A 52,706-nucleotide genomic window follows, 5' to 3' on the forward strand; every position below is an offset into this window, starting at 1 on the left:
GAATAAAGAGGGGTATAAGCTGAGCAGGAATAATGATAATAGTGACCCAATTAACCTCTTCTTCTCAATTAGAGAGCTTAAGCAAGCCATTAGGCGAGGAAACCACTCCACTCCTGGCAGAGACGGCCTGGGTTACGAGATCTTTCAACACATGGATGAGTGGACCTTGGGTGAGCTGTTAGCACTCATTAATTCAGTGTGGCAAGAGGGGTGTCTCCCAGTGGAGTGGAAGCATGCAGTGATAGTCCCGATCTTGAAACCTGGAAAGGAAGCTGAAAGCCCTGGGTCGTATAGGCCAATTGCCCTGACTGCTGTAATCTGTAAAATAATGGAGAGAATGGTCACTGACCGCCTGGTACACAGACTTGAGAAGTCTGGTTATTTTTCTCCCGCTCAGAGTGGATTTAGGCTTGGTCGTGGGACAATGGATTCGGTCTTGCTCCTTGACAGGGATGTTAAGCAAGCTCTCTTTAACAAAGAGGCTCTTGTTAGTGTGTTTCTTGATATCGAGAAAGCGTACGACATGCTCTGGAAGGCGGGCTTGGTTATAAAGCTGTATGACGCTGGTATTCGTGGTAGAATGTTTAACTGGATTAAAGATTTCCTTGGGTCTCGACATGTTCAGGTAAGAGTGGGAGGCTCTTTCTCTGGCATAGTAGATGTGGATAACGGAACACCACAGGGTAGTGTGATCAGTCCTGTTCTTTTCAACATAATGGTAAATGATATCTTCAGTAATGTTGGGAGTGGGTTTGAGCATTCTCTCTTTGCAGATGATGGAGCCGTATGGAAGAGAGGGAGAAATGTGAAGTATTTGATCAACCGGATGCAGGCTGCTCTTGACCAGGTGGAGATGTGGGCCACCAAATGGGGTTTTCGGTTGTCTGTGGCTAAAACTAAGTTTGTCATTTTTGGCAGGAAACGGAAGTTAGCTGAGTATGGTCTAAAGCTCTACGGGCAGCCTTTAGAAAGAGTTGCCTCTTTTAAGTTTCTTGGAGTATGGTTTGATCAGAGGCTGACGTATAAAGAACATGTCCTCAAATTGGTAAGTAAGTGTGGGAAAATCATCAACATCTTAAGGTGCCTAGCTGGGTCTTCTTGGGGGGCTGGCAGGCGGGCAATGATGACAGTGTATAAGGTTATGATAAGGTCTGCCTTGGATTACGGTTGCATTGCATACGGCTCTGCGGCAAAGTCAGTGTTACAGTTGCTAGATGTGGTTCAAGCCAAGGCGCTGCGGCTTTGTACTGGGGCCTTCCGGACCACATCTGTCCCAGCGTTGTTGGTTGAGGCGGGGGAGGCCCCATTGAGTTGGAGACGTAAAAAATTGACTCTCAATTATTGCATTAAATTAAAAGGAGCCAGTACAGCTCTTCCTTCGGCTTCTCTGCTTGCGGATTGCTGGGAATTTGTAGGGGGGAGAGGGAGACTTAATCATAGTAGCCTTGTCCTGTCAGTTAAAAGTCTTTTAGGAGATCTCGCGTTGGAAACAGCAGGGATAGCGCCCCCTGTCTGTTGGCCTTCAGTCCCACAGTGGCTCTGGCCGGAGGCAGAGGTTGATCTATCTGTCAATAAGGCAATGAATGATGGCTCAGCAGTTAATTATTCTGTTTATGTGGAGGAGCATCTTGTGAATAGGTGGGGTGATTTCACTCAAATTTATACAGATGGGTCGAGAGACCCAGACACAAAAAGGGTAGGATTTGGTTTCTATGTACCCCATTTACAGATGTGAGGCAGTGTCGTCGGCTTCCTGACAGGTTATCGGTATTCACAGCGGAGCTTGTGGGTATACTGTGGGCATTATTGTGGGCTGAATCAAGTAGGGAGGAGAGAGTCGTTATCTGCTCTGATTCTATGTCAGCCTTGATGGCGCTGGAGGGGGGGGGGCGTTGGTGCTCGGCCCGACATAATATGTGAAATTATGGTTGTTTTGCATAGGATAGAACAGCGCGGTATGAGTGTAGGCTTTGTTTGGGTTCCGGCCCATGTGGGCGTCAAGGGAAACGAGGTTGTGGATGCAGTCGCTAAGGAGGCTCTAAAGCAGCTGGAAGTGGAGGTTAGGGTCTCGTTGGGGCAGTTCGAGTGTCGCAGCATAGTTAACGAGTATGTTTCTGGGAAATGGCAGGAAGAATGGGATGGGGAATTAAGAGGGAGGCACTACCACCAAATCCAGCAGTGTAAAATCCTGCAATCCAATCTGTGGGAAAAACCGAAGGGAGCAAGTTGTCCTCACGCGATTAAGACTTGGACATTGTGGCCTGGCAAATAATCTAGCTCTAATAGGAAAACATCAAGATGGTCTTTGTGACCTCTGTAGAAAGTCAGAAATGGTTCATCACGTGCTGTTGGAATGTGAGAAATATGCAGACTTCAGAAGAGCTCTTTTTATTGATGTCATGAAGCTAGGATTCTCTTCAGTATCATTAAAAGTTCTCCTCAATCCAAATGTGAACTGTAAGGGCGTAGCGGAGGCTGTGCTCCACTTCATAACCTCTTCCGGACTTCATGATCGAATATGAGTAGATGCGAGGTGCATTTCCCTTTAAGTGGAGGGGGGCAGCAATACACCCCGTGGTGTTCAGTCTGCCGGAACCGCAAGAAGAAGAAGAATGTGCATACGCCCATGCATATACACAAAGTATCAGTACGAAAACTAGATAAGAATTTCAAAGGAAACAAACTCAACCCTAAAGCCTTGCAGGCGGCGACTACACTGACGTCACGCTGTGGATGTGACGTCACAACCGCGACGCCGGAAATGTAGTTTTTAGAAGAGGAGTCGTCTGATAGTTGTGGCGGTAAGTGTGTTTTAGTTGCAACGTAGCATGAAATGATTGTTTAGCCTGAATGACACCGACCGAGTGGGTATTCTTAAGCGGACAAGCTTCCCCAGTAGTCAGGTGGCGTCGGAAGAAGTGTGTTTTTTGTGTTTGCCTTAAATCCCAGCAGACAGATGTTAGCTCGCTAGCAGCAGAATGATGACAATCAGCGGACTGAGCGCGAGCATCAGGCGTGCGTTCACTGTCAACAGATCATGGGAGCTAAATGCTAAATGTGTGGTTAACAGCAGCTAACACCACCAACCGGAGTCTCATTGGTGAAGCGGCTCTGTTTTTTGGTTTTTTTTTTTGTGTTTTTTTTTTTTTATCCAATTGTTTTTTTTTTAGTTGGAGACGTTGTTTCACAAACGTATGGCATAACCATCATTTTATGTCAACAGGGAAAGTTTAAAAGCTTCACAGTACAGCTGGAAGAAAAAGTAAGTGAACCATTTAAATATCTCTCAGCTTCAAATTCTTTTCATGTTTGCATTTAAACATTTTAAATTTGTTTTAAAAAGCGTCTTGGCAATTTAGCAGATTTGAGTGGCTAAATTGCCAAGCAGCCCCCATTGACAGAATATTCACCAAAACTGCATCAGATAAAGAACAGCTGTCATTTAAAAAACACTTACAAAACCAACTTTTTTTAAAAATGACCTTTTTTCTCCTACTTTTATAGAGGTCAGAGGTCATGTTTCTTCACTATGAACCCGGTCCGCAAACGCTTCAAACTAACCCCGTCCAAACTGCAAAGTGCCCTCAGCAGCAGCAGCTGGGCTGCACACACTGCAACCCCATCCCAACTAGTCTCCCATGATGTTGTGCTGCTACCACCACCTCCAGTTTCTGCAGGAGCCAGAGCTGGGGAGGAGGAAGATGAGGGCTTCCTGGTGGTGGAGGAAGACACCACTGATTCCAGCCTTGTTATCACCATGGGTAACACACAAATACACCCTTTGATTCACATGCATCTATGTTTCTGGCTTTATGAGGATTCTTGAACCAAGTCTGAATGCTAAAAATAAAATCTGAAATTATAAAGACTGGATAAAACATTTTCAAAGTTACTGATGTCTGAAATGTCTTTGTGTCTTAGAGGAAAGTCGGTTGGAGGTAAAGGCACAAAGGAGTAAGCCAGCGAGGAAGAGGAAGAAGAAGACCCTGAATGAGGAGGGGGATTATGTGAAGGACAGGGCTTCGGAGACAGAGGAAGAGGGTGAAGCAGGAGTTGAAGTGGAGATTGACAGACAGCTGGACCAGTCACTAGAGACAAAGTCCAAACAACATAATCTGACCTCTGTCAACGTCAAGAACATCATCCATGTGAGTCATGCAACTAGACATGTCTGGAGAAGTGTTCATTGGTAAATTTGTTCCCTTTAATTTCAAGAATATCATATTGATTTCATTATTTTTGTTGTCAGGGCAAATAATTGATATATGTATTGGACATTTCAACAGAAAAAAACCAAAGTAATAACATTTAAAGAATGACTGGGGTTGTAGCAGTACTTGGTCAGAACCGATGAGTGTTGGGGTGATTTCAGGTCATATGGCACTGCATCATATCTTAGTGGTCTGGGTTGATTAGATATCGGTCAGACTTTTTGCCAAATTCTCCTTCATCTGTATGAGAGCTCTCTTCCCCCATTCTGAACCTCCTTTGGTTGTGTTTAGCCACAATGTCATGCACTTAAACCACAGTGCACTTTGTTTTGTAGTCTGCTTGAAACAGAGCCAGACTTGTGTTTGAAGGCGGACTGAGCATGCTTCTTTGAGCCGAATAAGACTTTGGTTTGCACTTTCACAATACCCCATACAAATGAACTTCCAAGCAAGCAGACTAGGATTCAAATAAAAAAGGCTGGATTATATTTGCTTTTAGTCACTGTAGACTTTCATGAGCAGATGCAAATGATCCAGACCAAAGCCAAGCACAAAACAAATAGCAATTTTTATTTATTTACCCAAAAAAGACAAATTCTGAGGCAACACCCTAAACTGGTACAACGGCAAGCTGTATCAAGATGTTAAAATTCTGCTGGAGGTTTTTACTTCCTGTTAAAGGGGAGGTTTTTTTTTCTTTCTTTCCACTGTCACCTTATGCATGCTCCGGACAGGGGATTGTGTAGAAGTCAAGATTTGATGCAATTAGTTGGTTTTCCTGAACGAGGCTATGTATTATGAATTGCCTCAAATCAATGTCTGTAAAGTAACCTGAGGTACCACTGTTAAGTAGCGTCATACAAATAAAACTGAATTGAATGACACTTGTGCACTGTCTCTGACTTATAGGAGGTGATCACTAATGAACATGTTGTTGCCATGATGAAAGCTGCCATTAACGAGACCGAGGCAGTTCCTCCATTTGTAAGTCGTATACTGATCTATGTTTAGCACACTCAATGAAGCCATTTTAATGTTTTATTTAATTCCTTGTTTTCCTGTTTAATAGATAAACATGCTTTCTTTTCTTTCTTTTTAGGAGCCTAAAATGACTAGATCCAAGTTTAAAGAAGTGGTTGAGAAGGGAGTGGTACGTTGGGTTTTTTTTATTTTATTTTATTTATTTATTTATTTTTAAAGTTTATTTAAATTGATGTTGTGAAAAACTGGACTTCCTGATGTTTCTCTCACCCCATTTCAGGTGATTCCCACCTGGAACATCTCTCCCATCAAGAAAAATAGTGATCTTAACAAGGTAAAACACAGCATCTGTCTATTTGTTTCTTTGTCCAAGCTGATGGGTTTTCTTTCCAGGAGGAAAACTCTGGAATTTCTCTGTACTATTTACTACTGAAAGATCATGTAATCATAAATAGCAAAATGTATTCAGAAATGTATTTTTAAGGAATTTGATATGTTTGGATTTATTTATGTAAATATTTTAAGAATTTATTTCTACATTAATTTTTCTACTAAATATTTCTGTATTGTGATTTCTTTTTTCAATCTAGTATTAATGCAGGGTTGGTCACCTTTTTTAGAACTGCACTGAAGCTTCTCGTGTGACCAATAAATAAACACAAAGATACTGGAATAATTGTTAGATAAAATAAATGTAGAAATGCATCATCAATTTGAGTACAAAAATACATGGAAATATATAGAAATGCCTATTAAAGATGAATTATGTTGAATATTTACTTTTACACAGGTTATTTTTTGTGCAATATAACAAACATAAAGGTAATATAAAGAAAAAAATCTAGCTATTAAATAGTTTAAACATTTAGTTTTACAGCAGTGTATGTGAACGTCAGCATGATGTGCTATGATTCTGGAAAAAGTTTGAGAAAAGTGATCAAGTTGAGCACAAAAGAAGAACTGAGAGACACTGGACAGTAGAAATGGTCTTGTGGAGTGGCAAGTTCAAATGAGAAGTTTTTAGTTCAGAGTTGTTGGTCTATTTTACAGACTGTTTTGCTTGTTGATCATTGCTAAAGCCTCATTTAACTGGTTGTATTCAGGCTCCTCAGTTTGTGGACATCCCTCTGGATGAGGAAGACTCTTCTGATGAAGAATATCATCCTGATGAAGAAGAGGAGGATGAAACAGCTGAAGATGTAAGACTGCTGTGACTTCATGAAGTATAGATTATTCCTGATAAATGAGGATTAATTGTGGGTTGGCATGTTTGCAGACCTTCCAGGAGAGCGACATGGAAAGTACTGCCTCATCTCCTAGAGGGAGTCGACTGAATAAAGTTGATGAAGACAGCTGCAGCCCCTGGCAGGTAACAGCGGCTGATTACATCTTCAAGACAAGAAACAGGACCAAGACTGACCAATAAGCCTGAAAATGTTAGCTGATCAATCTGTTAGTTAATGGATGATAAAAATAAGATTATTAGTTAATTGTTAGTTTTTTTTATTTAACATAAAAATCTGATTTTGTTATGTGTTAAAATCATTAAAACAACAGCAAGAATTAAAAGCAGCTGCGCTCTAGTTATCTTTTCATTCCGCCGTCGTCCTGAAGGTTAAACTCGGTGGGAGTTTTATACCCGACCTCTGCTTTGACCTCTGCTTTTTTTTTTTTTAGTTTTGTTGCTGTACAAAAAAAACCCCAAAAACCGCCCTGATGAATCTCCCCATCTCCCTTGTCAGACCTCTCGAGTTAAGCCCAGGCGTTTCAAGGTTGGATCCATGGGACCACCTCCTCCCCCCAAAGCTTTGCCCACCAAAACTGTCACTGACAGCACCTTCCTGGAGAAGCTTCACGCTGTTGAGGAGGAGTTGGCTGATTGTATGGAGCCCTACCAGGTAACTTCACAACATTTTTTGCCAAACAAACACAAGTGTCTAAACATAGTTTTTAAACCACTTACAAGCCCCTTTAAGACCCATTTTTAAATCTTTTCAGACCTATTGTGAAAGAGTTTTAAGGTGGGCTTTTAAACCATAGAAACCAATGAGGAGTCAGTACAACTTAAGAATCTGTTGTAAAGCTGGCTTTGAGTCATTCATTTTAATGGTTAGCAAAAAAATGCAAAGAGGTGAATATTTAACTCTCTGGAACTTAACAAAATCAAAAGATGACCATATTAAAACTTTTAAATTGATGATTGATTAATGACTTTTTATCCATCCAGCCTCTGTCAGAGTCAGAAGATGAGGCAGGTGTAATGGCATGCAGGACTCGATCCAAACGCCCCCTTCGGGATGTGCCGCTTGGCCAGCTGGAAGCAGAGCTCAGAGCTCCTGACATCACTCCAGACATGTATGACTCCAGCTCTGCCCATGAGGACAGGGAATGGACTGACTGGCTGAGAGGCCTGATGACCTCAGATGTGGATAATGAAGGTGGGTGTTTGTCAAACATCAGGGACTTGACCTCCCTCTTAAGGATAAAAAAAAAAAAAAAAGCTAATCCCCATAGTTAAAGCTCGTCAAGTCTCAATTCCAGTCTAATTGGAATTATCTTAGAAATTTTTAAGTCAAATATCAGCTGTGGTCAGTCTCACCCTCTGGGACTGTTGTGTCACATTATCTGTTGGTCTTTCTATCAGAGGAGTGTGATGATGAAGATGATCCAGAGTATAACTTCTTGGCTGACATCGATGAGCCTGACCTGGAAGATTACCGAGACGACAAGGCTGTCCGCATCACAAGTGAGTACACACAAATCAACAAAGTGACAAGGGAATGTTTTATTAGTGTTCATCAGAGCTGAAACAATCTCTCTTTTACTTGATTAGTTAGTTGAATATTATTTTGATAATTATGTGTTGGAGTACAAAAAAGTTAATACCAGTTGCATCTAAAGGTCTTTTCATACTGGATTTTTTTAGACATTGGGAAGGTAGCCTTATGATTGCATGTAGTGTATATATATATATATATATATATATATATATAACATTAGCTGGTGGTATTGTATTGAGTGTACTCCCACATAATAATAAAGTTGAAATGTCATTCTGCTGTTTTGCAAACTAAAAAATCAGAGCCGTATAAAGGGAATCTAAGGAAATTTAAGCATTCCTTTTAATTTCATCAGGGTAACATTTGAGAGATATAGATTAGAATTCCCCTCGGAGTCTAAAATAATCTCAGAAGTTACCTGATTCATACTGATGTTCTGTGTGATGTTGTCTCTTCTTCATCCAGAGAAGGAGGTGAATGAGTTGATGGAGGAGCTGTTTGAAACGGTATGAAAATAACTTTTTTTTTCACTACACTAGCTGTGACTTCCTTCAGTATTGATTGTTGTAACTGTGGTAAAATCTATAAAAACACCAGAGACAGGTTTCTAGCTTGTAAAATTTCCTCATCCCTGTTGATTAGAATCACATCAATTTTTCTGTTAGATTATTTGCAGTTTTACAAAATTGTTGCTGTTCAGAATTCAGATGCAGCAAAAATGCAGTTTCAAATAGCTTATTAATCACTTTAGTTAAATTTGTGTCTGCATTTCAGTTGAAAGAGGACCTGGCAAGACCAGAAGTTGATGATGAAGGCCATGATGAAGAGGAGGAGCCATTGGACGAAACGCCCACTGTTCAGACCCATGCACTTGAGGAGCAGAACAACATGTGTGTAAAACAGCTCATACAACAGTAGACTGATACGGTTCCATCCTCCTGAATTCTTGTTTCTGCTTTAGGGGGCCTTTTGATGAGGTAGATGGACCAGTCACAAAGCTCCGTACTGTGAAGCAGCAGCTGGCTTTGATCAGGAAGAGGCGGCAGACACACTGCAACACACATTCACAAAGCCAAGAGCCCTACACACTGAAGCTGAACACTCAGCAGAAGCGTAGATTACAGCAGCAGCTACAGCAGGTATATGAGTGTACAAAAAATGAAAAAGACAAACAACGTTTTACGGTTCAGCTTATTTACTGGAAACTACCAATATGTTGTACTGGCATTGAAGCCTGTCAATGTGGTGAAGCTTCTGACTTTATGTATCTGTTGCCCTCAGCATGTCCAGTTGCTGACTCAGATTCACCTCCTGACTGCACCTGTTGCCAAACTGCACAGTGAGGCTGAGACCACCAGACAGTTTTTGGTAAAGCACACAGCAACGTCTGAATATTTATCTTGAAAAGAAACAAGTTTCTTGATAAGTGAGAAAAATCTGTATCTGTATTTTCAGTCAGTCACAAAAATACCAAATATAATTTGCTGCTGACGTTGCATTCTTAAGAGTGAATAAATTTATTTAATTTATTTATTTTTTCTCGTCAGTTTGAGTTGGACATGTTGGCTCAGAGGGGTGAGCTGATCAGGTCTGCTGGTCATCCTGGTTTCTCCAGCGCCTTCAGAGTGTCCAACCTGCAGGGGGCGCTGGAGCTACTTGAGGAGCTGCAACAGACCCCCATCAATTACCAGCCACAACTCCGCCTACCTGACGCCAGAGGACACAGTGAGTAGCCCAAAGCTAGTAATCATTTGAGGTCTGGAAAGCCAGCCGTGGTCATGGGTTAGCACAGGGGAAGGCAGCTCCGGTCCTCGAGTGCCCCAGTCCTGCAAATGTTTGAAGTTTCCCTGCTCCAGCACACCTGATTCCAATCAATGGCTAATTAGAAGACTTGTACAGATGTCAAGCTCTGTGCAAGTGTGCTAGTTACATCTGATGTGTGCCAGGTGTGTTGCAGCAGGGAAACTCCTAACATTTGCAGGACTGTGGCACTCGAGGACCGGAGGAGCCTACCCCTGGGTTAGCAGGTTCTTCCCCGACAGGCCGCAGCCAATTTGTTTAATACATTCTCACTGGTACTGTGAGAGGGCGCTGTATTGTTACCTGGGCAGGTGACGTATATAGGAGGCACGCATCACTGGTTTGGTAGATGTTTGGCCCAGAAGGGCAAAAAGTTTTTGACCGCAGGGCGCGATTAGACGTGTATATGCCACAAGATTCTTGCAAAGGAATAAAGATTGATTAAGCTGAAATCAAGCGATCTGAGTGGAAGTCAATCACGGCGAAGCGGTGCGTCAAACCACTCTCGGGCCAAGACATCTCAGTAGCTTTGATTAGACTTAGCTCCTTCAATAGTTATTTCCCATAAGTGCTTTAGATGTTCGTGCAGAGTACAATTAGCTGTCAGTGGTTGTGAAAGTAACCTTGTCACTCGCTCTCTGTGTTGTCAGTGCGTTGTTTCCCTGTCATGCCTCCTGAGCTTGCCTGGATCTTTGCCACTCGTCCAGTGTTCCTTTATCCAGAGTTGCTGCCTTGTGCAAGCCTTGACCCTGCTCTTTACTGCCCCCGCAGGACGGCAGCTTTTACTGCAGCTGAGGATTGGTAACACAATTTTGTTTAATTTTCACCTGCACTCATTGAAAGAATAAAAATTAAATCAAACAAGAACTTGTAAAATAATTTGAATGTTTGTATTTTATTAGCTTACTGGTGCTTGGCCTGAGGAACATGGAGGGATCATGTGACCCACCGAAGCTAGTGTCTCAGTTTTTGTTGCGGAAAACTCTGGTCCAGGTCCGTCGACGAATCCTGCAATGCTGTAGACCTGGATTCCCTGACAACATTGTAAAGGTAACACACACACACATATGTATGTAGTGGACTGCATTATAGCTGGTCTCAGTGTTTCTGACAGTTTGCCCTCCGCAGGCCTTCAGATATCAGCAAGTGCTGTGGCCGATGCCTGTGGCCTGCAGTCATGTTGATCCCGCAGAGCATCGTCCACCTTTGGAGAGAGAAGAAAGTGTCATGCCTCTCTGGCTTGTGGTACACTGATTATTTTTCTACCATGTTAAAGCATCAATCAGCTGTTTAGTAGAAAGTACAGACCTTGAGCTTGTGCTGCATAATATTGGGGGGGTGGGAAAAATAACATTCTATAATTTTTGTTTTCCTCCCAGCGGAGCCTTCCTGTCATCCACCCAACCATCAAACACTTCAACAACCCATCTAACTCTGCCCTTGAAGTCCCACCTTCCTGCAGAAAAGGTAAGGTCCGTCACAGTCACCTGGCCTTTCTGCGCTCCACTCGCTCCACCCATGGCTCCTACAGCTTCCCACCTGGTACAAAATACCCACTTCGCCTCCCAAACAACCTGGACTTCAAGCGTATTGGGTTTGTCATGCTGCAGCAGCCCCTCCCTGCTCCTCTCCCTGACTCTCCACCTCATTCTGATGGTCAAATAAACTTCGTTTCCTCCTCTGTTACTCCTCCACAATCACTCAGTCCACCTCGAGTCTTCCTCAAGCAGCTTACCTTGACCAGGGCTGACACTCCAACTAACATCAAAACCCCCTCTGCTGTTTCGCTGGAAACAATAGAGCAAATCAAAAACCACTGCAAGACACTCGCTAGTCTGAGGAAAGGAAGACTGCCTGCTTCTCCTCCTGCTAACAAATCCAGGCTTAATGAAAGGGGAATGAGGAAGAGGAGCGATGAGGCCACATCTCCTCTTCTTGAAGACCCTGCCAGCTTTAAAGAGACAGGGGATGATGTCACCAGTAAAGGTGATGGAGAAGAGGAGGAAGAGGTGGAGGAGGAGAGTGATGTACTTCTGGCTCTGTCTGAATCTTCATCCAGCACCGCAGGAAGTGTTGTGCATGATGACATAATAGCTGATCTGAAGGAGGCAGAGACTGAAAGTGAACATGAGGTAACTGTGGTTCCATCTAAAGAAGATGAAGGTCTTGGAGGGACGTCTTCGGATGAATCAAGAGTATCTGTCATCCAGCTTCAGGTGAAACATTTTATATGCATGTTGATGACTTGCAAAGCTCCTTCCAGGATTTTATGGTGTAAAAAAACTGTAGACTAACAATTTACTCTTTGTAGGAGAGGCTGTCTGAGGAGGAAACTGACGATGAAGATGATCAAAGAAAGTCAGACGACATTTTGTTTGCTCAGGATTATCTCCAAAGAGTAAGGACATTTACATTAGGTACTACAGTGCTGAATGATGATTATTTTATTTAATCCTAATTCATTTCTGGTTAATGTGTTTATTCTTGTCAAACTCTATACTCTCCCACACTGTTGTCGGGAAAAGAGAAGTTATACAATCTAGTGTATTTTGGTTCCAAAAAGTGTGATTTCTCTTCAGCTTCCTAAAAATTAAAATATTTAAACATAAATAATTAAAAAATATTATCAGAAGTTGTTTTCATTTATTACCAAAAGGGAAAATAAAGCATTAAAATCTCATTCCCATGTTTTATCTTGTGGTTGGTCCGCATTTTAAAATTATGTCAGTAGTACTATGTTTTTGTGTCCTCTGCAGGTATGTGAAACTGTGCAGGTGAGTCCGGGCTGTTCTGAGCGACTGTTGGAAGTTTTAGATGAATTCTCAGCTTTAGGTCCTTCAAAAGCCCCAGAGGTCTTGTATGACAGACTGAGCTGTGTGTTACAACCATGGCCTCAGCTGCTAAAAGACTTTGCTGCTTTCCTGAACCGCAGACAGGCTCGCAAATGTGGATTGGTGGGTGCCATCAATTATATATCACAATGACTATTCATGGGCTAATTTTAGGTATTGACTTCAACTATTTTTTTTTATTCTGTTAGTTGTTGGAGCAGCAGCTGTTTGAACGAAGTAGGACGTTTCTACGGCGACTGAGACAGAGTCTGGGAGAGGGCTCCCCCCTTTACCAACAGGTGGTTTTGTTGCTGCAGGGAAGCTTTACGGCGTCATCTGAGGACATGGAAAAGGTAGAGTATTACTTTTGACAATTTAAGCAATCGGTTCATATGTTTCTGTGACATGCTTTGGTCAACATATCACAGACACAGCAGCAGCTTCTTTTTCTACTGTGAATATCTACAACTATCTATTCAGATGACTTTGTTAAAAGGGTGACTCACCTCTTGTATGACAGAGTTTACTTTTGAGATTGGTAATGCATACTTTTTATAACTATAAGATGCATATTTTTTTTATAACTATATGCATATGAAAGGCATATTTTTTTTAATAACTTTATGAGGGAGTATACATAAAATAGCTTCACAGATAACAATACTGGGCTAGGAAACTTAGATCAGACCACTATCCACCAGATTGATACATCAGTTCCATATCACTTGAGGACTGTACTACGAAGCAAGATTAACATATCCCAGATATTTTTGTTACCTGGGTGGAATTACCCAGACATTCAGGATCTAGATAAGCGGTACTATGAAGCTGGTTATCAAGTTGGTAATGCAACTGATGATGGGATTTCCTATCAAGATCAGTGCAGCGTCTAAACAATTGTGCACATGGAGAAAACACTGCATAGCAGCAACTTCATCATAGAGCAGGCATTCAGAAATATGAAAATGTTAAAGTTAAACATGATAACGTTAACAATAGCTAGTTATTTAGGCAAAATTTGATAAATATTAAGTTTATTATTAAAGTTGATTTTTGTAGTGATGGATTCTAGTATGCTGGATTTAGTGTTTTGATAAAAAGTCCTATATACGTCTAATCTGATTAATATTTTAAGTTATTATCTATTATTTTTCCATATTAAATATTTCTTTTAAATCTCATATAATATTAGAGTTTAATTATAATTATATTTATTTACATGTTTACTATTTTTTTCTGCTGATTACTCCTTTCAGGTTTCATCTCTGCTAAGACACAATCCAAACCTGCATGGACAGGTGCAAGAGTTCTTTCAGCAGGTCCAAACCTGCTCGTCACCTGTAGCAACCAGCTCCAGCACCTCCACTGTGGACTTTACCCCTCAAAATTCTCCTGATGGGAACAGGCGGAAAATCACCACTGAGAGGGAAATTGGTAAACAGAAAGAGGAGGAACCACAAGCAGTTTGTGCCAAAAACATCGCAATGACATCTACTGGGGAGAAGGTTGTCGTCTGGACACGGTCAGTACAAAATATGTACACAGTAAAGCACAAATAGATTGTAGGAAATTCCAGATATGTAAACATTTTTTTAATGAGTGCAAACATAGTTTTTTATGGGATAGAACTTTCCCATCTGACAAATTACTAGCCTAGCATTGCAGTGTTTGACATGGGTAGCTGACTTCTCATTTCCCACCCATCCCAGTGTGTTACAGCTGATTTATGAACCTATTTTTGGCAACAATATTGCTTCTGCTAGCTCCTCTGTTTTCCTTATTTTGCCCCTTTCTCTGCACCATAGAGAGAAAAATTTCTGTTTTACTTGACATTGTCAGAATTAGCATGATTGAGATCATAGGATTCTGCCTTTAAGACCGTCTTTGATTTCAGAGCAATTTCTGACATAAATACCCACTGGGTATCTCATCTTGGCTTTGAAAACTGACATTACTTTGTTTATGTTTGGATAAGAAAAGAGTAAGGAATGTTAAATTATGTATTTGTGCTAGATAAAAAAATATACAGTAAAGATTTTTTTTAAGTAATAGATTTAATGAAATTATAAGTCAACGATAAATTATTAAGAAATAAAGATACTTCAAAGAAAAGAAGTTGATAGCAGACTGGTCTTCCTGTTTCAGCGAGGCAGACCGCACCATCCTGACAGCCTGTCAGCAGAGAGGAGCCAGCAGAAAAACATTCAGACAGGTGTCTGCCCAGCTGGGAAACAAGACTGTCCAACAGGTATGAAAGGTTGAGCCATTTTATACTCTGTGAGAACAGTAAAATGTGTTCTTGTTTTTTAGGTGGCAAGAACAATAAAAAGTTTTTTTTTGGCACTGTCTTTTTGTTCAATGCACATTTGGTTCTGTTATTTGTGACAAACGACGTCCATGGCAGAGCGGGATTGTGGACGTGACGTGTCTGTGATATGTGTTGTATACATTTTCATACTTTCTCACCACCTGAAACAATAATTAATTTACCTGTGCAACGTCTTTGAACATTTCCCATTAACAGAAAAGTGGAAATGATAACTTTACAACAAATTTTCTATCATTCACACAATTGGTCCCTATTAGAAAAAAGCTCTGCTCAACTGATGTGTGGAAAACAAGCCACCACAACTTGTATAACAAAATTAAGACTTGTGTGTTTCTTTCAGGTTCAACTTCGTTTCCATGATCTGATGAATCTTTTTCACTCTGCGTCAAAAAAGTCTGCTTCCTGGTTATCAGAGAGCCAGCAAATCGGCAGACAAGCTACAGCTCCAGATTGACAGAGGGACTAAGCATAAAGATGCCTGTAAACCCACACACTGTGTTCAGCTGAGCTGAGACTAATCTAGTTCTACTGGCATGGGATTGTACTTGTGGCATTATGCCCTAAGCCCAGCTGAAAAGAATGACTCAGTAGTTCATCTGAATGAGGCTTGTGTTCTTTCTGGTTTCAGAGACCACTTCCCGGTGTTCATCAATTGCCAGGAAATGTTTTGGAACATGTTTGCAGTCACTGTAGACTTACTCAAAAGGTCCAAAATCAGAATTGCTGTTATTTGCCCAACTGAGTCAAGTAAAAAAAAAAAAAAAATCTACTGAATTGCCTAAAGAGTTCAATTTTAGGAATTACCAACAACCAAATAATGGAAAAGAAGGACTTTTTTTTTTTTTTTTTTTTTTTTTTTTTTTTTTTTTTTTTTTAAATAATAGATTTTGATTGCCTTTTCCAAGCTTTAATCTGAATGGGTCCAGAATTAAGCCAAGTCACTGTGAAGTTGTAATGATTAAGAAATTATCTGATTTTAAGCTAAACTACTGTTCTGAATTTAAGGGTTTAGCCCAGTTTTATGAATTTAGATTCAGTTTCGAGATTCACCGAAGAAACCAGTGAGAGTACCAATATATTAAATAATACCCCACAATTGGTTAATTTCTGCTATAGGTTTCACCCACTATGACTTCAGAGATAATCTAAAGCTCAGAATATTTTGTTTCCATTTTGCCTATCTATCACCTGTGTGTAGGTGGCTGGTCAGTACATATTTATATTAAGTAGTAATGTATTAATTTATCTAAAGTGACCTCAATAACAAGGTTTGTTTGAGTGTATTTGCTGCAGCTAGATCCTCAAAGTCTGAAGGAAACTTAAAAACCTATTAGTCTGCTGAAGTTGCATGACATATCTGCGGCTCTTGAGGCCATCCCGGACAGCAATGATGTGCTGCATGAGTCGACACACTTCAGCTTGGCTTCAGTTGCTTATCTTTTCATTTTAAGTAATTCAGAAAGTTTAAACTGTTTTAGGCTTAACTTAATAGCTATCACAAGTAAAAAATTAGTTTTTTTATTGAAAAATATGGTCACCATTAACATTGGGTCTTTTTTTTTTTTTTTTGGTAAAATTCCACAAACAGCTGATTGGCAATAAGACTTATTTATATGTAAACAAACATTTTTCTTCCTGCAATGCTTAGGGGGTTAAATTGCTTGAATATTCTTGTCTTTAGAGCTTTATTTGTATGTTTGTGAAGGAAGCATCAACATTCTGTGAAGGTTTTGTTGAAATGTTTATTCATATTGAATATGAACTTATTAAAATTGGCTTCTATTAAATACCTTTTTTACTGTGCTAAAGCTGTTCCGCTGTTTATTTCTATGCATCACTGAACATGAACAGATCACCGTCCTTAAGAGCTAATTTTAATAAAATTGTTAAGAGCTTGGAAGTTTTGCAAGTGAAAAGTGGCTCATAAGATCTTTGTCTTCATTAAAAAAATAATTGAAAGCTAAATAATTATATAAAGTTGGCATACATTGAAGTTGATTGCTAATTAATTGCATTTTTTTTTTTGTTTGTTTTAAATTTTGTTAGAAGCGTTTGCGTTGATCACCAATTAGATGGAAAAGACTTTCATTCAAAAAAAAAAAAAAAAGAGCGAAGCAGAGATTTGAAATTGACAGGCGACGTGACTAATAGCATGATTACATCGCATCACCTCTACCTGTTTTTGAACCAATCATTGAGCAGCGCTCATGTATTTCTCTGCGTGTCCCGCCTTTCTTCTGACAGCTGGAGAGAAAGCCGATGGTCACAATTTAGAGGAAACTACCAGAATTACGATGAGCATATCTTCAAAATATCAGTAAATGATTTCACCTTTAAATTATAAACTGTGCGTATTCTTTTTTTTGTGTCGTGCAATGAGGATTTCAGAGTTTAGATGGGATGATTCTAGAAAGGTACAAGAGTTCCTGTCAATGAAATCTGAAATATTTACCACCAATCCTTAGTGTGACGTGTCTTATTTTGAAAATTACAACCGGAAAACGGCTTGTCAATATATCGTGGCACTTCACCAATCGGCTGTCTTACCCGTTCAATATTATGCTTATCCGTATTCTTAATTTCTCTGTGTAATTCCGCACCTCTTTTATCTCAGTCATGGTGAAGGTTGTCCGCTTGCTTCTCGCCATCGTATTAGCGCTAATGTCTCGCTTTCCTGCAGCCGCGTCGTTGCGCAGAGACGTTCTCGAGCTCGGGGACGCGGACTTCGACTACCTGGCAACAGAGCACGAGACCATGCTGGTGAAGTTCTATGCTCCATGGTAAAGAAGCGGTATCAGTTTTCCACACCTAGCTCTGGATTTACTCGTTTTTACGCGTATTTCGCAGTATTGGCTGTATTGTAGATCGTTTTAGTGTTTATTTCCTGTCATCTATCTCACCTTGCGTCTTTTCTCCTGTTCTTTCCTCTATTTCTCCTTCATTACTCCTTCCCATCATTCACCTCCCCTGTCATGCTCTACTTATATATTATATATTTTGTTTTTACCCTCTGCCTTTATTTATAACTGCATGTTTTCACCTCCATGTTTATTTCTCTTTGTTTTCAGGTGCGGTCACTGTAAGAAATTAGCTCCTGAGTTTGAGAAAGCAGCAACTCGACTGAAAGGAACCGTTCAGTTAGCAAAGGTATTTATCTTGAATGTTGCGTGTGTGAATTCCTATAATTGTGTCCCTTTTTCTCTTCATTTTTCGTGTAGCCAAGAAATGTTTATTTTCTTTCTTTCTTTTTTTCTTTCCCTTTTAAAGGAGATTTCTGTTTGTATTACATTTTATATATTTCTTGATTTTTAAATATATTACATTTTTCTGCAATTTTCCTGGCATTTAAATTAATGGCATAATCTTTTAATTGTTCAAATACTTTCAGCCTTTACACCTTCTGCGTAGTTTTATCTAATTCATTTCAATACTGAATGGTTCTTTATTTTTTCTATATAGTGGGCTGTTTGTATGAATGAAGAAAATTTCAAGGTTTAAAAACAAGGAATCTTCTCTTTCTTACATGATGGATTGTAATATTACCAATGTATAATGTCTTGTTCACACAGAGACACACATATTCAGGGTCTGTCAAAGTTCAGAAAAGCACTTACTGTTACACATCTTTAGTTTCATCCATACACCTACAAACACATAATGATAAAGGTTCCCACATTTAACACATTTTAACAGACATACAGTAATTAACCAACATATAAGCACACACTATTGTTAATTTAAATCTTTGCGAGCCATTTCTTCTTACATAATGTCTTAATTGCACTTTACATACATTTAGACATTGACCTTTTGCATTTTTCATGCAGTATTGTTTAATTTTGTTTTTGAGGACCCTTCAGCTCCATTTTTCCTATGTAGACAACTTGGCCTTTGCGACATATACATCACATGCACTAACCTTCTTGCATATCGAGGGCCGATAGAACATTATTTAAAAAATAGACTGAGACATAGTCCTCCAAAATTTGCTTTTCAGTTTCAGTGCTTCTTCTGATAAGACTCAGGCCATCAGCTTTTTTTTTTCTTCTAAGCAATTTCATTGTTATTATTATCACTATTATTACCATTTACAGATAAATAAATATCTTGTTAATATCTCACCTGTTTCCCAGGTAGACTGTACGGCTAACGCTGATACCTGTGGACGGTTTGGGGTCACTGGTTATCCTACTTTGAAGATTTTCAGGAATGGCAAAGATTCTGCTCCATATGATGGACCCCGCACTGCAGGTAGAGACAAAAAAATAAATTAAAAACACAAATAAAATCATTGCTTTGAAAGTCATGTATGTTTACATATGTATGCATGCATTCAGATGGAATCTATTATTACATGAAGAAGCAGTCTGGTCCAGACTCAGTTCATCTGAAGACTAAAGAAGACCTCCAGATCTTTGTCAACAACTATGATGCCAGCATCATTGGTAGGATGTAACACAGATTTACTTTCAGACAAAACTCAGGCTTCCAGGTTGTTATGGATTTATTACGTTCTTGTTGACCTGAAAGGCCATAAGACATACATGACTTGTGGATTGTTACTGTGAACACAAATTTGATGAGTTAAAAATCACTTTTGCTGTCATTGCTATGTCATGTTTTGTATGTGTGCCTGTGTATGTCAGGCGTGTTCTCAGGTCCTGACAGCTCCCGTTTGGCTGAGTTTCTGAAGGCTGCAGGTCTCTTAAGAGAACAGTTCAGATTTGCTCACATCACTGATCTGAAGATAGCTGAGGAGCACAGCGTTGATTCTGAGTAGGTTAAAGAATTATATATAATTCACAAGAGAACTGTAACAAATTGTTTTATTGTGTTAAAAAAATATAATTTCTGTCTTAAGATGCACATTTATGTACCCATTACATTTTATATTGTTGCTTCATGTCTTTCTTTTATTTTTTTCATTTCACAAAGAATGTTATTAATTAAGTGTTCAAAATCATCTGTGTGCTTTCCTGATGTGTGTTGCAAACATTATGTGTATTGTCACTACCTTTTCAGGAGTGTGCTGCTGTTCAGACCTCCCAGACTGGCCAGTTCATTTGAGAACAGTGTTGTTGTCTTCAAAGATTATCTGACCATCAGCTCTTTAAGACGCTTCATCAGAGATCACATGTGAGGATCTTTTACTTCATTTACTACAGCTGCAACTGATGGGCATCATAAGAACTACTGTGTCTCTTTCTGGTTGTCTGACTCTCAATCTATCTTTGTGTAGCTACGGTCTGTGTCCTCACATGACAATGGAGAACAGAGATCGTCTCAGAGTTCGTGACCTGCTGACAGCATACTATGACTTGGATTATCATCACAACATCCGAGGGTCTAATTACTGGAGAAACAGGTAATGCATGTTATTTAGGTGACACAAACATACAGGTGATGCCTTGTTTGGGCAGCCTTTGCTTGGTGCAAGAAACAATGGGGTTTCCCTGTTTGCCTCATAAGTCTTTTCCTTTTTTTCTCAGTGTATATACTCTCTTGTTAGCGTCAAGTTTGACAATGACTTTCTTGTTATATGTGCTTTTGTTTACTATCAATAAAAAAAACCTGTCTTTGAAATAGTTTCTTGAAGCCTCACTGTTGTGTTTTTTCCTTTTTAAAGTTTTTTTTTTTTTTTTTTAGAATACACCCTCTGGCAGTCTCAAGTTTTTCATCCTATGACAGGGGATTTTTCAGACTCGAGATCTGAATGCTTAGCAGATCTCCTTTTTCTAGCTTATCTCTGTGGGTGTATTCCTGCTGATTTACTGTAGTCCAGATGTTTTAACAGACACACCTGCTTTGTGAAAGGGACCCATCTCTGTATACTTGCCTCACTCCATCAGCTGGAACTCAAAAAGAGTCATTAGATGTAGATATTATCCAGTTTTTTAAAAGTTCTGGTGTCATTGGTCATGACCCTGCCCAGGTTATACATCATAACACACCGGTGATATGTACCCTGTGATACAGAGTGTGTGGAAGACCATGAGGCCAGGTATATTTAAAGCCCCTTCCATATTTCTTTTTTTTTTCCAGAGTGATGAAGGTAGCATCCAAATTCACTGACCGGGGTCTAATGTTCTCAGTAGCTAATAAGAACGACTTCTTGGCTGAACTGGAAGATGACTTTGGTCTTGGAACTTCAGATGGAGGAGAACTGCCTTTTGTCACAATCCGGACCAAGCTGGGCTACAAGTACATCATGAGGGAGGAGTTCACGTAGGTAACAGGGCTAAGGTTAGCTCTATCTGGCAAAGATGGAAATGAACCATGATCATTTTATGTGTCTTAATAAGTATTTCAAATGGATAAATTAACCTTTTCAAATCTGACACATCAAAGCAGTTTGGTCGCATTAATGACAGTCACCGATCAATAATTATATTACTAAAGTAGATGTGTGTGTTTCAGGAGAGATGGGCGGTCACTGGAGAGGTTTCTGGAAGATTATTTTGCTGGTCGTCTTAAGCGTTACATAAAATCAGAGCCCATACCTGAGAAGAACTCTGCCTCTGTCAAGGTAAGGTGAATATTAGTTTTTTTGAAGTGTTTTATTTTGTTTAGGTTTCTAAGCATTATAAGAACACGTTCTTTGATGAAGAGAAGAAAGAAATATGAGGTGACATGTCTGGAGTCTACTCTGGCCTAACAACACTTTCACACTTTTCTGTCTGTATTTTATTCTCCAGGTGATTGTTGCTGAGTCATTTGATGATATTATCAATAATCCAGATAAAGACGTCCTGATTCAGTTTTACTCTCCATCCTGCCCACACTGCAAGAAACTGGAGCCGGTGTACAGGGAGCTGGCTGACACGGTAACTTGACTTTAGTATGTTAAGTTAATTTGAAATGGAAATAACCATTTTCCTATTTGACTCTTGTTATCATCTTTAAAAACATTGTGAATTCATTGTTTTAGAAGTGTTTTCACATTTTTAGACATAAAAAAACTATTATCTTTAACTGTTCATTGTTTTAGAAGTGAACTATTATCTTGAACTGATTATCTACTTGGTTCTGTACTTTGTTTACGCTCATATTCTGGTCTTTTTGGGTTTGGGCTCTAGACATTTTGCACACATGGATTTTGTCTGCTGAATAATCTTGTATCTTAAGGATATTTTTTTCCTAATTACTTTTGGGAATTGCATCAAACTAGCTTGAAATGTCAGTAGAGGAATTGACAGCTATAAATGGGTTTATACCTAATAGACTTATAAATGTTTTACTTTTTTGGCATCATATTGAAAATTGAATTATTTTGACCAGAACTGTAATGAATCATTGTCATTATGTTAAAAAAAATCAATCAAAATAAGTGAATTTGATTTTTTATTTTTTTATTTTTTTTTTTTAGTTTTTATGAATCTTCTCATCAATCTCACTATTGTCATGTGTGGACTTCCTCTGTCTATTTTTGCAGCTGTATTCTGATCCAAACATCGTCATCGCTAAGATGAATGCTGTCGATAATGATATTCCATTGGGCTACGATGTCCAAGGGTGAGAATAAAGGGTTTCATGTGCAGACTTCAAGAATGCATTTTAGCAGTTTTGTCTCTTTATGGCCTTTCTTTCCATTTCTCTAGATATCCAACCATTTACTTTGCTCCAGTGGGTAAAAAAAGTGACCCCATACAATATCAGGTAACACAATTAGTTTTATATTCCCTCAAGCTGATGTGGGTAAATGTTCTAGTCAATTAGTCATATGATGTCTCCTACCTGTTTTTAGGGTGCACGCGAGCTGAAAGACTTCCTGAAGTTCTTGAAACGTGAAGCAAGTCACAATCTAGTGTTTAGTGGGAATAGGGATGAACTATGAAACGCAGTCACCAATCGATGAAGACTAACTTCTGGAGATTAAACCAAGTGGTCTGTTGACAGCAACCATCATGATAAAGGGACAAGATGATCTATGCTCCTGCTGACAACCCTGGACTTGAACCAGAGACAGCAGGTCAGGACATGTTGACATCATCCAGCAAAGGTCCTGCAAAATACATTGAGTTCAATTAGATTCCTCTGTTATCCCCCAAGTACCTGCCCACCATGTCATGCTGCCTCATTGGATTTATTCATTTGTAAAGCCGTCTCATGTGAACTGTTTTTATTTAATTGTATTTTATGCAAAACACAATGCTCTATTATTTATTTAATCATCTGTGAAAATTGTATTTGGTGCTTTTTTGTATTTATTTAAACTTGTGGAGACTTATGTTTTATGACAAACTGTTTATAATGCAGAAATCTATTCTGAGCCTTTTTATTGTCAGAGTTACTCTGCTGGGATTATTTAATAAAACACTTGACTGTCATCTTCACAGTAATCATTCACTCTGGCCAGGAGATTATGTACCTCTCAATCATCTAAAATTACCAGCTTGGGACCGTGTGTTATTAATAAATACCGGTATGGAAATCGGAAATATTAAATTATTACACACTAGTTAGCACTTGCATAACAAACATCTGGCAAGGTTTATAGCAGGCAAAGGATGAACGCATTACATTTTATAAACCTGCATTTCCTTATTTATTTGTATTTTTATCTATGTCCAAAGGCACTGAAGAAAAATGACTACAGAGAGAAGTTGACATTTTGACATAATGTCATATTTCATACTTAACGAATACCCCATTTTTGTCACAAAATAGTTTGTGCAAATACTGTCTACTAGGTTGTCTGGTTTTTTTTTTTTTTTTGGTTTTTTTTAAATAAGACATCGACTCACTGATCCACACCACCAGGATCTACAGCAGGGACATCAGAATGTCATTTGGACTGGGGAAATGTGAGTGGATGATAACAAAGACAGGGATAGTAATCCATACAGAGGGCATTGCACTCTTGGAGGGCAGGATAACAGATGTGGAGGAAAGCCACAAGTACCTGGGCATATTACAGGTGAATGGCAACCATGAAGAAGCTACAAGGAAAGCTTCCACAGCTAAATACCTGCAACAAGTGAGGCAAGTACTGAGAAGTTATCTCAATGGCAAGAACAAGATCCGGGCAATTTACAGCTACATCCTGCCAGTGATCCGATACCCTGCTGGGATAATAAGATGACCAAAGGAGGAAGCTCAGACCATGGATGTCGAAACACTGAAGCTGCTCACCATGCATGGAGGGTACCATCCCAAGTCCAGTTTCCAGCGTCTATACACTAAGCGCAAAGACAGGGGTCGGGGACTAGTGAGCATCAAGGCTCCATGAATACATCAGGAAGAGGGCACCAAGGGATGAAGTACTTAGTGCATGTCTCCGACAATGGAGTCTGGAGGAACACGAGATGGAAGAACCATCATGGGAGGAAAAGCCCCTGCATGGGATGTGCCACCAGCAGATCACCAAAGTGGCCGATAAAAACAAGTCCTATCAATGGCTGGAGAGGGCTGAACTGAAGGACAGCATAGAGGCACTAATCATGGCAGCACAGGAGCAGGCCTTGAGCACCAAAGCAATCGAGGCCCAGATCTACCACACCATGCAGGATCACAGGTGCAGACTATGCAAAGGAGCTCCTGAAACAGTCCAGCACCTCACAGCAGGGTGCAAGATACTAGCAGGCAAAGAATACATGGAGCGCCATAACCAAGTAGCTGGCATAGTGTACAGGAACATCTGTGCAGAATATGGACAGGAGACCCCCAAGTCCCAGTGGGAAACTCCCCCCAAGGTGATGGAGAATGAGAAGGCTATGGTCCTCTGGGACTTCCAGATCCAGACAGATAAAATAGTGGTGGCCAACCAAACGGAGAAAGCATGAGAAACTGGAGAAGTACCAAGGCCTCAAGGAAGAACTGGAGAAGGCCTGGAGGGTGAAAGCAACAGTAGTAACCATAGTTGTGGGGCCGTGTCCCCCACACTGGAGAACTGGCTCCAACAGATACATGGTGAAACATCAGACATCTCTATGCAGAAAAGCACAGTCCTGGGAACAGCTAAGATACTGCGTAGGACCCTCAAGCTCCCAGGAGAGAACCCGAGCTTGAGGGATGAACAGCCACCCATATATGTATATATATATATATATATATATATATATATATATATATATATATATATATATATATATATATATATATATATATATATATATATATATATATAGTGCCATACAATCTCGTTTCATCCCTGTACAGATATATCAGATAAGTATGTCCTTTTAATTTATTGCCTGTTATTTTAATCTATAGAGGTGTTGTAGATACTATTTACAACAGGGCTGGTTTAATTAAAATGACATATTTGTTTAATTGAGTTTGTCCATATTAGGATGTACCGTCAGGTTTCAAGCTCATTCACTCAATTGGTTGATACACATGCTCATCATTCCGGTGCTATTAGCTGATTGGTCAGTTTTCAGATTGCCTGTTCCTTGTCTTTCTGGCACTCCCTCTCCTCGTGCCACCCAGAACCTTCCAGGCTGCTGCTGTCCGGCACGCTCTGTCAAAATGATCGGCCAGCAGGTTTTAGTGCTCAGTAAGTACATTTTAAACTAAACATTTATTATTAAAAAAGAAATGGCGACAACATCGTGCTAAATCTTCATGTTTTTTTAAAGCTCCTTGCAGTCAGAGCGGCCCGACTACGACACAAAGCCGGGAGCTGCTAAGCATGTGCTAGCCCGGCTATTACTGTTCCACACTACACATCCTAATACCAGTTCATAGTTATCTTTCATTACAGTATACAATAGACACATATAAGCTAATAGAAAGTCAGCTAATACCACCCACCCATCCGGCATCAGCATCTTTGACACTTGTATATAAGTTCCGGAAAGTATGTGAAGATGCTATGCTAATTTAAGCCTGCTTGTACCCGTTACTCAGCATTATAGCTAACAGGCTAGCAGGCGTGTTGACGAGCACTCTGTAGCTGATGTCAGCTAACCATTATATTGGTATTATATATTGGAGGATGAACCCACAAATGATTCATTGTATCACGGATGGGTGCCCTGATGCGATAAGATGTTGGAGCTACATTTTTTATTGTCAGAGGGGTTCTCTCATATTGAAATGAACTCTGCAAAGATTTGTTCTCAACCATTTATTTATACTGCCCTGAGGAATATTGTGTTTTAATCATGAATTTTCAACCTTTCCTGATATTGAAAAGAAAACTGTTAAACAATGAAAATATAGTAATTATGCTTAGTTAGTTATGTAGTAATGACAATGCTCCTTGTGGTTTTAATTTAGTCTGGTAGTTTTTTTGTTTTAAAATATCCTGTTATAATTGGGCAAAGCCAGCCTATCAAACCCTCTGTTACACAATTATATTACAATTGAAAAAAAAAAAAAAAAAAAAAATCTCAAGTCATCTACTGTTAATGTGAAGTATCTGCTGATAGTAATAAGTATTTGGTCAATTTATTTCTCTGCAGACCAGAATGTGAAGAGAGAGTCTGGACGTAAAGTCCAGACTGGGAACATCAATGCTGCAAAAGTAAGTATCTCCTGCATGGCTTTGTTGGAGCTTGTTTCTTTTTAAGACCTGAAAGATCCAGTCTCCTTTGATAAGTCTGCTAATTGGTCTGATATTGTGGCATTTGAGGCAGCTATCCTTTCTTGTTTTAGAAATGTATAAAGTTTACTCCTACATTGGCATTATGCAAAATTGTATCCTAGTAATATTGACTGTTGACGGAAGAAAAGGCTAGGAGTTTCCAACACTCAGGATCAGTGCCTTACTTGAAGTGACATCCTCTGGTGTAACTTTTCCATAACTTGAAACCCAATCATCTCCTTTCCTTGTGGATTATCTAATATTGTTGTTTATTTCAGACCATTGCAGATGTGATCAGGACCTGCCTCGGCCCACGAGCCATGATGAAGGTCAGTTTGCCCAAACATACAAATCACATTCAGACATGCAGATTTTGTGTTGTACAACAGTGAATATCTGTAGACTAGACAAATAACATGATGCATGTTTCTTTATTTGGTGTAGATGTTACTTGATCCCACAGGAGGAATTGTGATGACTAATGATGGAAATGCCATCCTCAGAGAGGTTAGACACACACACACACACACACACACACACACACACACACACACACACACACACACACACACACACACACTTGTATCCTTTTTTTCATATCCCCAAAAGAAACTCTCCTATCTTTTTGTGAGTTTGTATTTAGTTGTTTACCTCCTATATTTCATTGGTACCAGATTCAGGTGCAGCATCCAGCAGCCAAATCGATGATTGAGATCAGTCGTACACAGGATGAGGAGGTGGGAGATGGGACCACTTCAGTCATCATACTGGGTGAGAAATCATTTTAATATTACTGTAAACACTGACTACCTCTTCACAGGCAAGAGTCTAACTTGACCTAATGTCTGTCTTTGCTTGTCTGTATATCAGCTGGAGAGATGTTGTCTGTAGCTGAACAGTTTCTGGAGCAGCAGATGCATCCGACAGTGATCATCAGTGCCTACAGACAGGCACTGGAGGACATGCTGGAAACACTGAAGGAAATCAGGTATATAACCCATTTTAGAGTTTTACCTGTGATCATGACTCTATGAATTACTATCACTTGGTTAAAATTACCCTTAAGATAACAATTTGCATTGATATTTTGTACCAGAGTTTTTTATTTATAATCTACCCTCCTTTCCTTTTTAATGCCAAACAAATTGATAAATGTTTATGAAGAAAGATTTATCAGTAATGGGTTCGTGTAGAAGTTGACTAAAGGAAATGTATTGAGAATGTGATGAGTTTAAATTGTACCCTTATGCTTGTAGCACCCCAGTGGACACGTCAGACCGCTCCATGATGCTGAAAATTGTCCACTCTGCCATTAACACCAAAGCTCTGAGCCGCTGGTCAGAACTGGCCTGCAGCATCGCTCTTGATGCTGTTCGTACAGTGGAGCTGGAGGAGAACGGACGCAAAGAGATTGACATCAAGAAGTATGCCAAAGTAGAGAAGGTATGGTTGCCTGACCAACTTCACTTGCTGGCTTTACATGGCTGCTCGTTTTAAACTGTTCAAACTAAAGAAAAAGTTTTTTCTGTCAGTGAATTTGCTGCTGATGGTTTAAACTCTGTGACAATTTGAAACGTAGTTCTTCAGTCTCCATTTCTCATGATTTGTGTGTTTCATACAGGTTCCAGGTGGTATCATTGAAGACTCATGTGTCCTGAAAGGAGTGATGGTGAACAAAGATGTGACTCATCCAAGGATGAGACGGATGATCAAAAACCCTCGAATTGTCCTGCTGGACTGTTCTCTGGAGTACAAGAAGGGGGAGAGCCAGGTATAACATGTTCTGTAACATGTGCTGTAACACATGTACACATGTGTAGTTCAGTATTTAAAGTATATTGTGTGCCTGCAGACTGACATAGAAATCAGTAAGGAGGAAGACTTTGCCAAGATCCTGCAGATGGAGGAAGATTACATCCAGCAGATCTGTGAGGATATCATCCGACTCAAACCAGACCTGGTTTTCACTGAGAAAGGCATCTCAGGTATGTTCCCAGTATAACAGCTGAACTATACCATCATCGATGTCTTCCTCAGCTAGGACCTTGTTACCATCCCACCAGTGTTTAGTAAATTAGATGGACAGCTTGTTAACATTCCAAAAGCAAAGAAAGTGGGTATGATAAAAGAAAAAAATGTTAACTTTTAACTGGTCAACTGTATCCTCTAAGATCTGGCCCAACACTACCTGGTCAAGGCAAACATCACCGCCATCCGCCGTGTGAGGAAGACAGACAACAACCGAATCGCCAGGTACACATTTTTTTCATTTTCGTTGCACTCATTTCTCAGTTGGTGCTGGAAGTATAAACTTATCCTTTAACCCATTCTGGTTTTTTTTTTTTTTTGTTTGTTTTCAGGGCGTGTGGAGCTCGCATTGCCAGTCGGACGGATGAGCTTCGTGAGGAAGATGTCGGTTTGGGGGCTGGACTGTTCGAGGTGAAGAAAATTGGAGATGAGTACTTCACCTTTGTCACTGAGTGTAAAGACCCTAAAGCCTGCACCATCCTATTGAGAGGAGCCAGCAAAGAGATCCTGGCGGTGAGAACACTGGCCCATGGACTGATGAAGAACAGGACCAGCGAGGTTCATCTGTTCGGTCTGTAATGATGTATGTGGTCTACAGGAGGTGGAGAGGAACCTGCAGGATGCCATGCAGGTCTGTCGTAATGTGCTGCTCGACCCCTATCTCTTGCCTGGTGGTGGCGCAGTGGAAATGGCAGTGTCCAAGCGGTTGACAGAGCGTTCCCGTGCTCTGACAGGCATTGAGCAGTGGCCATATCGTGCTGTTGCCCAGGCCCTTGAGGTCATCCCGCGTACCCTGATCCAGAACTGTGGAGCTTCCACTATTAGAGTGCTGACATCGCTGAGGGTAATGGAAAACTTTATTTATTAAGTCAATAATTAAAGTTGTATGCATACGAGCGCTTTATTCATAGTGAAAACTTGGTGTTGCAAGAGTATTTTTCTGGAGTCTGTGATTGTTACTTTTTTTTTTATATATATATTTCTATATTTATATAAATGTGTGTGTGTGTGTGTTTAGGCCAAACACACTCAGGACAACAGTGTGTGTTGGGGGGTCGATGGAGAGACTGGATGTCTGTCTGACATGACGGCTCTCGGCATCTGGGAGCCGCTGGCTGTTAAAGCTCAAACCTACAAGACCGCTGTTGAGGTCAGAACTCGAGTCACAAGGTGATCCATTCTGATCAGGTCTGATACTGATCTGTCTGTACCGTTGTCTTGTATTTTTTACAGACGGCCATCTTGTTGTTGCGCATCGATGACATTGTCTCTGGTCACAAGAAGAAAGACAAAGATGAGCAGATGGGAGGCCAAGGAGCTGAGTAGATCCAGGTTGAACCGAAACCTCAGAGTCACTCCGAGAATGTGTGTGTGTGTGTTTGTACGTTTGTGTGTATGTATGTATGTGTGGGGACCAGACGACTCACTGAAACTTAATTAAAAAGTTCGGAACCTAATATTTGTCTCTGGTTTGAATTTTTTTTTTTTTTTGGTATTAGTGTGACTTAATTATGCTAAATTGTTTACACCTGTTGAGCTCCCCAGGGTCTTGTCTTTTGTCTTGTTTTTAATCTGAAGCCATGTATGTTATTTATAGCTGCTCACACCAGTTCAGGCATTTGGGGGTTTCATCACAGAAATAAAACAACTTGTCACCTCGAATGAATTTCAAATAAACAATTAACCAACTAGAAAAGCACTCGAAAAACGCAAACCTCCACTAAACAGTGTTAAAAAAATCCTTCAAAAAATTTCCTAGATCCAAACAGTGATCTGGATCACCAAAATGAAACCAGTTCTTCCTGAAAAATAAATCCTCCTGAAAACTTAATTAAAATCCATCCATAACTTTTTGAGTTATCTTGACCACATCCAGATAAACGCTGGTAAAACCATAACCTTCTTGGCAGAGGTTAAAAATGCATGTTTTTGGACTCTAAAACAGTGGGAGGAAATCAGATAACATGGAGAAAACCTACACTGTATAAGAAAAAGCTAAAGTTTAAACCAGGAAGGTGGGTAAACTAACCCACACCACGTTTTAGTCCACATCTGCAGCTGATTGTTAATTTTATTTGAAAAAGTACCAGAAGAGACTATATGTACTTTGACTACTGTAAAATTGTCCACAAAAAATAAATTCCTAAGGAAACATGCTTTTTATGCGACAAAGGAATTTTTCTCCTTCAGAAATGTTCAAAATGTAATACGGTCCATTTTTGTACAAACAAAAGACTTAAAGATGGTCACAAAAGTCAAGACTTTATACATGTAAGTGATCTTTAAACTACAAGGACAAACTGGTGGTGTTGAATGTATATCTTGTAGAAATGTATCCATTTTGGTTGTATGCACTGGATTACGTTTTGTTCTACTCACACACAATACTGTAGAGAATTCAGATAAAAGAATTATTAGACCCATAAATAACAGGGAGAAGATGTTTTAGAAAAAGGTCTTATGTAAGCCACCTTAGTGTTATAAATGAATTATTAGTGATTGTACACACATGGCAGAAACACAAGTTTTTTTTTAAAACTTTGACAGAAATTTCAAGTTTGGCTCCACATGAACGCGACAAACCATCAGCAACACCTCTGTATTACACAGTCCACTACACTATTCCAGTTAAGTATGCATTATATATATTATTATATGCATTATATGTTAAACTTGTAAAAAGATTTATAGCCAACAACATCCTTAATATTCAGGTTTACACAAATATAGGTTTTTGAAGTAAAATAGCACATGAATACAGAAGCTAAAGTTGATACAAAGTTTTTTTGTTTTTTTTTTCTCAACCTGAAAACAATCACAAATAAGCTATAATTCATCTGTCAAACTGAAAAAAATGGTCAAAGAAATGTAGAATTAATATTATTTCACTTTGCAAAACCATATAATGAGAAATGTGCCAGCTGAGCTCTTTATTTATATAACTATTAGATTGATAGATCCATGCAACTTGTTCCTGTTTGCCATTTTATATTGGATAGTATCTTGTAAGCCCATGTAGGTACATTTGTGCATGACACCAAAGTAAATAAATAAATGAATCATTTTAACATATAATTTTAGTGGTTAAGAGTACAGTCACTCAGTTCCGTTTAAGATTATGAACAAGGGGCGTGGCCTCGCTACAGTCAGCTGACATGAAAGAGGAAGTCATGTGATCTGAAGCGCATCTCGCTCACAACAGAGATGGCGGCTGCAGCAAAGACGAGAAGCGGCGGAGTTTGTGTCATTTTACTCGTTTGTGTCTTCTCTTCGTGTCAAAGTTTATTTCACAGAGGAGAGACTTACAAAAGAGAGGTGAGCAAACAAAATTAACCCATAAAAATTTTGGATTAAACAACTAAGAGCAAAAGAGGAGGAGGGAAAGACAGGAAGTGAAAGTATTGATCAGATTTTAACGTCCAACTCAAGGCCTTTTACTCTTTAAATCTGAAGATCTTTCCATTTTTTTTGTGTTGTCAATAGTTTAGACTTTTTGCTTTTGAGTGTTTGTTTTGTTCTGCTTGTTTTATCCCTTAACAGTAAGAGATATTTCTGCAGCCAATAAAATAAAATGTCTTTGTTTTGCTGTGTAGTTAAGTTTTTTTTTTTTTTAAACCCAAAATATTCAATTTCTTTTTGGTTATTTTATTATTAATTTCTTAAATAGGCACATTAAAGTCAAAATGTACATGATTGACCTCTTGGTGTCAGTTTAATGTAGATTGCTTCTATAAGTTATGTTTGATAAAATCTTTGTTCAGATTATGACTGCTCTTTCTATAGTTTTACACCTTTGTTCACATTTTAATCTGCAGTGTCAAACTGGCCAATTTATAATTAATAAAGCAGATGGCTTTTTTACCATTTAAATCTTTTCATACATTTCAGATGTGTATTATTATAACATTACATTGATAAATCTGTCTGATTGAAACACTTTTTTTTTATTCTAAAGTTTGTTACTGTTTGTTTCTCATGAAAAGGTCAGAAACAAGTCATGTGACCTGTTACCTAAAACAGTTTAAAAAAAAAAAAACATTAGTAATCTTATCTCCCCATCCCTATCTCACATTGATAAAATCCTTCTAAAATGACTTTCGTCTGATCAACTAACCAATCAGTGAGCTGTTGACACCTTTGGTCAGTGATTTACAGTTTTTCTCCTTTGTTATTTTTCAGATTTCGGTGCAGTTGAACCCCAACTCAAACTCAACGCCCCCTGGTGGTGACCTGCTGCACGTGAGAGCTGTGGGAGAAAACGACACTCTGCACTACTTGTTCTGCAGCCAGGGGGCGCCAACTCTACTGCTCGTCCACACAAACTCTTCTTCCTCCATCGTCAAGGTCTGGTGGTATTTTCACGCTTCAGATATTTAAGAGTGAGGCATATATTGATTTACCGGCAAATAACCAGAAACTGCAGATATGATAACAATAATAGAAATTTTCTGTCTTATTTTGATGTAAGAGATATCTATAATGCTGTCATAAAATTGGAAAATTCTTAAGGTTGGTCATTTGAGTAGTTGTGAATTGTTGACTTGTCCATTTTTGTAATTTTTATGATTTTGTTTTAGTGTACAGTTTTTACTGCTACCTTTTTGTTTAAGTCTGACAAACCCACGTCCAAACAGCTCAGCTTTAAAACAAAATGTTCCCACAGTTGTGTCAATACTTGCTGATCAAAATCAAGCCAAACACTAGATGTTAAACACATACTTTGTACTTTTAACAACTTAGGATAACACCATCTTTCCTTAAGTGGCACTGTCAGGATGTAGACAATGAACATGTAAACAATGAAGGAGGTTAGCTCTCTAAGGTCTCTAATTAAAGGATATAAGGTAAAGCTGGGAAATCAATAAAAGAATTAATGGAACTGATTTTTACGGCCAATAATTGATGAAATATTGCGCATGTCAAATATTTAAATAATTTCTAAATATATATTAAAATATTCAATAAATAAGCATTAATAGTAAACATGTTTTTGCTTTGGCACTTCTTTTAAAATCAATATTTTGTCTTCCGTTATAAAAATATTTGCAACAAAAATTTTAGTGAAAAATCCTAAAAACATGCTAATTAATTGTAATGAATTTAACATATTCAATTAATCATGAGTGATCTGAGGTCATATCCCCCAGTCTGTAAAAAAAAAAAAAAAAAAAAAAAAAAAGAACACATTTACACCAACACTGCCTCCTTTACAGTACAGTACAGAGTGCTTTATGTGATTCTTACACAAAATAATAGCACAAAAGCAAAAATATTATCTGGACTTCAAAATAATGTTTCAAAGAAGTCAGAAACATGTTCACATTTCAGAAAACCCTTTAGAAATATTATTTGTTATAGTTTGTATCTATATTTTTTAGTGTTGCTTGTGTATCTAAACATGAACATTTGCGTTGCATCACAGGTGAACTGGCCTCAGTTTTTGGCCCGCAACCATAGCGGTAGCCTGACGGTGGAGCCGCAGAGTAGCATCCTGTACACCACTGCTGTCGTCTTCAGTCGGGTCAGAAACATCTGCTAATACACCTTTATAACCTTTAAGGACTAACTTAGGTTACTATTTGTGTTTTGATAATTTTTGGTTGTGTCTCCCAGTTACTGGAGTACGATGATGTAAACAACACGGCGAAGGCCACTTCAGACTTTCTCCCTCCATACAAGCTACAGGATTTCATCTGGTCTCGCCTCAACCTATCTGGTCCTGTAGCTTTGCTTTGTGGACATCATGCAACCTTCATCAATGGATCACTCTGCGTGAAGGTCTGTTGCCATGGTAGCTGTGGCCATTATAAAGAAGCCAGTCAGCAGAGTAATATTTTCTTTGACACTCTATGACATTTTTATTTTTCAGCTGTCAGTGTTTAACACAGAGGGGCGTGCCTTGACTTGGCCCCGCCTCCTTCATTCAGCAAACTCCTCCCAGATAGAAGTGTGGCTTGATGGCATCGCGCCCCGGGCAAATAACTCCAGGTTTCTGTTAGAGCTGCAGGCAGTGGGCGGGGCTTATCCTTTCAGCAGAGTGGATGTTTGGCAATCTATTGACGACGAGTACACACCATCAATATTCAAGGTGATTACCTGTTCTGTATTCATTTCTGCTCTAGAAATCCAGCTGTAAAATGATGATGAAGACATAAATTCTTGGATAAAAATGGGATACATTTAATGGCATCTTACGGCTTGTTCTCTCTTTCTCCTCCCAGGTGTCTCAGTGGGTTTCATCAGCAAACGGCAGCTCAGACATTCTTGGTTTTGTTCAGTGGAAGCCAGTAGCATATCTCCAGCCCCATCCGGTTCTAGAGGACGCTACACCATGCCGCTACTCTGACCCAGTCTTGCAGAGCGGGGAAGCAATAGGATCTTCATCTGGTCTGATCCGAGGCTTCTACTCACAACCAGGAGCGATGGGACTGAATGTGAGCTTTGGCCTTGCAGGAGATCCATTTTACAACAATACCATGTTCCTCAGCTGGTGTGTACTCTCTCTTACATCCGATCAATCAGTTATGATTTTTCAGTAAATAAATGCTGACCTATTCTGCCTGTGTTCCCGGTCTCCTTCAGGACGGTTCTGGTGGGCATTGGCACGCCTCCCGTTGACTCATTCTCTCCACTTGTTATCACCATCATGGCAGTGGGTCTGGGGACTCCCATGGTCCTCCTGCTGCTGGGCGGAGTCTTTGTCTACCTCCATAAAAAGAGGCAGAGTTCAACATCAACTTACCAACCAATCAACTGATAAGTCTGGCCGATGAGACGTCAGAGACTCTTAAATCACTGGTTTTAGAGAAACCTGATGGACAAGTGAAATCGCTGTGACAAGCTGCCAAATCAGGATGCAGGAAAGTTTGATTTCAAATTATTATGGAGCAGACAGTGTCTTGTAAGGGTCCATTATTCTGATCTTCATTTCAGTGATAAGTGATTAATAAGTTATTATTATAACATGTATACTGATAAATCACCTTGAAGGTCAAGGATTTGGGACTTTTAGAAAGAAATTAGACTTAAAGGAAGGTGCAGCTCAGAACTGAATAGATTTGTTCTAAATCAGTTCTGTGGTGGTTTTTAGAAACCTGTAAATGTATGATTAAATTGTGAATTTTAAAACTGCTGGGTTTTTTTTGTATCAGTGCTCATTTCCTGTCTGTGGCTCTGAGTTACTGAAGCTTTAAGACTTTTATCACTTTGCATATTTCTTATTTTAATGTAAGAAGGCAGATTTTTTTTGTCAATCTGCATTAGTTTTTATTTATTTTTTTGTTTTTATTTTTTAGTTCAGGATATTCAGCTGCAGATGACTGCTGTTGGTTATGCTGCTTCTCTAACAGCAGGACAGCGTATAAATAAACTGCAGTATTGAGATGGTGGTGATCAGTGTGTTTTATTCTTTATTAATATGAGTACTTATTGGTGCCAGTATTTGTTTGATCATAAAACATGTTTAAATTATAATAATATGACTATTCTTGTCCAGGGTTGACTGGTCATACTGCTACATTTTATATGGATGCGACTACATTTGTACACAGAAAAAAATCCATATTTTTCCATCTTACTTCTAAAAGAGTAAGTAAAAGAAGTTTTCTAAGACTTTTCTACTCGTGCTGAATGAATTTGAATTCATTCAGATCCTTGTTTTTGTTATTTCATGCAGTTTTACAATTGTGAACAAAATATTAATTCAATAATTTTTTAAACATCTGAAATTAGCAGTTTTAGAGAGGCGTCATAGAGAAGCTGGAACGTCTCCCAGCAATTATTTAGCAAGAAGCAGGGTACACCCTGGACGAGTGGCGAGTCAATTGCAGTCAAGAAAACATTTACATAATATGTTTACATTAGTTTTATGTCAATTTCTCAATGCAAGTAGATTGAGTTATGTCTTATTATGAAGTGACCAGCCTCAAAGGGCTTTTTCATGTCTGGGATCATTAGTTGACATTGAGTCTTAAAAGCCGTTTATATTTTTCAGCTTGTCGTTCACTATCTTTTTTATGGTTGTCCAACCCCACACCCTCAACATGTGAGGGGGTGGGGTCATGATCATGTTTCTCCTTCCCTCTAAATGGCCATTGCCAACCCTACCACTGTGTGCCACGCCCATTTGACATCCCACTCCACCCAATATCCAGCCTCACCCCATTCTCCAGGCTGCAGCCGGGGGTTGTTGGGGATATGCCTGCTGTTCGTCTGACCAACTAATGAACTCCTTTAACTGGTAAAGCCAAAATTGTTTAAGTTTTTTCTCTCCCTTTACAATTCACTGGAACTTTGTGAAATATGTGAATGAAACCAATGTTGAACATCTTCAGCTTCTCTTCAGTTTATTTTGTCAGAAACTTCACCGAGAAACAAGCAGAAAATATACAACTATTATTTACAATAAAATCCTCTTGACATTTTCTGTACATGCTGCTTCATTTAAAGACACGTATTTTTAACCATCCGCCGTTGAATGAACTGTTTTTATACAAGAACATTAGGAACAATTCATACCTGAAACATTTTGACCATTTAGAGAAGCTTAAGATGATGACATCATCTCTTATTTCCAATTGGTCCTCAGACTGGTTTCCATCCTTTTAGTTTGGATCAATAGCCAACTGTGTGTTGTGGTGACGGTCAAGTTTTAAAACAGACCCCAGGATCATCGTGGTCTAGTTTTGATTCTTCTTCTCTTCATACTTTAGAGTTCTCCAAACATTATAACTGTAAATAATCCATCATTCAGGATTAAAGTGTTTAAAGATTAAATGAAACCAACTTGCACTTATCCCCATTATAAAGCAAATTAAATTGAACTTGATATTTCCATCACATTGACAAAGTTACTAAAACAGAATTTAATTAGGTGTTTTATCTGAGCTGAAAAGGTTATAATGGGGAGGAAAAACCAAAACAAATCCTTTTGGACCATTTCAAATCAGAGAGGATGTAAAGATGGCGGACAGTATGACTGCTTCATAAAGTGAAGCTGAAACAAATAAAATGAGCGTCGTTGTAGTCTGGGGAGATATCATTTCCAACCAGACAATTTCTCCACATATTAAGGACAGTGCTGTTAGTCTGCAGGTTAGGCTCAACAACATGCCATGTCTCTGTAAACAGTCGCTGCTGCACACACTGACTGGATGTGATGTCACAAGACCATTTCAGTTTCACTTCTGTCAGTCCTGGCCCGGTTTCAGTCATGGTTTTGTTTTCAACTAGGCTTCATTTGTGAAATCTAAACTTTGAGTCACACTTTTAATTTTCCTGATTTAACTTTAAAGTACTAAAATAAATGTAGAAAGTTTGTCATCATTAAACGTCCAAATGTTTAGTGGTTTTAGTGTCTTGTTTAAAATCTTACCAGACAAACAGTCACTGGTGAAAAAGAAAGTTAAGCAATTCTTAACGTTACTCTGTTTCCTTGTCATGTTTTTCAGCTCAGTTTAAATAAAGTTCAGATTGAAAACATCAAATAGTTCTCTGTTTCTCCTCAAGTCCAAACTCTGAATCAGTTTTAATTCCATCTGCTGTTAAAAAATACTCCTGTAGGATAAAAAACAAGACCCAATCTTGGTCCCTGTGTGTCCAGGATCTTAGATGGACTCAATCTGGCGGCGGACTTTTTCAGAGGCGAGACGATCGAGTTGGCGCTGCCGGACAACCACCAGGGCAGTGAAGAGAGCCATCAGAGCCAACATGGCTGCTTCAAACTTCCAGAAGAGATGTTCCTCCATCAGAGCAGAGCGACAGCTGGGAAGAGGAGGAAGATGACGGTTAGCACCTTCATCCCATCCCAAAGTCAGCCAAGACACACTACACATTTTCAGCCATTTAAATCTTTATATTTCCCGTAGTGTTTGTCATAAGGAATCAGATTTCTTAGCTTGTTTGTCTGAGCCATAAATAAAATGCTGTACTAGTAAAGTTTGCTGCTTGTTTCAGTCACATAGCAGGATACTGTTTAATGATCAGGAATCTAACACACACACACACACTCACAAAAAGTGTATAAATAAATCCATTTGAGCCCATTTCAATTTATTTAGCACACTGACATCTGTGTGAAAAACTCCAACTTTCTCTCTCTGATAGTATTCTCTGAAAGGAACCGTGTTTGTGATTGTAAACTTTGCTGCAGTGATGATCAGAAGCTCACCTTTTGAACTCTTCTTTGCTGGATTTGGTGCAGTTGATTCTCTCTACGTATCCCGTCTGTCTACAGGCGGACTCAGCCCTCTGAAACAAATATTCATTCATGACATTAAAGCAACGCTACTTGACTTTTTAGTAAGATTTTTCACTTTGGTGCCATCTAATGCAGGCTACTTCGGCATTTATCTTGCATCCTGTGTCTTCTTCAAGCTCTGTTCAGATCAAGTGATTTCTTATCTCTTGCGCTGTTACCTTCAGCTTCTCTAAAAATATAGCCTTTATGTTGTTTTATTCAGATTCAGCCATGGCGTGTATTTAAAGCAGCACAGGCTAAGGTGTTGAATTATAGCTGCTGATGTGTGAGATTGTGCTGTAAAGCAAAACACAGGTACAATGTGATGCTGGGGCTGGGGGAAGAAAAAAAAAAAAAAAAAAGAGTTGTGAATTGCAGTGTCTTGGCTCCTGAAGGCTGCGAGGCAGTAATGATTCCAGAAAGGTGCATGAATGTCAGAGTGCTATCAAAATGAGTCAAAAGTTTTAAAGTCAGAAAGTTACGTAGTGTTGTTTTGACAAAGTTTGTCCATCTTGGTCAGCTTCAAAGACCGTTTGTGTTCAGATATGTTTTTTAGTCTATAAAATCTCAGGACTCATTAGAGGTGATTGTGTGTCCTTTATGTGTGTGCTGTTTTTTTTTTTTCTTTCTGTCCAATGTAAGTAGCATCAGATTTTCAAGTGCAAGATAGGAATGTAATAAAGATTAAAGCTGCTCAGCATGTAGCCAATATTCATTAATATGTTTTACAATGACTTTTCAAAATCATACCATGTTGTGAACAGTTCACAGTGATATCTTAATATTCTAGCCAAACAAGTTAAATGCTAACAATGTTGTCGGGAGAAAGCACCTGACTTGCTGCTTAGGAGAAAAAATACAACACTCAGCATTAAGCAGAGCTTCACAACTTCCTTTTTTTAAGCTATTTTATATTATTTGGGGTTACTTATGCTACCATAATGGAGAGGATGATGGTTAATGGAAATGTTTAAAGAAAAAGGCTTATACTTTAAATTGAGCCATTTTTAAAAAAAGAAAAAGTATCAATTTATCTGTTTAAGCCTCATTTACAAAACCTGGAGAAACAACACCAAAAAGCACTGAGCAGACGTCGGATGACGTTTCTGAGGAAGGGTGAAGTGACAGTCAAGACATGTCAAATCATTTACTACCTGAAAACACTCTGTCTGGGAAAAAAAAGAAACCGTATATCTAAAGAGCACTGAGCACCAACATCAATCAAGCTACCTTGTGTTAGTACAAGAATAGAGAACACAAACTATTAATAAAATCTTAACTCAACTGAAAACTTGCAAGTGTAGGCTAATCCAGTCAAATACTATAAAGGTATAAAATGGATTAATGCTGTTTACCATCAAAGCACATATAAGATAAGAAGATAAGACGTTCATGAACTCTACATCCCTTTTACTATATTGAGCTGTATGCTTTTAATGTTTTAAGTAGCGCTTTAGCTTTATGTAAATAAACTCACCTTGCCAAAATGAAATGTCTGGTTTTAATAGCACATAAAAACTGACAGTTTACTTACAGAGTGAAAGTCGCTGCAGCGAACACATTCCTCCAACACTATAAACTCCTCCATCAGCCAACAGGGGGCAACCACGGGCTTTACTGCTGCCACAGAAGAAGAATACATAGGTCAGACAGACATTCCTTTACAGAGATAATGTTAATACAATTTATTTGTTGCATTTTAAATGGAGCTTGGTTTTACCTGTAGTTTTCTCTTCACTCAGCAGAGCTGCTCCAAAAACCCTGTAACACAAAAACAAATTCAGGCATCAAGACATCCTTCTTATGTTGGAGTCTACAACTTTATAAACGGACCAAATCCAAGGGTAAACAGTTTGCTGAAACTCCCTTATTGACTGACAACTAAAGGTACTCCCTTAAAGGTTCCTAATACATACACTTAGAGTCTAAATAGTTCAAAATAGTCAATTAACCATTTTAAATTTCCTCCTGACTACCAGTAGTTCAATTTGTCCTCTGTGTAGGACCTTTGTAAACCTAAATATTTTCATCTCCCTGAATGCTACTGAACTAACACCTAAATATAACATTTTGTAGTTATATTTTCATTGCATATCTAATAAACACATTAAATCGTTTCTTAAATAAATACAACTAAATCTTACCATAATATTTAAAAGTTTAAGCAATGTCCTCCGTAGTGGACATTTGTAGATACACAATTTTTCCCTGGTAGTCAGGAGAATATAAACTGCAACTCATTAACTTTAAAGATTAATTTAGCATAGACTGTAGTCTTTCAACAGTTTTTACGGCAAATGCTAATTAAAGCAAACACCCTCAACAATACTTCCAAAAACTGAATCTAAATTTATGATTTTAGCATGAACTTGCATCCGTGACTCCATTTTATAATCATCCTGCACGGGCAAGTGGTTTTCACAAATGTAAATACTGTGATTGCCAATGTGAGACACACATACAACCGTATTTGAGTACAACAAATATAAGAACGGTGTTTTCTTATTGCCATTGCCATTTCTACAAAATCCAACAATCATGATAAAAAAAACATCAGATCAGGAACAGTAATCTTTTGATCTGTGAACCTGCTGACCACACACCAACCTGAGGGAAACGAGGCCCCAGAACAAAGCATGGAGAAGGAGGATTCTTGGTCGACAGCACGCGACTGGGATCCGACAGTCACTCTCCATCAGTCTGCTTCTCAAGCAGGGCGAAACCAAAGCCACCCTGATGCTGGTTGCTGACCAGTTACTGACTGGTTCTAGACTTGTGTACAGTGATAGTTTTTCTATCTGATTACATGGTGCTCAGACTGAACAAACTGTTTTAGGGTAACAAGCAGATGAATCCTGGAAAACCAAACAGATAGTTAGAAAAATCAATGAATTTCTAATTGATCCAGTTATGATCATCATCTTGCTAAACTATTTTTTTAGTTTCAGTCAGTGAATTATTGTATTCTAAGGCAGTGTTTTTCAACCACTGTGCCGTGGCACACTAGTGTGCCATGAGAAATGATCCAATTTCACCTCATTTGTCTAAAAAGCAGCTCTGTGATCATCCAAAAAGGTCCCGGACTGTCTGTGAAAGACCATAAAATTATTTTGTTGATCGGATTTCTATTCAAGACACTTTGACAAGATGGACTTTATATTATTTATATTGGCTTTTTTAAAAATACATTTTTGGTTGGTGGTGTGCCCTGTGATTCTGTCAGTGAAAAAAGTGTACCTTGGCTCGACAAAGGTTGAAAAATATTGTTCTAAGGTGACATTTGGTCTTAGATGCCAGTGACAAAAAGGGTGGAGATAATGAGCTTTTCTACAAGTCAGTGAAAAGATTTTAATCACTGGCTGAAATCTAAAGATGATAAAAATTGATTGGCTAAAAACATATCAAATTTACATCACGCCGACACTGAAAAGAAAACTAATATACAAACATGTCATCAGGGACATCAATAGAAAACCATAATCTACTTTCGCGTTTGAAAGTGATTTCCAGCTACGTCATCAAAAACACACATTTTAATCAGCTGACAATCGATGACAATCTGGTCAATCGATCAATAAAGCTGAACAGACTCCAAACCAAGCTATAACAAATAAACAAAAAAAAAACTATCCATCTTACGTGGCCTAAAAAAGGGTAAAAGACCAATCAACACAGTTAAAGTTATGAGCTAGGGTTTGGCACAAACCCAAATTTCTGTAATGCTAAAAGCTGCTAAATGCTAACATGGTGTTTACTTACAAAGAGGAGCTAACATTAGCTGAGTTTAGCTTAACACTCACCGTAATCCACTGAAAGAGTAGCCATTTTGGAACCAACAAAAGAGAAGAAAAAACGGTTTAGACCGGGTAAAGACACTGTTTGGCTGTTAAATTTTACCGGGTAATTGTACGGAGAGTTGGTTTTGGTTACGGTCAACTCATCGGCCGTAACCGGACTTGTTCACGGCCTCACGCCAACAGAATAACTTAAAAAAAAACTCAAGTTAGTCTTCCGGTATGAACTCTTCACAATAAAAGCGTAAGCACAGAGTTAGCGTTTGATACCATGATGGATAGGAAAACTGCTCAGGAATTATTTTGGCTTAAACCCTCTGTAATCCGAACAAATCATAATCAATTCAGAAATAAAGTGACGGGGCATCAACTGAGTTTATAACTAAAGACCATGACCAAAGGATAGAAAGTAATCGATTTATACACAAATATTATGCAAAGTGATAACATAAATGTGATTATAAGATTTATTTGAAAGGAATGACGCTTCCACTTCCGTTAGTGTGCTCAGCCAGTTGGAAATGTAAATGTTGACGGAAGTCAGAGATCATTTCACTGCCCCCTAACGGCGGTCGCTGCACATTACAGCCTAAAACATGAAGAGTCCGTCTGGAGAAGTAATAAAATTCTGTTGCTAAAACAAAGCTGTAAAATCAACACAACTTGTAATAATTGATCTTTTTATTTTAAAAAAAAAAAAAGTTCAATTAGAGGCGTGTTATCAATCTAGAGAAGTTTCACACATGAGCAATTCAACCAATAATAGGCAATAAAAGTAATAACTTTTAATTGACAGTTTTTATTTTTTATTTTTTATTGAAACAATCATGTTCATACATGTAAGAAAAAAACATTGTCAGTGAAAGCATGTTTGTCTTCAGGAACCAAAATGTTTGTGCACGTAGTTCCTTAGTCAGAGACTGTGGAGAAAGAAATGCGAACACCTTGAACCTCGAGGACACCGACACACCTGACCAGGTGAAGCCTTCTGGTTCCTCCACCAACTCCTCCCCCAACAGAACTTCTCCAGATTACACTGAATGGGGAGTGGGAAGTACAGAGAATTAGTGCCCCATCAGTTTGCACCCTGCGAGACAAAATTAGACATGCTGGTTTTGGTTAAGTCAAGTTTTAGTACACATTTAGATATGTTGATTTGAAAGGACTGAAAATGGTGATAGTGGGGAATGCAGGGGGTCATGACTGTTAGATACAAAGCTGAATAAATGGCTATAATTGGGGAGATGACACTACAACACCAGCATGTTTTATTAAAATTTCAAGTCTCAGTTTAGTGCATATAAAAAAGCTACAGAGGAAATTGAGGGATATAATGATTGCTTTTGGAGCAATATAGGCCATTCTGTCAGAAAGGGGTTTATGTGGGTAATTACCAGGATTGTGACTCTTCGTCTCTTCAGGCGCCGGCAGATTCCAGGAAATCGCCTAAAGCCATTTTTCTTTAAAGGTGTGACAACATTTGACTCAGAGTTCAATGAAACCTTTTGCTGGGAGAAAACAAACAAAAAAAGTGAACTTAAACATAGTAAGATTAGCTGACTATAGACACATAAAAGATTACATGTCGTCTTGCAACCAACCAATAAGATTTGTTAAAAGTTATGATGAAAGGGAGATATGAAGGAGCTGTACAGGGAGACGTGCGGAAAATATAAAACAATTATAAAGTTTACACACACAAAGTTTACAAAAAATATATCTGACTCGAGGCGTCTACCTTGAACCTCCAGAGATGCGAAGATCTAGACTGAATTTCTTTCAAGGCTAAAACTATTTCTTTCCCGTAAACCAGGGCTTGGATTTTCTCCTTTTAAAGATTTTTTAAGTTGATCATGAGGTGCAAAACACAACACTGTCTTAAAAATCAGCAAAACTTCCCACAAAATTTCATAAACAAACTGGAACAAAAAAAAAAAGCATTTTATAAAATGTGGTCATTAAAAGAGCCCGCTTGCACAAAAGAAACAGCTCTAAAAACAAAACTTTTTTTTTAAAACAACAATTTTAAATAACAATAAATATTAACATATTGTTGTGTATTCAAACAAGTTTTATTTTTTAGTTGTCTGGTGTCTTGAAATATTGAAATTTTTATTTTTTTTGGAATTGGGGGGGTTAAGTTTAAGACTAGGTTCCTAAAGTCTTGACAGATGTTTTATAGGGCATGAACATCTAATAGATTTTCTTTTTTTTTTAATCCACCCAGTAGGACAAGAGGGTACATTATCATTGCCATTGTTGCAGATTATTCTCTAGGACCCATTTGTCACAGAAGCAAGAGCAGAAGAAAAAACTGTGATCTACTGATGTTTTTGGGGACTTTACATGTTTTTTATGTCCATTAATGACCATTAAGGTCCAACAAGATTATACTCTGTGTCTACACAGATTAGATCTACCTGCATATTATCAACAGTTCCACCTTTCTTTTCCTAAGCACCATCCTCCTAAACAGGGGTCATATAAAAGGCATGAAATATGTAAAATCATAGTTTGGGGGCTATTCAGGACAGGCTCGATTCTCTGTATGACCATAAAAAAAACCCTAAAAACTAAACCTAGTGCCCATGTTTTGAAGTAGTTTCAACATCTTGTTATCTGTCTTAACTAACAAAATGCTGCTCTCTAAATCAACACTGGCTTTCCAACTCTTGACTCTTGTTCATTTAATACATATAGCAGTGGTATCGGATAACCAGTCACAATCATACATTTCTAGCAAGTGTTTAAAACAAAACTGACTAAAAAGTAAAACAATAGCAGCTGAATCATCTTTTTCATACTGAAAACAATTAGATAAATGCAAAATACATAGATAAGGCACTAATCCTTCTTTGTTGGATTTGTAGGCTTCCAGTTAGATGGATTATTTTAATAATTTCTACAGACAGATGTGTCAGACTTTTTTTTTAACCAACTGAGACCTAATGTAGCTGAATGTAACATCTTTTATTAAACAAGCCAACACTGCAGACAAACGAAGGCTGTGACCTCAGGCTAGTTGCTCCTGCTGTTGAAATAAACACTGTTTCTTGTGTTAAAGCGTTACTGCCTGGAGTGTAAAAGTTAAAGCTGCTCACAAAACAAAACACTGTCTGCAGTTCACAGCATTATAATTTAAATTGTAGTTTTGATCAGATTCAGATCATGATTTGTTTATTGTCTTTTATATTGAGCCCATCTGTCCTACCTGGAGCGATGGTGTTGCAGGAGTGAAGTCTGGCAACCTGCACTTGACCCTCTGCAGAGAGATCAGCAGCAGAAACACTGCACACACATTCAGCTTCATCTGTCAATCAGCAGCTGATCATCTGTCAGTTGATCAATCAGTAGTTGCTCGCAGGCTTCTGCTTCTTCCTGAAATACAAACAGCAGCTGAACAAAGAAAAATGAAATAAAAAAGGAAAGAAAAAGAAACAGAAGGGAAAACAATAATCCTCTTAAGTCTGGTTTAGGAGTCACATGGCCACATGATGACATCAAACTCATGCCCTTCAATGAATTACTGACACATCATACAAACAGCATCAGCATCTCCAGCCCTCAGTAGTCGGAGTGCCCTGCCTCTGATGGAGGAAGCTTCTCAGGTCAACAGTCCTGTATGCAAAACTGAAACTTTTTACCAAGCCCACAAAAAACAAACAAACAAAAAAACCAATAAAACCAAACAGTATTAACCAACAGATTTAGCTTTTGATCATTCATACAACACAGACTGAAACAAAAATATCTATGTGAACTCATACAAACAGCACATTTATACCTTCTTCAAACAATCTAATTACTCTGTTACATGTTTCCTATTATTTCTGTTCATGAACAACCCAGATTTTTACTATACAATTTAGTATTGTCCTGCCTTAACATGATTTACTTAGTCAACACACTAATACTGTGTGAACATTGCAAGTTTAAGAAAACATGTGGTAATAAGTCCATGAGACATCAGTTTGTGTTTGGCAGAACCATCTATTAAAAATATTCACATTTCTGAAACACACACACACACACACACACACACACACACACACACACACACACACACACACACACACACACACACACACACACACACACACACACACACACACACAAGTGTTCACTTATTTCTCAAACCTGGACACTTGGAAGGATCTAAATATCTAAATATCTGAATATCTAAATATAGACTGCCATCTAAAATACTAGCCATGGTTTATTGTAGCAAATGTTTACTTTGTTTTAACTTTTTTGTTTTAGTTTAAAATAAAAGATACAAAAAAATAAAAAAGCTGCAGCCTGGTTTTCCTTTTGTTGCCAAAAATAAGCTGAGACACGCTTGAGATTTTCTGCTTAAATGCATTTCAAACTTGCAAAATAAGCTCATCTAAAAAGTTATTGAATTTAGAGTGGTGTTCAGGATGAAGTCATTTAAAAAGGTAAATGAGTTCAAATGAAGATATGAAATCAACATATGATAAAAAAGAGAGAATAACAGAGCCATCTTTAATAATGTCATAATTTCTAGTAACAGCGAGATGAAGGTAACAAAAATGAAATGAAATGAAAAAATAAAATATTTTGTTTTATAATTAGCTCACAAATAAGCAAAGTGATGACAAGTTAATTCAGAAATAAAGTGACGGGGCATCAACTGAGTTTATAACTAAAGACCATGACTAAATATCAAGGTCATTCTGCCACAAATGAACTGCTCAATAGGTAATAAAAAGTAAACATTTCAAAGCTTGGGAAAGATTTCTTCTAGATTTTATTATTTTTTTCTTTTTAGCAGCATTTACAGCTCATCTCAGTTGCTCAGGGACGTTCCCATTGTCCAGTGGACTAAAGAATCAAACAAGTACTACAGCCTTCTTTCTTTTCTTTTAAAGGAGCTGTACATGAGAAGAAACATGTCCAGATCAGATTAACTTGATTTTGTGGGTATTTTACTATTGAGCACACAAGTGTGTGAATCAAGCACTCACTATTAAAAAAAAAGAGGGAAAAAAATGAAAAAAATAGGATGTTTCTATATAGAAATCAGACAGAGAGGAAAAAAAACACTGAAGAATCTGTGTTAGTTGTGTTGCAAAGCTACTTTGCATAGTGATAGAGTGCAATCCAGCTTTGAAGAAAGCAAAAGGGGACATGATGAGACGATTAGGCAGATCGAACAGGTAACTTGCTTTGGCATTGCTATGACATCACTGAGCAGCAGGTGTTTGCAGCCTTGGCAGTTGGACTGCACGCAGTATTCAGCGAAAGTAAATCATTGCATTGGTCAGACTACATTTTTGTAGTACAGTCAATAACTGATGAACACCATGGAAAAAGATAATATGAATAAATTTAATAACCAAGTTAATCTGAATATAGTAGAAGAGCCACAAGGATCCCAGATCATATCAGTCATGCACTTAATATCAAGCTTCCCCAATTTTAGAAATGAAGACTTTGTTTTTAACCCCTTTACATCAGGCAACGCTCATCTGTGAAAGTTGTCTGCTGCTAAGATAACAAGCAGAGCATTAGTATCCTCAGATGACTGGTCCACCCTCTCCATTGGTGGTGTTAAGCTTGCTCTTAAGCATTCAGTCTCCCTACCTGCACCCACAGGTGAAACCTGCTGTTCAACTTGAAAGCTGACTCTTTAGAGAACAAGTCTTCTCTGGGTGAGCCAAAAGCCATGGTCCATAGTCATGAGAGAGAGCTCTTGTTATGTTTAAACCCCAGATAATACAATAACATCTCGAGTGATAATAAGCTCTTGCTTAGTGATTGCTGGGATTGATTGATTGCATATATAATAAAATACTCTGACATCAAAGAATAATATCAAGTATTTATTAATATCAGCTGACACATAATGAAACCATATTGTAGGTTGGATTTTGGGATTCAGGAATAGGTTGTTGTGCCCCTGCTAATGTTCAGACCAAACCTATAGCCTTATGAAACACTACTAGTCCACTACTTTGAGGGTGAGGCACCACCACAATCTGCTGAGCGACAGATACGCTGGTGGTCTTGCATATGATTGCATATGATGCATTTTCAGGTGACACAAGCTGCAGCTGAATTTTTGCTTTTTGGGGTTTGTTTTAAAGCAAAATGTCCTTCTGCACTTTGAGCAGCTGAAAGGATTCTCCCCTATGTGAGTTTTCTGGAGTTTATTAAGGTTTCCCTCCAAAACTAAATCTTCATCCACACTCTCAAGAGGCTAAATGGTTTCTTACCATCATCACACACTGTTTAAGTTTTAGTTATGACTGAGTTCAAATCTAGCAGCACTTCAATGTTCTCCCCAGTCACCATTACTCACATCTGTTTCTGAGGACTCTTGAGGCTTCACATCAGGCTCTAGGTGTGGCTCTGGCTCACAACAGCCTTTCTTACAGAGTCTCTGCTACCCTGAGGCAGGGTAAGAAGAAACTGTGATTCTCTTCATCGTCTTCACAGGAACAGAATTGGATAAAATCTCAAAAAATCTCTTACATCCATTTCTGCCTCCTTTTTAATAAAAGTCTTTTTCTTTTCCATAAAGTAGTTCCCTTCCTGCAGTTTGTTGTTATCAACACTGACTGTTAGGACATCTGGAGGTAAACCTGAAACACAGGGACAACTATTGTCATCAGGCAGGATTTACTTAGTGATATGGTCAACAGAGCAGGTATCTAACAGATGGAGAGCAACGCAGCAGCTTAATGCCTCTTTTCCATTAGTATCAGCTGAGACTTACTTCTCAAAGGCTTCACTTTAACTTGAATAGTGGCATGTTGCTTGATAACGGGACAAGTTTGACATTCTGCACCCTTCTTCAAAGAATACTTGAAAGTTCAGTTTGACAAATCACCTACAGGGTAACAGATCTGGAAATGAATGCCATCCCACATTTATGATGTTGTCATCATATTAAATAAATATTGGGAGCAATATTACAACACTTGGAATAAGAATATATATTTTATGTTCATGTACATACTCTGGACAGTTATACAAATCAAAGAAAAATAATGTTTGGCTACAAAAGATTTCAAACAAACTAACAGTAGTATTGTTATCCAGATTCTTTGCAGGGTTTGGAACAGCAGCAGGTATGAGACAAAGACATCTGGCTGACATAAAACCCATCTCAACCTGCACAACGTTGACAAAACTCTTCTGTGAAAAGCGAGTATTGCAAACATACATATTTACTGTATTGCAGTCCTGTGCGCGTCCTGCCATCTGCAACCACTGCAACAAACTTTTAAGTTGACACCAAGGCCAGACTATCCAATGGACGGTATAGGCACAGGCCGAGGGGCCCACGCCTACTTGGGGCCCACGTAGGGCAAACACCAGCAGTTTGGACATTAAAGGGGTCCTATTATGGTTTCAAGTTTTCTGAGCTTTCTACAGTGTTACAGTGTTGAATCCTCATCAGACATGTGAACGGCACTGTTTTATATCACCTAAACGCATGTTTGAGTTTGAGTTTGAGTTCCAGCACTCTCTCTGTTCGATTTCCATGGCGACGAAAAACGCATCGTTTGAGAGAGTTTTTTTCTCCTTCGAAATCCTTGTGACATCCCGGGGGATAAGGTTCGGTGATTGGTTACCTTCTACTAGTTAACAAGGGCATGTACAAATACATCAGGCGGGTGGAAAACGTCGGATAAAGTTATTTCCAACGATGGCTGGTGAGTTTACCAAAGAGAGACATCCTGCTGCATTCGTTGCTGTGGGTTGCTGTTTTCCACTTCGTTTTCAGGGTCTGATTCAGGTTCCAACATGTAGGGCTGTATGCTATGTGTTGACATTGTATGTTGTCTTTTTTATTGAGTTCATATTAGCCTAATCCTTCTGTTTATGAGATGTTACAATGACGGCGAAAGCAGGTGCGGTGCGCGCTCCCGATGTAGTGCAGTGGCGGGAGGCGGGGCTTAATGCGAAAGAGTCTCAATCCACTCGTTTTGCCCACCAGCTGATCTGACAGCCTACGGAGAGGGTCGGTCTGAAGTAAATAAAGCCATTTGTGACAATAACTCGATCAATCCCAGCCCTTCTGGTCTCAGAAATAAAAACAAATAAGCCTGAAATGCACATAACAGTTCCACTTTAAACAAAATGTACATAAAAGCCAGATAGTTACACCACAGTGTCTAGTGTCTTGCTATTGGTACCGCGGGCTGAGAGATGTTAGAAATGTCATTTCACAGTGTATCATTCACAATTTTCAAAATGTTGTGATGGGGAAGGGGGGCACCTGGAACACTCTGGGCCCAGGGGCCTGTGCACTTTAAATCTGGCCCTGGTTGACACTCAGTAAAAGTTATGTAAAAGTCTTAAACTTCTTGGCCAACATGGTAAGGTCCACGTCTACTTGCTCCTGTAAGGAGAAGAAAGAAAAGATCTCTATTTTTGTTTTCATGATGTGTGTTAGGGTCCCACTTCTACAGAAAAACTACTGATGGCATTTTCATGTCAAAATTAATTAAAAAAAAAAAAAAAAAGGAGCTAGAAAGAGGTTGCTCTTTGTTCATTCTATTAATTCGTTATTAATAAGATACTTATAAGACATTTATCTGAGCTATCCATGTTCCTGCAATGTGTTTCTAGAGAACCTTTAGCTTAGCAAGATTAGCAGGGTGAAAATCCTGCATCCAGCGGCTGAAATAACCTCAAAACAAGAACTTTTATATTTGGTTACATCTCAGCTTTTAAATCCACATTCCACACTTTATGTCTGTTTGGAGGTTTGGACCCAACAATCCCTAAATTGTGATCACAGATAATCGCACATTGAAAGAATTTGCTGCTACTTCCGGATACGTTTCTCCTTCTTTGGGTTTGGTACATAAAATGCGACTGGAGCGTAATGCTGCCATCTAGCGTTTGGTGTTTTCCCAGATGGTCTTTATCCGGTGTTGCATCGTCGTTCACCGAGTCTTATACAAATATAGTTTAATATGATACTAAAGGTCTAAAAGCTTATTAAGCTTGAAATGAACGACAGTTGTCTGAGCCACTCCCAGTTCTCTTACCATTCACATAAAAGGGGTGTACATTAGAATAAGAAAAAACTACAAGTTTGGAAATACTTTCCCATTCTTATAATGGGAAAGTGTGTTCAAACATTTGACCCTTACTGTACTTCATTAATGCCTGAAGGAAACTATTGCATTGCAGTGCTCCTTAGAAAACAGTTAAGCACAGTGAGGCACAGATGGAGAAAAAAAAAAAGAGTAAGAAGCAGAGTAAGGTGCTGGGTTGAATAAAAATAATAACAGAATGAAAATAATACAACAAAGATATGAACAAATAGATAAATATTTATAAAGAAGTTATGGTGCAGACAGTCCACTGTTGAGCTCCAGTGTTGCTAATCACTCTCTCTGTCAGTGTGTATTACCTTCACTAACCAGGAAAGAATGTGATCAGGACAGGCAGGCCCACAGTAAAACTAGTAGACTAAAAGCTCAAAATTATTCTCTTTATTGTTTGAATCTGATGTTGTTGGAATATGGGATATGATTATGTATGTCTCTTGAGCTATTCCATAAAACAAGTTCAGATATTTGCCTATTTGGATCCTCTCAGTTTCATGTCATAAACAACTTGTTCTATGGTTTTGTCTTCATAGCAAATCTCTGTAGATGTCAAGCTGAATGAAAATGTTCTCAAAAAGAGGAATCCAGTCTGAATTGGGAGCTGGTTTATAAACAATATCAACAAGCTTGGAAAGAATGAAAATTAAACTGAAGATGAAATAGGAAAGACATAAGTTTACCTTTACTTCCTGAGACTTTTTCTGGATTTAAGACACAGATTTTACTTCCATGTTAGGGCGGTTAGTCAAAAGCATAATCTGAAAGCCCACATGAAAATCCACACAGGAAATAAACAATTAACTTTAACTTAACATATGAGCTGTAAAGATTTTATTGCAAGTTGATCCCTGAAGAAGCACATGATGCCTCTTTTAAATGAGAAACCATACAGCTGCCCAGTTTGTGGTTTCAGATTCTGTCATGGAGGAAACTCCATCGTACAGCACTCAGGAAAGGCACATGAGAAACTTTTACACTGCTCAGTTTGTATTAATAACTTAGCACATTGCCAAAAATTAAGCGAGGCATGATATAAAATAAAAACACATCGAAAGCAAGAACCTGGAGATGAAACTGTAACTGTATTAAA

At 38.7% G+C, this 52,706-nt stretch overlaps 4 protein-coding genes across 5 annotated transcripts; 3 read left to right on the top strand and 1 right to left on the bottom strand.

Moving 5' to 3' along the window:
- Positions 1-17,548: 17,548 nt before the first annotated feature.
- Positions 17,549-23,093, top strand: pdia8 (protein disulfide isomerase family A, member 8; the record flags this gene model as incomplete). The annotated part of the gene is made up of 13 exons (XM_079258874.1): positions 17,549-17,712; positions 18,001-18,079; positions 19,066-19,183; positions 19,270-19,377; positions 19,579-19,708; positions 19,955-20,068; positions 20,172-20,297; positions 20,975-21,157; positions 21,350-21,458; positions 21,628-21,756; positions 22,365-22,444; positions 22,531-22,588; positions 22,677-23,093. The coding sequence occupies 13 exons, from the start codon at positions 17,549-17,551 to the stop codon at positions 22,764-22,766; spliced, it is 1,488 nt and encodes a 495-aa protein (XP_079115000.1). The 3' UTR covers positions 22,767-23,093.
- Positions 23,094-25,341: 2,248 nt separating this feature from the next.
- On the top strand, positions 25,342-29,947 carry cct3 (chaperonin containing TCP1, subunit 3 (gamma)). The gene is made up of 14 exons (XM_079258388.1): positions 25,342-25,430; positions 26,341-26,402; positions 26,741-26,791; positions 26,907-26,969; positions 27,137-27,233; positions 27,333-27,450; positions 27,719-27,905; positions 28,084-28,233; positions 28,315-28,447; positions 28,634-28,715; positions 28,823-29,003; positions 29,089-29,334; positions 29,509-29,640; positions 29,724-29,947. The coding sequence occupies exons 1-14, from the start codon at positions 25,403-25,405 to the stop codon at positions 29,814-29,816; spliced, it is 1,623 nt and encodes a 540-aa protein (XP_079114514.1). The 5' UTR covers positions 25,342-25,402; the 3' UTR covers positions 29,817-29,947.
- A 1,747-nt stretch (positions 29,948-31,694) lies between these two features.
- On the top strand, positions 31,695-35,688 carry glmp (glycosylated lysosomal membrane protein; the record flags this gene model as incomplete). The annotated part of the gene is made up of 7 exons (XM_079258681.1): positions 31,695-31,805; positions 32,670-32,834; positions 33,913-34,011; positions 34,104-34,268; positions 34,360-34,578; positions 34,712-34,980; positions 35,073-35,688. The coding sequence occupies 7 exons, from the start codon at positions 31,695-31,697 to the stop codon at positions 35,245-35,247; spliced, it is 1,203 nt and encodes a 400-aa protein (XP_079114807.1). The 3' UTR covers positions 35,248-35,688.
- Positions 35,689-36,829: 1,141 nt separating this feature from the next.
- Positions 36,830-42,688, bottom strand: jtb (jumping translocation breakpoint). 2 transcript variants are annotated; one of them, XM_079258966.1, is made up of 6 exons: positions 42,528-42,688; positions 41,335-41,582; positions 40,448-40,488; positions 40,262-40,344; positions 38,659-38,738; positions 36,830-38,252 (listed from the first exon to the last, which is right to left on the bottom strand). In XM_079258966.1, exons 2-6 carry the CDS (start codon positions 41,421-41,423, stop codon positions 38,096-38,098), a joined length of 450 nt encoding a protein of 149 aa, XP_079115092.1. In that variant the 5' UTR covers positions 41,424-41,582; positions 42,528-42,688; the 3' UTR covers positions 36,830-38,095. The 2 variants fall into 2 exon arrangements, with proteins under 2 accessions (XP_079115092.1, XP_079115091.1); XM_079258965.1 differs by having other exon boundaries at positions 40,262-40,347.
- Between the last annotated feature and the right edge of the window lie 10,018 nt (positions 42,689-52,706).

Source organism: Telmatherina bonti, assembly GCF_933228915.1.
Source record: "Telmatherina bonti genome assembly, chromosome: 19".
Lineage (NCBI taxonomy): Eukaryota > Metazoa > Chordata > Actinopteri > Atheriniformes > Telmatherinidae > Telmatherina > Telmatherina bonti.

Excerpts from the sequence above, each read along its gene's own strand:
- cct3 (XM_079258388.1), top strand. The coding sequence starts at position 25,403 with ATGATCGGCCAGCAGGTTTTAGTGCTCA. Across the intron at positions 26,792-26,906 it reads GCCCACGAGCCATGATGAAG|ATGTTACTTGATCCCACAGG; the intron begins GTCAGTTTGCCC and ends TATTTGGTGTAG. Across the intron at positions 26,970-27,136 it reads GAAATGCCATCCTCAGAGAG|ATTCAGGTGCAGCATCCAGC; the intron begins GTTAGACACACA and ends CATTGGTACCAG.
- jtb (XM_079258965.1), bottom strand. The coding sequence starts at position 41,423 with ATGGAGAGTGACTGTCGGATCCCAGTCGCGTGCTGTCGACCAAGAATC. Across the intron at positions 40,348-40,447 it reads GAGTGAAGAGAAAACTACAG|CAGTAAAGCCCGTGGTTGCC; the intron begins GTAAAACCAAGC and ends CTTCTGTGGCAG. Across the intron at positions 38,253-38,658 it reads AGCAAAGAAGAGTTCAAAAG|CTGTCGCTCTGCTCTGATGG; the intron begins GTGAGCTTCTGA and ends TCCTCTTCCCAG.